General features: G+C 36.2%; 3 protein-coding genes across 8 annotated transcripts in view; all 3 read left to right on the top strand.

Moving 5' to 3' along the window:
* LOC129263856 (zinc finger protein 724-like) overlaps positions 1-9,345 on the top strand; it is a 19,602-nt gene extending 10,257 nt beyond the window's left edge. Inside the window, exons 5-9 of the mRNA XM_064100824.1 lie at positions 491-806; positions 1,799-1,912; positions 2,360-2,625; positions 3,295-3,547; positions 4,600-9,345. Coding sequence (XP_063956894.1) covers positions 491-806; positions 1,799-1,912; positions 2,360-2,625; positions 3,295-3,547; positions 4,600-6,065 — 2,415 coding nt within the window. The 3' untranslated portion in view covers positions 6,066-9,345. The remainder of the gene's footprint in view (positions 1-490; positions 807-1,798; positions 1,913-2,359; positions 2,626-3,294; positions 3,548-4,599) is intronic.
* A 12,892-nt stretch (positions 9,346-22,237) lies between these two features.
* Positions 22,238-60,243, top strand: LOC129263433 (uncharacterized). The gene is made up of 25 exons (XM_064100821.1): positions 22,238-23,185; positions 25,448-25,650; positions 26,689-26,812; positions 27,990-28,352; positions 29,662-29,727; positions 31,402-31,519; positions 32,145-32,332; positions 32,991-33,149; positions 33,542-33,730; positions 34,453-34,679; positions 36,665-36,785; positions 37,829-38,038; positions 38,353-38,556; positions 41,243-41,358; positions 43,588-43,768; positions 44,192-44,398; positions 44,950-45,147; positions 46,199-46,357; positions 49,197-49,334; positions 51,349-51,539; positions 52,452-52,660; positions 53,660-53,845; positions 54,693-54,789; positions 57,093-57,303; positions 58,987-60,243. The coding sequence occupies exons 1-25, from the start codon at positions 23,128-23,130 to the stop codon at positions 59,172-59,174; spliced, it is 4,311 nt and encodes a 1,436-aa protein (XP_063956891.1). The 5' UTR covers positions 22,238-23,127; the 3' UTR covers positions 59,175-60,243.
* A 1,687-nt stretch (positions 60,244-61,930) lies between these two features.
* On the top strand, positions 61,931-69,334 carry LOC129262987 (uncharacterized). Of its 6 annotated transcripts, none has more exons than XR_010293862.1 (5): positions 61,931-62,702; positions 64,471-64,966; positions 65,442-65,588; positions 66,984-68,765; positions 68,876-69,334. XR_010293862.1 is itself a non-coding variant. In XM_064100822.1 (4 exons), the coding sequence occupies exons 2-4, from the start codon at positions 64,541-64,543 to the stop codon at positions 67,125-67,127; spliced, it is 717 nt and encodes a 238-aa protein (XP_063956892.1). In that variant the 5' UTR covers positions 61,931-62,702; positions 64,471-64,540; the 3' UTR covers positions 67,128-69,334. The 6 variants fall into 6 exon arrangements, 4 of the variants coding, with proteins under 4 accessions (XP_063956892.1, XP_063956893.1, XP_054756918.2 ...); XR_010293863.1 differs by having other exon boundaries at positions 61,946-62,702; positions 64,468-64,966; XM_064100822.1 differs by having other exon boundaries at positions 66,984-69,334.
* Positions 69,335-72,089: the final 2,755 nt, after the last annotated feature.

The following is a 72,089-nucleotide window of genomic DNA, read 5'->3' as shown; positions in this document are numbered from 1 at the left end:
GTCCTGCTTAATCAGTGAAACAAATATAAGCCCAAACAAAAGCACTATTTGATTGCTTTAATTGCACAACTTTATGCAATAGTACGCTACCTCTTCCATTAGATGTTAGATGTGTATATTTGAAGAATAATGCAATCATTATCTGCACATCATCTGTTTTGTGTGCCTTAGAGTACTGTTAAAGTGAGAAGCTGTTGGTCTAACTAAAGTTAAAAACAAATATCATGTTTTGGTTGTGGAGGTTTTTTTTTTGGAAAATGTTGATCAATATTTTATTGTTAAACATTGCCACAAACAAAAGTTAATATTTTTGGACATTCAATTTCTAGCACATTATTTGTGTTGTGTGCTTTAGAGTGAGTGATAGATTAAATGAATCTTAGCTTTTTGTTGTGGCTTCCTTTTCTCTGGATCTTTTCTGTTCAATATGTAATTGTGAAGTATTTTCAAACAAATGCTAAAACTGTTTGACATTGGATTGCTGTTCTAGCACACTGTAACGTCAGGTACCGTGTATGATGATGATGGCAATCCCTTGGATGATTCCAATCACATCGGGGGAGAGCGGATCATCGATCTTCTTGAGTGGAAGGACTATGATGAAGCTACCCAGGCACAAACCAATCCAGCATCATCAGGTGATCAGGGGGATCAGTCAGGTGATCTCAACACTCAGTCATGTGATCACAAGACTGAGCAAACCTTGACAGAAGCATCTCCAGGAAGGGAGCGGACTTCCAAGCAATCCCAATCATTCTGCATGAAAGTTGGAGGGAAAGCAGGTGGAAAGGCCAAGTCTCTCTCAGGTGAAATTAACATAGTCTAAATATGTCGATGGAATATCTCATAAGTACTTCATTTAATGTTTTTATCTAATACAGTAATTTTCTGCCATTTTCTAAGATCTCAGCTAGGTAGGAATCCTGACAATAAGTTTTCTTCAATGAATGTATTTTCATTGTAAAATGAAAGCTGGCCCTTTATACCCTCTGGAAAAAGTGCTTTATAAATATTAGTAGTAGAAGTAGTAGTAGTAGTAGTAGTAGTAGTAGTAGAAGTAGTAGTAATAGTAGTAGTAGTAGCAGCAGCAGTTGTAGTAGTGTAATATTATTATTATTGTTGTTATTGTTATTATTATCATCATTACTCTGAATAAAATTGTGACCCAAACCAGCGCAAAACCTTGATGTCAAAAATTGAGGTACCCCATTCTGTAAAGAGATTAATCTGGTTGCTTGAATATCACCACCAGGGCGCAATTACACAAAGGTTAGAAATTAATTGCTAAATAAAAGGACAAATCAAGATCCTCGTTGCATGTGCATTTTGCTAAGTAGACTTACCATGAACCAATCAGATTGTTCTCTGAAATTAGCGATCAATCGCTAACCTTTGTGTGAGTGGACTCAGCTTTTAATTTCTCTCACTTAATTCCCACATCACATGTGACTGACATTTTTGCCTATCAAGTAGCTGAATGTACATTCAAATACTAATAGTTTATCTTTTCAAAATGCAATCAATTATTGAAAAGACAAAGTTTCAGGAAACCTTCCAGATTTGTCAGTCTAAGATTTGAAAGTTAGATTCTGATTATCAGATAAAATGTAACTTTTGTGTTTGAGGTACCGCATCTAATTATAATTTTACTTCATCAAGAGGAAGATAGATTTTTTTGAAGGCAACTTTCTATTTTAATTAAAGCCTGTGAAACTATTTGATGAAAACTTTTATAGCAAATCATTAACTTTATATGAGATAAGAACATCCATATCAATTTTTTGCTCTTTGGTTTCAGAAAGGAGAAGAGCAAAATTTCAACCATCGCCTAGACAATCTAGGTATCCTCGAAGATCCGTGACCAGGAAGTGCTACAAAGAAGACGATGTTCCTGATGATGATCATTACATCTGTAAGTAAACATATAATGGAGATATATTACCATAATTGATTACACCCCTATTTTCCTACAAATTAAGTACAAATCTACATGGGCTATCACTAGTATATCAATGACTCTGAATAGAGTGATAATTCTGTACCGTTTGTTTTGATGTTCTCACTTGTGAAACTCTTTGTTTTTGTACAGCATATATTGCTCTGATTTTAACAGAGAGAGAGGAAGAAGAAGTAAAGGAAGATTGGGTCATGACAATAAAGAAAAGAATACAAGCAAGAGAAGAAGATTTAGAATAAGAATGAGGAAGGACGATACTAAAAAGAAATCAGAGAAGATAATGACAAGGAGAAGGGAAAGCATTGTTTTAGTAAATAGTAGGATAAGAAGTGAAAGAGACACGTGCAGTAGTAGATATTATTTGCAATGTTATCATTCAATACCTAACATAATCTCTTTTAGATTGTGAGGACTGTCATGAGGTCTTTGAGGGTGAGTGTTCCAAACATCCCCTCACCATCATCAAGGACAACCCCATCCCTAAAGGCTGTAAGGACAGAGCAATGAAGACTCTACCAGATGGTCTACTGGTCAAGCAGTCATCGATACCGGGGGCTGGTCAGGGAGTCTTTGCGACCAAGTTCATTCCTAAAGGATATCGGTTTGGCCCTTATGAAGGTGACATTGTGGACCTAGAAACAGGATATGATAGCGGTTATGCCTGGGAGGTACGATTGATTTTATCTTTGATCTTTTTCTCTGTCAAGAAACATGCCTGAGGCAATACTTGACATGAAGCTATTAGAAATTGTTCTAGATTTTATTGGTCTTAAATCAAATTCCTGATTCTAAACTTCTAGGTCCCATAAAATAACAAGTCTTCAGCCAATCACATTTTATTTCAGTAGCTTCATAACTGTTATTGCAAGTTTTTGTTTTATGAAATAAGTTTTTTATCATAACTAGTTTTATGTAATAGGCCCCAGGTCAAACAGTCCAGATTCTAAACACTGATGTTACTTAAACAGTGGTAGTTTTGAAGTCATTGTTTCCCTTTGTTCTCATTAAAAAAATCACTCATACGCATGGTTCATTTTTAGTTTCAGAGTTTTTCAATCAGCTGCTCCCAGAAGGCAATGATCCCTTTAATAAGATAGCTAAATGTGACCTTAATTTTCCCCACATAACATTTTTATTTATCACAAAACCATGAATAAAAATTGATGACTCTCCTAAGCTTTCCTGTTCTTATATGAATTTCAAGATACAGTTTAAATGCCAGTATGACTACCTATCGATTGCAAATCAATTTTCATTCCCAACTTCTTGTTCAAGCTCTATTTCAGTTGCTATGGTAGTTTCAATTACAATGTCTATTTCAATTTTCTACTTTGTAGATCTGTACAGAAAGCAAAGCCCACCACTATGTTGACAGTAACAGTGAGCTGACAGGAAACTGGATGAGATACATCAACTGTGCACGTAATGAGGGTGAACAGAACCTTGTAGCATTTCAGTATCTTGGTGAGATCTACTATCGTACCTTCAAACCGATCTGTCCAGGAAGGGAGCTACTGGTCTACTATGGAGAGCAGTACGCTAAGGATCTCGGTATCACATCACAGCTCAATAAACTCAGTGTAGAAACAGGTATTTGATTCACAAATATTTGCCATACAGCAGGAATGCACCTCTCAAAATTTATATTTGGAAGATTCTTCCTTTCCTCCTCGTTCTTTTTCTTTATCCTTTCCATGTCTTTTTTATTGATTGTCTTAAAATTAGATTGAACTGGAATCTTCCCTACAATGTACATAAAGATATGTCCTAAATAGAAGTATGTGTTTGATGTGTAAGTCCTATTTAAGAAAAAAAAATGAGTCTACATCTTATGAAGATCATGACTGAAATCAATAGATTGACTTTTGAAAAAAATACATGAAAGTCAAATAATTTAATCTATTCATTTTGGTATATTTAGTTAATTGAAAGGACTAAAATCTCATTTCAGCAATATTCATTCAGTGTGGCCTCTTTTACGGATATAAACTGTTGTCTTTGCGGGCCTGAGGTATTTGTCGATATACTAGTCTTTGATATCTACAAGCAATGCTAGGTTATTCAAAATTGATACCATAATAATTTTACAGGTTTCCCAGCCCATCATGGAAATCAGGGAAAACTATTATACTCTTTTCAAGTCCTGGAAAATCAGGGAATTTTATTTTAAAAATACCTCAAATCAGGGAAAACTGCCTCAAATGAGGGATAAAATCAGGGAATTTTGATTGGCCCCAAAGTCAAAAGCATGGTAGTCAAACTCTGTCATATTTTTTGCATATCAAAACATCAACCATTGAATGACTGGTTATGGTATGGTTGTTTTTAGTGTTTTTTTTTTACAATAATTCACTGCAACAACTTAGAAAACCATGCAAAAGTGGGAATGGGTTTAAATAATTTTCAGGGAATTTCTAAACTTCATCAGGAAAAAAAATCAGGGAATTTTGTTTTCTTGATAAGCTGGGAACCCTGATTTTAGGAGATACATGTTCATATCATATAGTTATAAAACTTGAATAATTACAGGCATTTGGGGGGGGGAGAATTATCAGAATAGAGGCTTTGAAAAAAAGTGAAATTTATGTAATTGTTTCATTGACTTTGTCTATACCGCCCCCCATTGTCCCTCATTATTTTAGATTCTGGAGTCTATAGATGTGAGTACTGTGGATCACTCTATGCTATCCCTTTGGTCCTGGCAAGGCATCTCAAGTACAAACATGGTCATCGTGGTGTCATCCCCCCAGCAGACGCACCAAAGGAAGACATTCTACAGTTCATCAAAGGAGAAATACAAAAACCTGCTCTCAGTAGAGTGATGAAGATCAACACTAGCACTGGTATAAGAAATTATGGTAGCAATGCTGTGTCAAACTATAAGATCAGAAATTATTGTAAAGCTGAGATGAAACGCTTTGATAAAAATATACTACCGCATGAAATCCTAGCAGGTAAAATTGAAAATATCAAAACAAATAGGAATGCTGATATTTTTGATAAACAATGTAATGAATTTCAAGATAATATCTCAGAAGGTAAAGAAAATCATGTTGGTGAAATATTGTGTACTAATGAAGACAATCCCACAAAACATAAACAAAGTCATACAGGTGAGAAGCCCTATGTATGTGATCAATGTTTTAAAGCATTTAATCTAGAAGGTAATCTCACAAAACATAAACGAATCCATGCAGGTGAGAAGCCCTTTGAATGTGATCAATGTGGTAAAGCATTTAATCGTGAAGATCCTCTCACAAAACATAAACGAGTCCATACAAGCGAGAAGCCTTATGTATGCGATCAATGTGGGAAGGCATTTAATCAATCTAATGATCTCACAAAACATAAACGAATCCATACAAGCGAGAAGCCTTATGTATGCGATCAATGTGGGAAGGCATTTAATCAATCTAATGATCTCACAAAACATAAACGAATCCATACAGGTGAGAAGCCCTATGTATGTGATCAATGTGGTAAGGCATTTAATCTAGAACGTAATCTCACAAAACATAAACGAATCCATACAAGCGAGAAGCCTTATGTATGCGATCAATGTGGTAAGGCATTTAATCAAGAACAGAATCTCACAAAACATAAACGTATCCATACAGGTGAGAAGTCCTATGCATGTGATCAATGTGGTAAGGCATTTAATCAAATACAGAATCTCACAATACATAAACGAATCCATACAGGTGAGAAGCCCTATGTATGTGATCAATGTGGTAAGGCATTTAATCATGAATCTAATCTCACAAAACATAAACGAATCCATACAGGTGAGAAGCCCTATGTATGTGATCAGTGTGGTAAGGCATTTAATCAATCTAATGATCTCACAAAACATAAACGAATCCATACAGGTGAGAAGCCCTATGTATGTGATCAGTGTGGTAAGGCATTTAATCGTGAAGATCATCTCACAAAACATAAACGAATCCATACAGGTGAGAAGCCCTATGTATGCGATCAATGTGGTAAGGCATTTAGCGATGGAAGTCATTACAGTAGACATAAGCGAACTTGTCTCGGTGCAAACACACAGTGCAATAAGAAAAATGTGCAGACACAAAACAACATCATACAAACCAATGAAATATAATCCATATGTATTATGCAGTTTTCAAGACATGAACTTTCTTAGGTCATTATCAAATTTATTTAATTGGAATATGAATTACATGATATTTCAAATGCATAAATAGATTTTTTTTAGTGAATGATTTCATTCTAGTATGGAAAAGCTTTCAAGTTTGTCTGAATTGCAAACAATCGAAATGAAATCCATTTAAATGATCATTTCTCTATCTGCCTTTTCCCTTAATTAGTTTATAACATTGCTTGTCTATATATCACAAAAATACTCATTTATACCTTTTATTGTTATTTTTTTCAACCGAAAGATCTCTATTAACACTATAATTTGTGGCTCCATATATATGTAATATGTAGAAAATCACATACATGTAGATACAGGTGCATTGAATTCCACCAGTGTAAATTCTGAGGTACTTTGGAATGTTGTTTATCTTCAAAGAACAAAAGAAATGTACATTGGTCAGGTATATTTCAGTTGAAATTTACTACCTGTTGTAGATTACATGTGCATGCAAGTATGAGATGTAAGTTTGGATTGGAATTTATTTCTATTTAGATACACACCAATCTCCTACAGATTGTTTGTGAGAACGTATGTCTACTTGAGCATCGTAAGAAACTTGCAATCACTTGTAAGTCGATTTTTTTTTGTTGAAAAAAATCAATTGTAAGTCCTGAAATTAATTGCTTTGCCCCTAATTGCTGGTCTACTATTCGAAACAAGAAGTTCAAATTGATTTGCGATAGTTGAACTTGATCACTTTCAAACTTAATTGCAACATATTGATTGCAAATATTTTCTTGCAACATCCTAAATGATTGAAATTTCATTTGGCCTAATATTTAAACATTTGTTGAAAATGAAAGATTCTTTATTCAAAATATCACTATGAATTTCTGATTTACTAATCTTAAGCTTATTAAAAGTTTATTTATAAAAGAAATGAAAAAAATCGTCTTCCCAAATAGAATTTTGTTACATACAATATACAAATTTTGATATATGAACCATTATCAAATAAATCTGAAAATTCAATTGAAATACAGTTGGATAAGAACTATTTGTGAATATGTTTCAAAATGTGGTACAAGTTGAATGCATGTGTTGTCAGACATACACAAAATAAGGTTGTTGAATAATTTTACTTAATTTGGTGTTCTTAACCTAAGTCATAGTTATACATGAATTCAAATTTACATTGTAGATTAAATAAATCAAATAGTAATTTAAAATTGTAAACTGCAATCACAATAAATCTTTAAAAGAAGGTTTTGATTAGATTCATCCTGCTTAAAATGTTAAACGTATAATCTATTGTCCTCGTTACTTATCTTTAAAACATTCTTAAATAACACACAGTTTTAAAAAAATAAATGAAGCTTCACACAGGGCCTCTATATCTTGAAAAGTTTTTTAATATAAAATTAGAATATAAAAAGACTATCTCATTAGAAGGATATGAGAAAAAAGTAGAGATGATAGAAATTTTATTCATAGCCATTAAAACAAAATATTTGCACTTGGATTAAAACAACTGGTAAAGGATTAATAATGTGAACTATACTACTACACTATACTACATTTCAATCTTAAAAGGTTAGTATTCATTCGTAATGAAATAGGTTATTTTTAATTTCCAGTGATCACTCAAGCATGAAAGGATGAATAATTTGTAGCTTTCTAATGTCCAATTACTAGATTTATAAGTACTCAAATTTTCTTGATAAAAAATAAAAATTCTGAAATTTGGTGTTAATTTGGCAAGTTTGAATCATAACAGCTGAAAAAATACTCCACTATCAAATTGGTAATGACTACAGTTTTGTATTATATTGGAATAATATATGATGCTGGGATATGAAATTCTTTAACCCTTTGCAAAAGTTTTAGACAGGCTTTAACTTGTCATGAGAACTGTACATGCATTTCAAGTGTTCGTATGACTATTTCATCAGTTCATTTTGAATTGATGTAAGGGGATTTACCTATATCAATTGAAGTGCATGTAAACATACATTCATGCTTATTTGAAAGAAATTTATGATAGATTAATATTTGTTTGAGATTAAAAAGAGAGTTTTAACCAGAATTTCAAACTGATGTACATTACGCTTTTGTTGCATTTGTATAAAAAAAAAAAAAAAATTGGCAAGCCAACATTATAACGAGTAAATGGAAAGCAATATTAAGACTATGAGTAATTGTGTGTTTAGTTCTGCCAAGTGTTGATTCATGTGTATATTTATGTTAAGAATCTGTGGCAAGTCACAAAAGTGTTAATGTTAACTAAAAACAAACCAAAAACAAAAAAAATAAATGTTAGCTCTGTACATGACTGATTGGTGTTACTATTTTGCTTTCCAAAAAGGCTCATTGTACATACACATATTTTAAAAGTTGTCATTGACATGTAAAACATTTATTAATTTAGAATTTTGATGGAATCAAAAGACTACACTACAATTTTGTTTTATATTAGAATAATAGATGATACTGGGATATGTTTAATTTACAGAATTTACCCCTTTACAAAAGCATAATACCGGTTTGAAAATTGTCATGGAAACTGTTCATGTATTCGTATAAAAAATATTTCATAAGTTCATTACAAATTGATGTGGCGGGATTCATATCAGTTGAAGTGAATGTAACATACATTCAAGCTTATTAGAGAAAAACTATCATAGATTGATATTTGTTTGAGACATTGAAAAAAAAAACTTGAAACCAGATTTGAATTGATGCGTCATGCACTCTTTAATTGCATTAAAAGAAAAAAAATGGAAATCAATATAACAAAAATGGAAAGCACTAGTAAGACTGCAAGTAAATGGGTGTTTAGTACTGCCAAGTGCTGATTCATGTGTATATATCTTTGTAAAACTTAAGAAAAGTTTCAAAAATGTTTGTAGTGTAAATAGTGCATTTATGATATGAATGAGTCTTAATCTCTTGAAATTAGCCTCAATTTATCACTAAAGCCTGATGACAATTCATAATTTATGTAATTATATTTATCACTTTCATTGTTAAATAAATAATACATTCAAAAATGTTAGCTTTGTACATAACTGATTGGTAATCTGAAAATATAATTGTTACTATTTTGCTCTCGAGTTGAACTCATTACATATGTGTATTTTGAATGTTGTTATCGACAGTGACTGTAAGCTTGTAATTTATTTGGAATGTTGATCGAATCAAATGTAAATTAAACTTAAATATATTTATTCACAATTGTTACATTTTAAACTATTTCAATAGAACTTAATGTTCCATTCATGATGGCTTGTTTTTTCAAATTTTGAATTAAATTTGGAGGTTTGTTCTACACTTGTTGAAAAATATTGAATTCATGTGATTTTATTTGACGTGAATTTCATTAATTATTATCATCCAATGAGAAAATATTGTATGTTGTTGAATATTTGAAATTTTTGTATGTTATTGATGAGAAATTTGAGTGTATTTTTAACATAACAAGGTAAATGTGAATGGTGGTGTTTGAATACATATGCACCTGCAACATTTGCTCCGGTCTTAAAGGGATGGTCCGGGCTGAAATTATTTATATCTAAATAAATAGAGTAGAATTCACTGAGCAAAATGCCGAAAAATTCATCAAAATCGGATAACAAATAACAAAGTTATTGAATTTTAAAGTTTAGCAATATTTTGTGAAAACAGTTGTCATGAATATTCATTAGGTGGGCTGATGATGTCACATCTCCACTTGTTCTTTTGTATGTTATTATATGAAATTATGTTTATTCAAATTTTTTCCTCCGAGAACTAGAAAAATTGGATTGGCAACTGATTTAGTGCATTAGATATTTATTGTTGCAACTTATTTCATTATAAGGGAGACATATTATTCATACAAGTATGAAATAATGAAAAAATTATGATTTTATGTAATAACATAAGAAAACGGAAAGTGGAGATGTGACATCATCAGCCCACCTATTGAATATTCATGATGACTGTTTTCACAAAATATTGCTAAACTTTAAACTTCAATAACTTTATTATTTGTTATCCGATTTTGATGAAATTTTCGGCATATTGCTCAGTGAATTCTACTCTTTGTATTAAGATATAAATATTTTCAGCCCGGACCATCCCTTTAATATCTCAGAGGACATAGGGTTAGAGTTAGCATTGTAACGGGGTTTTTTTTTTGTTCGGAATAATGTAAAGGGCTTATTTAGTTTTGGATAATAGGTTTGAGTTCGGCTAAATTTACAGATTGTCCATCGGAGCAATTGTCGCAGGAGAAAATGAGATGGAATCGAAAGAAGAGACGAATAATTTTAGAAAGGTGGGGAAAATAGAGGGAGAGAATAAAACGGAGAATGCACTGCAAAAACTCTAGTGTTGATTTAACACCAGTCCGGAATATAGATATTTGCACCATTTGGTCTAACACCAGACAGGTGTTTATACAACACCAATTAGTATCAAAACAGTATCGGTTTGTTTCCAAACTGGTGTTGTTTCAATACTTCTCTGGTGTGGACATTATAGATTCCGGGCTGGTGTTAAATCGGTGCCGGGTAAAAATGGCAGAGGTAAAAATGGCAGAGGTAATAATGGCAGAGGTAAAAATGGCAAAGGTAACAATGGCAGAGGTAAAAATGGCAGAGGTAAAAATGGCAGAGGTAAAAATGGCAAAGGTAAAAATGGCAAAGGTAAAAATGGCAGAGGTAAAAATGGCAGAGGTAAAAATGGCAGAGGTAAAAATGGCAAAGGTAAAAATGGCACAGGAAAAAATGGCACAGGTAATAATGGCAAAGGTAAAAATGATAGAGGTATAAATGGTCAGTTTTAAACCCCCATGCCAAAAAACCCAAAAGCCCCTCCATGTACAGTAGATTAAATATGAAAGGTTCTGAGAAGAAATTTGGAATTATATGTTTGACTAATGGAAAGGGTAACATTTTCAAATGATGCTGTAGATCTTCTGCACCAAATTGATAACACTTGAGTTGGTATTTCTTATTTTTTCCTGGACTTACATGCACGGTCTTCTCATGTCAAATCGCTCTTCTAATATTCAAATTTGAAGCACACTTTGGATCCCAAGTATTATACTTCATTCATTACAGGGGAAATTCACACTGACATAAAGATTATTGTAGAAATAGCAGAAAATAATTAAAATGATACCGGTGGGGGTTTTAGGGAATCCATCAAAGATTTAAAAAGCTGTTAGAATTTTACATTTTAACGGTGACGTCATTTGCGAGCAGTTTTTCCCGCATATGGTGTAATAAAAAAATATCAATGAAATGTCAATTTTTTAAAAAAAATGAAAATGGCTTTTATTGTAACATACAAATCATTTTACATCCGCACCTGAAAGATTTTTTTTAGCAATCATAAACCACTGATTAAAATATCGAAAAGTATACATTTTGGTGCATTAAATACGGGGCAGCTGCTAGTGTATGACGTCACAGATCATAAAAACTCAAACTTCTAATAACTATCTTAATCTTTGATGGGCTTGCCGCAAACTTTCACCAATATATTTTTCTGCTAATTTTACAGTAAACCATTTGTCAGGGTGAATTTCCCCTTCAAAACAGGTCGATTTTTCCCAAAGTAATGTAATTCAGAACTTAATATGTAAATGTGTTTATTAATTTCTCTTTGTATATATGTTTAATCGTTTTATGATTTCTGTATACAGTGTATACTGAATCATATATTTTTGTTATTATTTATTTATTTTTATTTTTATTTGTTTATTTTTTATTCATTATATATATATATATATATATATATATATATATACATATTGTTTATTTCTTTATTTTATCTTATTTTTTATTCATAAAATTTACTTATAAAAGGGGGCCTTCACCCTACAAGCTCTGCTTTTTAGTTGGTCTCCTTCCCTTTCGATTTCATGGTATTATTGTATTATAAAAAATGATATAAATGTTATATTTTGTAAATATGTGTATTGAACTATCATTGTAAATGTAAAAAGATTGAAAGAGAAAATAAATGAATTGAATTGAAATTGAATTGAATAGAATGGTACCTAAGAAACACCTAAAAATTCAAATCCCTGATTCGCTACACATTTCAAAATTAATGCGGTAACCGTTACCATAGAAACTAGGTAAGGAACCTGACATCCACTTGGACTAGGTGCAATGAGGTATTGCTCTGAAAAACTGAACACTAGTTGCTATTATATCATTTACATTAAACTATATACGTATCATATCAATATCTATTCGGATCCATTATGATGTTGAAATATGAAAAATTGCTTTTATTGCAGAACGTTTTGTTATTTTTCTGTTATCCAAGTTATGCCAGTGGTTCAAAGAAATCCCGAACTTGTCTATTTCAGTGTGTTAATGGTAGCGCACATTGGTCTTTACATTAAAATTTGTTTGTTATGTATGGGATGAAGGGCAGTTTATAATCACTCGCGTCGCGTTCTGGTTCGTAATCACTCGCGTTTTGAATTTTTGGCGATTTTTTTTATTTCGGTGCGATTTTTTTTTAACGGTGTCTTCAATGGGACAGACATGCAGGGAAATTTGAGTTTCGTTTTAAGCCGGCAATTAAAGAATAGAAAACAAGCTTGATCCGCCCCAGACAGCTGGCAGCAGTCTGTTTCGAGGAGTTTTTTTCAAACATTTTTAATTTTTTTTTAAATTTCTCTGTATTTGGTGAGTGGAGCCAACGGCTTATTATATTCACTCGCGTTCGTAATCACTCGCGTCGGGTTGGTAATCACACGCGTTTTTTATTTTTGGCGATTTTTTTTTTTTTCGGTGCGATTTTTTTTCTAACGGTGTCTTCAATGGGACAAACGTACTGGAAAAATAAAATGAAATTGAAATTCGAGTTTCGTTTTATTTTAAGCTGGTAAGTGCCTTAAATAAAACGTTCTCGACCACTGTTTTAAGATAACAAGCAAATTTTGACTACTGTTTTAACATAATCACATTCCACATCTTAAATCTTAGAGCCATAGGCGGCGGAAGCGGGGGGGGGGGGCTCCCCCTAAAAAAAGAGAGAGGGGGAGAAAGGAAGGGAAAGAGGGAGAAAAGAGAAAGAAAAAAAAAGACAGACAGAAAGAAAGAAGCAAGGAAAAAAGGAGAAAGAAAGGAGAAAAGGAATAAAGAAGAAAAAGGAGGAAAGGCTACTCTCGATTTAGCTTTGCCTTTGGAGGATTTTCCTGAAGTCTGTGGTATTCTTTATAAAGCATAGCGAGGTGCTACAATTTCATAATATCACTTTTTATTTGCTTCTCCCTTTCTTTGTGAATTATTTTACACTAACGTAAAAATCAGGGAGGAAAAAAGTGCTGAAGAAGAAAAGCAAGAAGGAAGGAGGAGGAGAAGTAGAAGAAGAAAAAAGAAGATGGAGGACATAAGGGGGTAAAAATGAAACTAAAAAGAGAAAATTGAGGGGAGGATGTAGAAGAAGAGAAAGAGAAGATAAAATAAGGGGAAGACTGAGAAGAGAAAAGGAAGAAGTGAGAAGGGAGATGAACACTAAGGAGAAAGGGAAGAAATTGAGAAGTAGAAGAACAGGGAGAAGAATAAGATGACATAATAATGGGAATAAAAAGAAGACTGAGAAGAAATAGAAGTAGGAGGGGGAGTAAAGTGCACTCTGGTTATAAAGAAGTCCGAGGGACCAACAAAATTGTTCCTTTATACAAATAATTGTGTGTGTGTGTGAGATATAAGTTTTTTTTATATAATGATGGTGCACTGAACAAAATTTAAAAATGGTAAAATGGATTTTCATTAATCTTGCAGGACGTTGCAGGGTGAAAAATATGAAAAAATTTGGGGGTTATCAAGGACAAGAAATCTACACTGTATTGTAATGTATTTACAAGTGTATATTTGTTGTTGATCACAATGTTTTATTTATGTTTATGTATCCAGCCTACTGTGACTCCCTGAAGCCATGTCTTCTGTTTTCCAATCCATTATTTCTGACTCAATCTGAGTTACCTCGTGCTTGGAGTTGTTTAAGGGGCCTGGATAAATGACGTAGCCGACAACTTCTGTTTTCAGGAAGGCACCGGGACGGTACGGTACCTTGGCTTTGATCGTCGCGCGAATTTTTACCGTGAGAGCGCGCACAGCCACAGGGGCGGATCTTGACCAAAAGCTTTGGTCTTTGTGTCTATTAATTATTATGTTGGTTGTTCCGCTGAACTCCGTTGGCTCCACTCACCAAATACAGAGAAATTTAAAAAAAAATTAAAAATGTTTGAAAAAAACTCCTCGAAACAGACTGCTGCCAGCTGTCTGGGGCGGATCAAGCTTGTTTTCTATTCTTTAATTGCCGGCTTAAAACGAAACTCAAATTTCCCTGCATGTCTGTCCCATTGAAGACACCGTTAAAAAAAAATCGCACCGAAATAAAAAAAATCGCCAAAAATTCAAAACGCGAGTGATTACGAACCAGAACGCGACGCGAGTGATTATAAACTGCCGAGCCAACGGAGTTCAGCGGAACAACCAACATAATAATTAATAGACACAAAGACCGAAGCTTTTGGTCAAGATCCGCCCCTGTGGCTGTGCGCGCTCTCACGGTAAAAATTCGCGCGACGATCAAAGCCAAGGTACCGTACCGTCCCGGTGCCTTCCTGAAAACAGAAGTTGTCGGCTACGTCATTTATCCAGGCCCCTTAAACAACTCCAAGCACGAGGTAACTCAGATTGAGTCAGAAATAATGGATTGGAAAACAGAAGACATGGCTTCAGGGAGTCACAGTAGGCTGGATACATAAACATAAATAAAACATTGTGATCAACAACAAATATACACTTGTAAATACATTACAATACAAATTACAATACAGTGTAGATTTCTTGTCCTTGATAACCCCCAATTTTTTTTTATATTTTTCACCCTGCAACGTCCTGCAAGATTAATGAAAATCCATTTTACCATTTTTAAATTTTGTTCAGTGCACCATCATTATATAAAAAAAACTTATATCACACACACACACAATTATTTGTATAAAGGAACAATTTTGTTGGTCCCTCGGACTTCTTTATAACCAGAGTGCACTTTACTCCCCCTCCTACTTCTCTTTCTTCTCAGTCTTCTTTTTATTCCCATTATTATGTCATCTTATTCTTCTCCCTGTTCTTCTACTTCTCAATTTCTTCCCTTTCTCCTTATTGTTCATCTCCCTTCTCACTTCTTCCTTTTCTCTTCTCAGTCTTCCCCTTATTTTATCTTCTCTTTCTCTTCTTCTACATCCTCCCCTCAATTTTCTCTTTTTAGTTTCATTTTTACCCCCTTATGTCCTCCATCTTCTTTTTTCTTCTTCTACTTCTCCTCCTCCTTCCTTCTTGCTTTTCTTCTTCAGCACTTTTTTCCTCCCTGATTTTTACGTTAGTGTAGAATAATTCACAAAGAAAGGGAGAAGCAAATAAATAGTGATATTATGAAATTGTAGCACCTCGCTATGCTTTATAAAGAATACCACAGACTTCAGGAAAATCCTCCAAAGGCAAAGCTAAATCGAGAGTAGCCTTTCCTCCTTTTTCTTCTTTATTCCTTTTCTCCTTTCTTTCTCCTTTTTTCCTTGCTTCTTTCTTTCTGTCTGTCTTTTTTTTTCTTTCTCTTTTCTCCCTCTTTCCCTTCCTTTCTCCCCCCTCTCTCTTTTTTTAGGGGGAGCCCCCCCCCCCGCTTCCGCCGCCTATGGCTCTAAGATTTAAGATGTGGAATGTGATTATGTTAAAACAGTAGTCAAAATTTACTTGTTATCTTAAAACAGTGGTCGAGAACGTTTTATTTAAGGCACTTACCAGCTTAAAATAAAACGAAACTCGAATTTCAATTTCATTTTATTTTTCCAGTACGTTTGTCCCATTGAAGACACCGTAAGAAAAAAAATCGCACCGAAAAAAAAAAAATTCGCCAAAAATAAAAAACGCGTGTGATTACCAACCCGACGCGAGTGATTACGAACGCGAGTGAATATAATAAGCCGGATGAAGTGCCGTTCTACTATACGAACTGGCCAAGATAAATACTTTCATCAATCACTAATTGAAATTATTTTGGCATGAAATAGTTTGAGTTTGATCATATCAACGATAAAGTATAGACCTAAAATGATGAAAGAAAAATCCATATAATATCTAATCAGTTCATTATACTCCTTTCCAGTGGCGTAACAGGCGGGGGGGCAGGGGGGGGCAAGCTGCCCCCCCTGGCGGAGCTCACCGGGAAAATAAAAATAAAACGGGAAAAAGAAAAAAAAAGGGGGAAGAAAGGGAAAGGGAAAGGAAAGAAAAAAGGGGAAAGGGGAAGGGGAAAGGGAAAGGAAAGAAAAAGGGGAAGGGGAAAGGGAAAGGAAAAGGGAAAATAAAACTAAGAAAAAACATAAAAAAGGGAAAACGGAAAGATAACGGGAAAAGGAAGGAAAAAAAAACAAGTGAGAAAGAACAATTCGCCCCGATATACAAATACATTAGCATGATTAGTAAGACAGGGAAATAAATTAAAGATGACAAAAAGGAAAACAAAAGCGGGAAATAAATTAGCCAAAATCTAAACTGGAAATTAAAGAATAGGGACAAGATAACGTACACTACCGGGCTGCCGAGGATTGAGATAACGAGCGGGAAGGAAAATGGATGGTATATAGCACTGGCGTAAATCCCGGGGGGGGGGGGATGGGGGGATATATCCCCCCCCCCACTTTTCGAGGAGGGGGGATGGCCTGTACAAACATCCCCCCCCCCCACTTTTTACGAAAGAAATGAAAAAAAATCACAAGAGATAATTGTTTTATTGGTAAAAATTCTTCCAAAAATACCGCTTAACAAATAAAATAATATTATTGAATCATAAAATGCAAATAAAGAGCCAGTTCACCATTTCCAAACGAAATACTTATGTCCTTATTATAACATTGAAGAGAAACCCCCGTTTCTTCCAATTCATCAATGTTGGGGTCTTTGGGAAGGGATTAAGACGGAATGTCAAAAATTTGTTGAATGTAATCTCTAATAAAACCATTAAACCATCATGGGGTAAAAAAGATAATAATATTGGAGGGGTATTTGCCATATGGACATACAGTGGCGTAACTACGGGGGACATGGGGGCACATCCCCCCCCCCCCCCCCCCCCCCCATCGGCTGACCAAAAAAAAAACGGGGAAAGGGGGAAAAGGAGAAAAGAGGGAGAAAGGAAGAGAAACGTTGTGGGAAAGAAGAAAGAAGAATGTTGTATTATATTATAACTATGTAAAGTTACATTACATAAGAAACATTTTTATCATAACTTTATGAAACATAATTTGCCCAGGGCCTACGTCTTCATTGTTCCTGGTGCTCGCATTGTCTGGTTAACGAGATATATAATCCTGTTGTACTAAAACATCCCGTTTTCAAGTCAATATAAACCAAATATATTTCCTAGCACTTGAGTTATCATTGTTTTATGTAGTGACATATGCTTCTTTTTCATGACTCAAAAGTGATTGCCCCATGTTAAGGTCTTCGTATACAGGGGCCGCGGAAGCGGGGGGGGGGCTGGGGGGGCTTCAGCCCCCACTTTTTTCCAAAACTGTGTACAAAAACGTAAAAATGACCATATGATTGTGATTTTTAGCATGGTCAGCCCCCCCCCCACTTTTGGCTCAGCCCCCCCCCCCCCCCCACTTTGAAAACCGTTCCGCGGCCCCTGGTATATATGAAACATTTCTTGTCCGTGATTACGTTCGCATTAGTGGATTGGTGAGATATGTCTGCTCTTCATGAATTCCTAAAATCAGTCCTTAAAATGTCCCTTCTTCTGATCTGAATATCAAAAATTTTCAGCTCGCGCTTCGCGCTCGCATCATTTGGTTAATGAAATACGTATGGTCCTAGTTAATTCCTACAAAGAAACCTTAGAATGCCCCACTTCAGGTCTGAATTATCTAAGTTTTCAGCTCGCGCTTCGCGCTCGCATTGTTAAGCGAGACAGGTACCTATCATGATTACACAAATTTTATTATAATGCCCCTTTTAGGTGTGAATATAAAAAAATTTCAACTCGCGCTTCGCGCTCGCATTATTTGATCAGTGAGATACATATCCGTTTAATGACATTGTCCTTAAAATGTCTCTATTAGGTCACTCACTCAGTCATTCAAAAATTTTGCTGGTGCCCCCCCCCCCCCATGCCGTGACCCACGGTCGCCACTGTGGACATATCAATGACAATTCCTTGCATATCTAAAAACATGATTGCAAAAAAATGCCAAAATATCTTAGTCATCCCCCCCACCCATCAACACGGATTTACGCCAGTGGTATATAGCATAATGTCGTATGAAAGTCTATCATAAACTTGCTAAATCTCCAAAGGCTCTGTCCAAGAGTCAAGACCCCGTGCAGTGGGGGCTCTTCATCTGTAACCTTTAATGGGTTCTATAACGGGCCCCTATATGGACCCTGGCGTACTTTAATGGGTTCTATAACGGGCCCCTATATGGACCCTGGCGTACCGGGGGGTGGTTCCACAGCCAAGGGGAAATAAAAGAAAATAAAGGAGGCAGCGAAATGAGATAAATGAAAAAAAATATATGACATGATATTTGCTATAATGATGTAAAAATCTATCACATAATTAGAATTTCATTTTAACAGGCCATTTTTTTTCCGGCTCGCTTCGCTCGCTGGTGACTTTTTACAAATTTTCACACATTTGCTATGGTGTGCCCCTCACAATATTTGGATGATTACGATACACAACTGCATTGAATTTATGTGTTGTGTTAAAGCTATATAAATATACACGCAATTTGATTAAAATAAGTGGCCATCTGTAAGGTTCAAAATGGCTTTGATATCAAGAGGTTCCGGGGCTCTGCCCTGGACCCCACCCATAAAGCACTGTTATATGGATGAGTTTGGACCATGGCCCCCAAAAGTTCTACAACCAAACAAAAAAAAATGAGGAAAGAAAGGAAAGTGTATTATATTTTTCTGAATATCACGTTAAAATCTATCTTCATGTTAGATTCTCATGAAAAGGTGATTTTTTTTTATCTCGCTCGCTTCGCTCTCTCGGGACCTATATCAAGCTATTTATTGCCAGAAGCGCCATACTCGGCCCCCTCGAGCATATAGAGCTTCGCCCTGATGCTCACAATCATAACAAAAATCCTGTTCACCGTGGCGTACAAAAAAAGAGAGAAAAAAGGAAAGAGAGGAGGGTGAAATATGATATCATCTTTTTAACATTATGTCAAAATCTATCACAAAATTTGATTTTTGCAATAAAAATGTCAAAAATTTTTGCTCGCTCGCTTCGCTCGCTTTTATATATATATATTTGCCCGGTACGCCATATCACCCCCTCAAAATTTTTGCCTTATGACGCCATTGCCTGTTCCATGATATGACCGGGAAATTTTTGGCTCTTGCCCCCCCTGGCCACCAACCCCTGTTACGCCGCTGCTCCTTTCGTCGAGAGGAGTCCATTCAAGTTCAATAACTATGACTGATATTAACCGAAAAGGTTCTGTTTTTTCCTTGTTGATGTCGCATATCATGATCTTTATCTCTGCCAGTTTTACCTCTGCCATTTTTACCTCTGCCATTTTTACCTTTGCCATTTTTACCTCTGCCATTTTTACCTTTGCCATTTTTACCTCTGCCATTTTTACCTCTGCCATTTTTACCTCTGCCATTTTTACCTCTGCCATTTTTACCTCTGCCATTTTTACCTCTGCCATTGTTACCTTTGCCATTTTTACCTCTGCCATTTTTACCTTTGCCATTTTTACCTCTGCCATTTTTACACCGAGCCGTTAAATCAACACCAAGTTTTTGCAGTGTGAGAAGATCGAGATGGAGATGGAGATGGAGGGATGGGCAAGAGGGTTTGATGCGGGAGAGGCAGAGTTCGCGAGTAGTACTGATTTTCGATATTCAATACTGTAAATAAAAAGAATGTTCATTTCATGCAAAAATAATGATTTCTAACGTTCAGTCTTATGTGTTGTCTTATGGTATTGTTTAAATAACGATTTCCTGATCAAAAACTGATTTTCATCTGAGTAGTGATATTTTCGCGCCATTGTATAATGGAAGTACTAATATAACAATAATAATAAAGGATATAACAGATATAATGAATAAATCTTTTTATATTAAGCATATCATTACAATGTTTTAGAAATAGCATGAACAGAAACAAAAAACAAATTTACTTTAGGGTCAGATTTCTTTTTCTTCAAAGGGGAAGTTCACCCTGAATAAAAGTTTGTTGTAAAAAATAGAAAAATATTGGTGAAGGTTGGAAAATCCATTATTAAGAAAGTTATTAGAATTTAAAACTATTGGATTTGGGTCGTCATAAACGAGTATTGTAAAAATTTGTAGTGTAAAATGCATAAATATCATTTTTTTTAATGGTTCGTGGTGACTTGGTTTTTAAAAACGGGTGTGAAATGATTTGTCTCTAGATATACTGAACTGATGGTACAGTAAAAACCGTAATCAATTTTCTGAGAAAATTACATTTCATTTATTTTTTATCATAGGATATGGTGGGAACCTGCTCGCACATGACGTCACAAATTAAATAATTAAGATTCTAATTACTTTTTATTCTTTGATGGATTAATTGTTCTCAAACCTTTGATGATATTTTTTTATTATTTTCTGCTATTTTTACAATAAACTTTTTGTCAGGATGAACTCCCTCTTTAATAGAAAAAGGAAGACAGTATAAGGTGAATTAAATCATGGTTTACTGGCTTTTATGCAATTTAGGGCGGTTTACTATGGGCCTATTTGCTTTTGAGGAATTTTATCTCGATCCAAACAATTAACAATCCCATCATCGTTTATCTTCGTACCTAGCAAATATCATGATAATCTTCCAATGAGGATATCTTAACCCAAAGCTGCCCAATGTGAACTGCTACAAATCAGTGTTTGGTATATCACACCGAAAATGGCGATGAAACATTAAAATGTGAATTGTGTTGTCTTTTTCAAATCAGTGTTTGGTACAAGACCACACCAAAAATAGGGATGAAACATTAAATTGTGAATTGGGTTGTCCGGTTCAAATCAGTGTTTGGTATAAGACCACACCGAAAATAGGGATGGAACATTAGAATGTGCATTGGGTTGTCTTTTTCAAATCAGTGTTTGGTACAAGACCACACCAAAAATAGGGATGGAACATTAAATTGTGAATTGGGTTGTCCGGTTCATATCAGTGTTTGGTATAAGACCACACCGAAAATAGGGATGAAACATTAAATTGTGAATTGGGTTGTCTGGTTCAAATCAGTGTTTGGTATAAGACCACACCGAAAATAGGGATGAAACATTAAATTGTGAATTGGGTTGTCCGGTTCAAATCAGTGTTTGGTATAAGACCACACCGAAAATAGGGATGAAACATTAAATTGTGAATTGGGTTGTCTGGTTCAAATCAGTGTTTGGTATATAGGGATGAAACATTAAATTGTGAATTGGGTTGTCCGGTTCAAATCAGTGTTTGGTATAAGACCACACCAAAATAGGGATGAAACATTAAATTGTGAATTGGGTTGTCTTTTTCGAATCAGTGTTTGGTAAAAGATCAAACCGAAAATAGGGATGAAACATTGAAATGTGAATTGGGTAGTCTTTTTCGAATCAGTGTTTGGTATAAGATCAAACCGAAATTAGGGATGAAACATTGAAATGTGAATTGGTTTGTCTTTTTCAATCGTTCGGTATAGAGGGGCGGCACCAAGATTGAGGGGGGTGCAACACGGCCTAAATAGTTATGATTGATGCCGGTTGATGTCATATCTCATGTGAGCGAAATCTCAGGTAGCGAAATGAGGCAAAACTATTTGAAGGGGCCCGACATGGTGTATGTCGAAAATATTTCTTAAAAAGCTGCGAGACAGCGAAGCGAACGAGAAGAAATGTTGACATTTTAATACAAAAATCAAATTTGTCATTGATTTTGATCTGTTTAAAAGTAATACTTCACACTGTTCATTTCCTATTCTATTTTTCCCCTTGGTTGTGAAAATTTGGGGGCTGACCTTCCAACCCCCCCCCCCCCTATTTCTATGCCATTGCTATTATGTAGGCCTATCCAGAAAACAAGAACCCCAGGGTTAAAATCGGTTCCGCTTCAAGATATGAAACATGTGTGACTGGAATTGCAATTGTGCACCTTCGATTATCTGTTGCAGGGTGTTGACACTATTGTGCCCCCGTCGGTTTTAGATGACGGTAACATCATTGGTCATTTGCTTTTAGAGTTTTCCCTTTTTTCTTCATTTTCTTTACCACTATATATTTTTTTCTTTCTCTCTCTCTCTCCCTCTTTTATGCGCACCGTGATAGTTGGTACCTGAGCCAAATGCATTGTACCTTTTTGACAATTTTTTTTCTTTCTTTTACTCTTCGTCATAGAAAATTGAAAATTCCTTCAAAAAAAATGAAAAAAGTAATGACGGGGAAAGTTCTTCAGACAGAATTTTAATGACATTTCTTTTTTATTCATTTTATTATCATTATTTATTTATTTATTTATTTTTGCTTTTCAGATTTTATTTAAAGGGAAAGTGTTTGAAAATGGTGTTAACCAGTCCCCCCTTCAATTGTTAAACATTTTGGACTTGGTAAATAATGAATAATAATGTTCCACAAAATTAACCCTCGTGTGTATATACTTACATAATTTTTTCATGGTGATGCGGTCTCTGTCTGCAAGTGTTCAAAACGTGATTAATGTGATTTTGGACTACAACACATGTTTGTCCAACTTTATCTTTAAACTGTTTAAATAATACTCAAGCCCGATGGTAGGTCGTAAGATTAAATCACCGATCATTAAGGGTTGATAATCGCGGGAACCAATCGTCCGGGGCAGTGTTCTCACAATCACCTCTCCCTTTAACGCGATTCTTCCCTCGTCTATTTCTTCAATTTTTCTTTAATTTATTTCTGATCCTTGGAAAAATAAGATCCCTTTTCAAAGAAGGGATTGACTTCTTCTCTTATTCTACAATAAAAAAAAAAGCTAAGACACAATGGGAGGGGTTATAAAAGCTGCACTGGCTATTCTCCTGCTGGCGTGTACCGCGCATGGTAAGTTTGAATATTTTGTTTCTTACCCCCCGATATTTCAAATGAATTTTGCAAGTTTCAAAATGAGCTTCATCATTTGCATTATACTCGATTTTCCTATTGCTATGTTGTTTGATTCGTTGGGTTTTATGTTTTTGCTTGTCTATTGCTTACTTGAACACGTTATGTTTGAAATATTAAAATATCAGAACTTGATATTGCTTCCTTTATATTCACTTTAGTCTCAGCCTCTCAATTACACGGTATACCGTATTCGTGATGAACTAGTTTCAAACAGTGCTATTTGAAGGTCACAAATAATTACATAAATCTCGAGATTAGACCAATATGATTTGAAATAACTTAATTTCTTTCATTTATACTAGAATAATTGTAACTTTTGTTTAATTTCTGTAATGAGACAGGTTCCCGTGGAACTGGGAAATATTATACTTGATTTGTAATCATTGTAACCATATTTCATTTGTATTATTATGACTTATGTCTGATTTGCATATGTTTGTAATGTTATTGATGGAAATGAAATGAAAATAAAACCTGGAACTTGATCTTGGACATTTAATAAAACCAAAAATGAATAATTTTTCACTAACTATTCGGATTGGTTCCATCTGAATGGCTCAGATCATACAAGTGAAAAATAACTGACTATTTTTCCTTGAAATGCCCCCCGATGTCTTGGTGATTTTCCTTCATTCAGCCACTAACATGACTTATGTAATCTCTGTCTCATGCATTGCTAAGTTTGTCATGTGACATAATGCGTGAAAATCTGACTGGGTTTTGTAAGCCTTGGGGCGTGCTGTACATAGGGGGGTGGGGGATTCGCAATTAACATGTGCCAAGAATGCTGATTTTCGTGTTTTTTTATTATTTTCCATTTGATATATTGCTATCAATATTATTGTGATTATCTTATTCGTTTTATTTGTTTTATTATCATTTATATATGTTTCTTTCTCTATTTATTTATTTATTTATTCATATATTTATTTATTTATTTTCATTTATTTATTCACGCATTTCATTATTTATTGTTATTACTCTTTGGGGGAGAACAAAGGCAACCATTTTAGGTTTTAAGTGCCCCTTTTTTATAATTCATGATGCAACATGAGTAGCAAGAAGATATTCCCCCGCTTTTTAAAGTCATTCAGTAAAGTACGGTAATGCACACCGTGCGCTATGACGGGTAAAACAAAAGCTATTTTAGGCTTTCATCAAAACTAACTTGGCTTTCTGGTGGGATCTGATTCTTTAATCTAATTTGTCTTTTTTACATGAAGCTCTTCTTTTTGAGTGATGTAATTTATATACATATGTATTGAAATGGGTATAGAGAAATAGGTCTTGAAACTGGAATCTTTTACATGACATATTAACATGGGACAAGGGTCGTTTAAAAACCTTAAAATTTGCTTCTAAACTCTAGTTAGTCTTTGATCAATTATCAGACCGATATTGACTCAAAGACAAAGGTTGTACTATTAAACGTAATCGTATTTGCGCAGTGGATCTAATTATGAAGCCACTCAACTTCAAACCATTCTTCATAATGAAACCCAAAGTTCCTTTTTGGGTGAATTTGACCCTCATTTTACTGTATGATCAGTGATTTTAGGTCAAGCATTGCATGGTCTTAGTCATACAACCACCTTTGTATCTACGGCTATTCGTGAACGTTAAGAGTGTGCTTTAATATGATATTTGTTAAAGATTTAAGCGGTACTAATTAATACCTATAATTTAATGGAAGATAAAACAAAAGAGAATTTATAAATGTCCTTTGCCGCAACATGTATTTCACAAGCAACATGATATGAATGCATGTTTTTAACCTCTCGATTAAAATTGTAAAATAGCTTGTATTAGATCGAACCTTGCATGCCTCAATTAGAAGGTGGAACAAACACTCGGATACGACCTCCGCTGTAAGGAAGAACTGAATAAAAGAAACATCAAGCCCATTTCTGTATACGCAGAATTTTCCTCGGGGGGGGGGGGGCGGCGCATGGAAATATTCAAAGAAACTCAAAAGCGAGAGAGCGATGAGTCATTGAAGGTTAAGGATTCCGTGCATAATTGTGATTTTTTTTTATCTTGAAAGTTTTCAAAATTTCTGGAGAGGGGCAATTGCCTGAAACACCCACCTCCTCCCCCGCTGACTATAGCAATGATTTAACCTAATAAAAATAAAAAGATACAGAATGCGGTTCCTCTCATTTTCATTTTCTTTTCTCTCTTCATGATATTTCTCTACAGCCACCGATATCTGCGGGAATAATATGACATATCCGGGAACGCTAGAATCTCCGGGATTCCCGAGCCCATACGCAAACAGCCTTGAATGTTCGATGACGCTGACGGCCGGCAATGGACGTCTAACTCGATTACAGTTTCAAAGCGTTGATTTCAGAGACGACGGGGATGGCGTTATGGTTGAGGATGAGTACGGAGCTGTCACGGTAAATCTTTATGTTTTATCATTTTTTTTTTTGCATAAAGAACGGTGTTAGGATTAACACCACGGATACTTAAGGCACCAACCGGCAAGGAAACCATACCATCATGATGATGTATGCCTTTATTTTGCAAACCCTGGTGTTCATTTGACACCAAAGTTAGTAACATTATGTGACACTAGGCCTAAGTTAATTGATGTCATTTCGACACCAAAGTTGCATGGTTTAAGTTTAAACAGCTGGTAATGAGTTACGGACCTTGTACGTTTTTATGTTACTGCGGTGTCAATTTTTTTTCGAGAACTAATTCTTGTCGCAGTTGAATACAAGAAAAATAGTAAACACCCCCCGTGACACCTTAGTACTAGAATAGGCCTAACTCCTTATCAAGACCAGATGTGCCCATATATTTTTTTTTGAGGATGTCAATCTTTTTGCTATTTTACGACAATGATTTCTATCAAAAATTGTATTTGGTGAAAATGGAAGAAAATAGATATTTATTCGAATGAATGAATGATTCTCAGAAAACGGTTTGTGCTCAAACTTGGTTCTAAGCAGACTCAACTGCCGATACTAGCAGTGATTTATTTACCACAATGAACACGTGTTTCTATAAAAACTGATAGTCATGAACTATTTCTAAAGTATTTTTCATCCACGTGGTTTAGCCTGACCTATTAATTTGCAATCATTCCCCTATAATATCCAAAGATTTCAGGAGAACTTTGTTAATTTAGAAATACTTTTTTTAGGGTTGGAGTTAATTCCAAGACCATGCTTCGCTCAATGTCGATGATTTTCATGATGATTTTTTTTAAGATTTCAAAGAGTGTCATTTACTAAGTAACAAAATTCAAGATAAACATGGGATTTTCATCCCATGTTTTTATCGTGGCTCCTTTTATCCATAAATCCACACACTCAATCTCCTCATCCCTTTCTCTCTCCATCTACCTCTCCCCTCTCATACCCTTTACCCCTCCCCCCCTCTCTCTCTCGCATTGGCCCTCTGTATATTTCTTTCCCCCTTCCCTTTAGTGGGTGACCGGCAGTGCAATTCCCAAGACTTTCCTAAGCACCGTATTCCATGTCACATTTGTATCTGATGGGGTCAACACCAACGGAACCGGTTTCCAAATGGTTTACGACGAATATCCCAGAGGTATGGTATTTTTCCTTTCAAATTTGTAGATAATTATCGTAATGAGTCATTCTGCTTACAGTTCTTTAGATTTTTATGGGCTATTTATTCCTTGTGTTTCTATATTATTTGTTCTGCTTGATCCATCCTTTCCAGGGCCCCGTCTTACAAATAGTAGCGATTGATCCGATCAATCGCAACTCTTTGGAAAGCCAGCAAAGGCAACATATAAAATGCACGTTTGTTAAAAAAAATCTAGATACGAATGTATATCCAATATTTTATTGATTTCTAGACAACTTTGTGTGTTCTCCTTTGTTTACAAATGCAAATTCCTGATGAAAAAATTATGACACTGATGGATTTCCATAGAGTTACGATTGATTGGATCAATTGCAACTCTTTGTAAGACGGGGCCCAGGTTTTGCATACAAAACATATGATTGTACATACCATGTTATACCCTTACCTTCACAAACACCCTTTTATACGCATGCACGCACTCCTCACAACCCCACCAAGAAGTAAATCCCAACGCACACCCACTCCCTCACCCACACCCTCAACCTCACACGCGCGCTCCCCCGCACACAACGCATAAACAAACACCATCACACACTATACCACCAAACAGATAATGCATCACGCATCCACCCACACACACAAACCTATCCCACACACACGCATACTAGCAGACACGCCAAAATTACCATAGCTAAGCGTACCCACCCTCGCAATCATCTAGACCCTCTCATATACTTTATCTCTATCCTATACTATATCACATTTTCGTTTTCTCTCTCGATTATTTGATTTTTTTTTCATTCTGTTCTTTTCGCGACTAGTGTCACAGTAACATTTTTGTCTTCGTCATTTTCTAATAGGATTCGATTATCCTTTGAGAAGAACTTACTATTCTTATTTCACATTTTGAGGGCTTATATTCGAGAAAGTATGAACTACAGCATGAAATGCAAAAAGTCTTAACAATTCAATTTAATTCTTTATTCCATTTCCATTAAAAACACAATTCAAAGTAATATATAAAGTAATATAAATGAAGTACAAATTGTACAGGCGAGCATTCTTACTTCGTAAAACAAAACAAAAAAACAGTATAATATTGAGCATAAATGGAAATGAGCAAACAGTATGGTATATGTTCGTCATATTCCTTCTAATCATAATCCTTTTTCAGACGCAGTTCCTGTCAAAGAAACTTTTTACGAGGTGGCTGCTAAGCCGGGCAAGCCACTTCATCTTTACAGCAACGACTACCCCATGTTTTACGATGACAACACTCACTATATTTGGAACATTACGTCATCGGGTCCATTGACGATCACCGTGGTCGACCTGGAAATGGAGGAACATGATTGGATGAAGTTGACCGCATTCTTAGCGACCGGTGACCCGGTAGAAGTTCTATCGCAAATGGGCACGCCCACTACGAGCATGGGACCAATCATGGTAGCAGACATGGATTACGTCATTGCGGAATTTCGGTCTGATTACTCGGATCGGGCATCAGGATTTCATGTAATTGTTGAAACAAGCAGTGGTAAGTGATAGAATTAAACGGGTATAGGGTATAGCAAGAACAAAAAGAAATACACTTACCGCCCTTTCACACGGTAAAAAAATCCGCAATTTGATTGATGATTCCAGTGAAAAATAAGGCTAATGACGAATATTTAGCACGTGTGAAAACAAACTAGAACACGATTAGAATCACGAACGCTAATAACAGTCACGATTAGAATGGAAAACCACATTACAATGATGATTCAAGATTCACGTGTGAAAAGGCCCGTAGTGAAAATAAATAGAAACAATCAAAGTTAGAAGGGGAATAAGAAGCAGAATTATAAATACTACAATAAGAATAACGTAGTAAGATATATCGGTCTAGAATATGGAGATGAAGAAATAGAAGGCATTGTTGAAAAATAAGAATGAGAACTTAAAGGGACAGGAAGAAAAAAGAAAAGATAGAGGAGAGGAAGAAGAAGGCGAAAAAAGAGACAAAAAAGGGACAAGAAGAAGGCAAAAGAGTGACACTAAGAATAAAAAGGGAGAAGAACGAGGAGATTTAAGAAGAGTTGAAGAAGAAGATTAGAAATTATAGAAAGGATAAGAATACTAAGAAAGTTGGAGGAGAAAAATGATGGTAAAAGAAGATCAGAAAAAGGAGAATATGGAATAAAAGGATGAGGTTATAGTTTTCTTTTGTTTGCATACTATGTTGAAAAATATCTGCACACTGTAAACAATATTGGGTAATTTTTTTACCACCCCGAGGGTAGTTGTGTGTCCAACCAATTTGGGGCAGTATTCTACCCAATGCGGGAAGCATATTGTCCAGTAAGGCTTAAAAAATAAGCAGCAATTACTTTAGAATGGGCAAAATTTTCGTCTGACTGGATAAATAAAAATGCCCAAAAGAAATGCCCAATGTTGGTTGGATACATAATTATCCTCATGGAGCACTTTTACCCAATATTTTTAAGAATGCAGTTCGATGCTTACAATCACATCAACGAAACCACTCCAAATCGACAGATGGTATGTCATTGGAAACGATGTAATAGATTTGGTATAGGTATATATGGAGTCGGTTCTTCAAAATAATGTGACAATGGAATCGTGACTCGATTTCTTTCCAACCATAGCTGTAGGCCTACGCAGCGGAGGGACAGTTGCCCCCCTCCCCATAAATTTTGAAGACTTTAAAAATTCTTAATGAAAATTTTCAAAAAAAATGCCAAAAGTACCCCCCCCCCTCCCGCAAAAATTAAAATATATATATGCGTAAGGCCACGATTCCAACCTTAGGATTTTGAATGAACATATCTTTTATTTCTCTCCAGTCACACAGATGGAAGAAAAACCCGAATCTTCATCCTGCGGAGGCAACTTCACACTGGAACAATCTGGTAAGAAATAATGCCTTAGTTGCTTCCTGATTTATTAAACCTCATGCAATTACGTCATCGGACCTCCATTTTAGAGACTGAAGCCATTGCCAGGGATCACATTTCACACTTCAACCGATACCCTATCTAGCGGTAAGACTCCAAACTCTATGTCTGTGTCAGTATATAGGTAGCCACAGTATATAGTGAATAGTCTCACTGCTTCAGATTATGCATCATACACTATGTAAATTTGAAAACCAAGGGTCTGTGCCTGCAGACTAGCCAATGAATTGCATGTGTTGGTGATTTGCATCCAGCTTGCGCATATAATGACAACCCCTTTACGCATATCCGAATATCCTCTGAAGGAGGGCGCTTTGGAAATATGACGTCATTTACATAAGGTCTGTACACTGTAAAACTACGGTGCTAAAAACAACACTAGTCTGTTCTCAGGGGACCCCACCCTCAGGTGTTGAAAATACACCATTGAAATTGAGAAACAGATTGTGTTAACAATAGGTGTTGAATTTGCACCTTAAGTTTTACACTGATGTAAAATTCGTGACTTATGAAAACTTGTAGTTTTAACACTTTTTGTTTGCAGTGTATGATACACATTCATCCAATCATGATACAGCCATAAAATCTTCGACATGCTTACTGTTATAAAACACGGATTATGAAGGAAATACATTAATGATACAAGGGCAATTACATGTATATTTCTCATGTGGAAATATGCGGATAACAAAACTGTGTTATGGATTTACAAATGCACACATAAGTGAAATCGGAAAAATTGATTGAATTTTAACTGTGAGCCACGAGCATAGATGCATATTGTATTCGCTTAGGCCTATGTGTTGTTCCTATATGATATAGGCAAAAGTTCACCAACTTTTGCTTTTCCGTAGGATTTCAACATTCAAAATAGGCATTGAACGACCTTGTATCCCGGATGTAGATAACACAGATAAAGCCTTGAATAAAACACTAATCTTATTTTAATTTATTCAAGCACTATCAACTTTGGTAGGTCCTACGTGCATATCGAAATAATCGTTCAAAGAATCTGAAAGATTTATCTATTGACCATCCTGATTTTCACGAAATGTTTGTGATAAGTACTGGCCATTATTTTCGTGTGATTTTATTTTTCTTTGACTCTTGTATATGTATAAAGAGCTCTTTAAAACATTTGTCGAAAGCACATTACTACTATAGTTTTTCAAATTAGTATCTTCACAAAAACAATCTTAAATTTTTTTTACTTCATCAACATAGCAAGTTCAAATAAATAAAAAGTTTTATACAGATTACTCACAAGAACCGTTTATGAGACCGCTGGGTTTTTTTCACACGAAATCAGAAAAATAAAAAAAGTTTCTGGACCTCCAACCTGATAATCAATCAATCAATCAATCTTCAGTCATTAAATAAATCATTAATAGACTAACCAATCAATCATTCTTTCTATCAACTAATCAATCAACCAACCAAGCAATCAATGTATAAATCAAACAATCAACCAATCCATCAAACAAGCAATCAACAAATGTATCTATCAATAAATAAATAAATAAATCCATTTATACATCTATCTATCCATCCATATAGCATCTGTTCATCAATCTATGGTTAACTTTCTGATCTATTAAACACCAATTTCTTTCCTTTTTTTGTTTACAGCTCTTTTCTTCAGCCTTCCCGCTGACACATCTGATCTCGTCTGTGTCTACAGAATAACCAACAACGAGGCTGCATCAAGGATTCAAGTCTTTGTCGAGGAAATGGATACAGAAGAGGGGTAAGAATTAAAGGCGGGGGCAAGAGCTGTGCTGTAAGGGTGTATGATTATTCAAGAAGTGAAAACGGTGGAGAAACGAATGGTAAAAAATGAAGAGTGTGAATAAGGGATATAAGGGTATAGTGTTTCTCCATTGGTAGTAGTAAACATTCAACCATCGAATTTCCTCCTTATCTTTTTATGATTTTTTTATGAAGTGCCACTTTAACACACGAGTCTATGGGAAATGAATTAGGCCCGTGACACCTGCGAGGCAATGGCTTCAGCCTCTAAGATGGCGGCACGACGACGTCAATACATGAGGTTTATTAAGCAAGATTTCTGGGTCCAAGGAAGTATACTAAAAAAACAGGTATATCATTTGTGAATAGAATGAATGAATGAAACTTAATGAAAAAAAATCTAAGTAGACGAGGGTGTTTCAAATAGGCCTATACTCCAATGACATTGACACTTGACTCAACTCTTGACGCGATTACCTATAAAGGTACGCCGATGCATTATGGTGATATGCGTGTCTCGGAAGTACATGTATATTAAGAAGTAGTCAAGATTTTAAAAGATTTCAAAATTTTAACAAGCAAATCATATGTTTTTTGTCTTTCTCTCTCTCTTTCATTCTTAGAATTGATTCTCTGCATGTTTTTACCGGTCTTGATCCCACCGACTGGTCCAATTATCGCCGCCAGCTCACGGGCTCAATTAGTGATGAATACATCTTCCTCCAGGAAGGTCACGGCGTGACCTTGGTCTTCACTTCCGGGTCATCAAACAGAAGCCGCTCGCTTACGTTAACCGTGGATCATGTTCAAGGTGAATGCGGGTTATCATGACAAAGGAAAAACAAGAACTAGAATGCAATATGAATTCGCTACAAGCTTTTCGAGTTGCCCCCTCCAGTATAACGTAAACAACACCAATGGCATAACAGTAACAATGCTTTTGAAATGAATGTTGAATAAAATTGTCAAATAACCTAATTGAACGCAGACGAAATCAGAGTGTTCCACAAAATCTGTCCAAATTTGCTATTACAAAAGCCACAAATTTTTAAATAGAAAAATAATTGCTGAGGACTTCTGTCTTTTCTACTAATACTCACTTAGAGCAAACCCGGTGGGCGTTTCATGAAAGTTGTCAGCACTGACTAAATTGTCAGTGCTGACAATTTCAGTGAAATCCTTGGTTTTGATTGGCTGAAAGGCACTGACTGTTACTATGGTAACTGTATGAGAAAGACAACTTGTCAGTGCTGACAACTTTCATGAAACGGTCCCCAGATTGGTTTATTACCAATGCGGTCTAATTGCCGTTTGGTCTACACACTAACCAGTAGTACATATGCCATTATGTTTATAATATTATCATTATAATTATTGATAATTATGATGAATAAGCTTGATATTATCATTATTATTATTATTATTATTATTATTATTTATTACACCACACTTAAATCTTTAAAACCCAGATTACGGTTGCGGTGGAACTCTGGATCTGACAACCTCAAATGGGGTAGGATCCATTCACATCGGGAATTTCTCCTCTACCATGACACACGTGTATTGCCAATGGCTTGTTCACACATCGATCCTGACAAATGTGAACGTACGTGTATCGTCGATGTCTGGTAAGTAATCATCCATGTTAAGTGGATCACGTGGTCCCGATTTAAACAATTAATGAATAATTCTAATAATAACAATATTATGCTTAATATTAAACGTTAACATGGCTCATTTGGACTTAACTGTATACAACGTTGAGTATATATATCTAAGGAAAATTAAAAACTGTTAATAAATGAAAAATTATTATAATGGGTTTTCATGTAGCACTAACTATATACATATACAAGATAATGAAACACTCCGCCTTCGACACTTGTTGTATCATAACTGCAAAAGGCTTTGGAACAATTACAATTAAATTGTTATGTAGGGATACGTGTTTGACCAATAAGATAATGCCATTGTATCAACGTATACCTAAAGAAATTAATCATATTTGTATCCGGAATAGAATCCTTGTATGATTGGTTGGAGATCGGTTACGGGTCCGACCCGACTGATATTGGCAGTCGATTGAAGTTGATGACAGGCGATGTCGGGAACCAGACCTATTCTACTTACAACGGTGATCTCTGGATCGTATTCTCTGCCGAAGATCTCATGGCCGACGAGGTCGACATTGAACTCACACTTGATGACGGTAAGCTTTGATAAATTTATCATTGCATGAGGTGATAGTGAAGATGATGTTTTTGGTGATGGCGTCGATGTTTATTACAATGAAAGTCATGATAATGATAATGGTAATTATGATGATGATGATTATGACGGCTATGATGATGGTAATGATGATGAAAATGATGGAGATGAAGATGATGATGATGAAGATGATAATGACGATGATTATGGTGATGATTATGGTGTGTAGATAAAGCATCTACTTGTCAGAGAAAAATAGTAGCTGGAGACGGATAGTAGACATTTGAATTGCTTGACCAGTAGGCATATGTTTGTGGTATTGGATTAATCATTTTAACAAATTGGTTAAAGATTCACTGTAAATGATTGTGCTCTATAAATCTGACAAAATTGTAATAATTGCTATATCTTTTATATTGCTTTTTAATGAAACCTTTAATAGGACTTTTATCTAATTCCGTTTCAACGCGTACGCCATCACCTTTTTCCTAATAAAGGCCATTTCACATTACAGGCATGCGCAGATAGTATCATAGGCTTGAGAAGTTTGACGATATGATTTAATATTTTTCCCATAAATATATAAATTTAACATCACCTTCTTTGCACGTGTGTCAAAATGTACAATTTTCATTATTTCAAACAGTAACTATTAAAATTGGCAACTTTTTTTGGAATTTAACAAAGCCTGATGCAAAGTTTTAATGGTTGACATTTTGACAGATGCTTGCCTGATTGAAACTCGCTTGGACCTGAACGGCGTCGTCTCCTCGCCACAGCTCGCCGGCGGGTATTACCCAAATGATGCCGATTGCCAGTGGATAATCCAAGTTCGAGGTGGTTTTCAAGTCCGTATTCATTTCACCGAATTCGACTTGGAACTCGGGCATGATAAACTCATTATCGGCGGATCAAATCTGGTAGATGACAGCTTTGGGACATCGTACATTGTAAGTATAATCGTTCTTTCATATCTTGTGATTCAAATTTTGTTTTCCCATTTTTTTTTTCAAATTTACTTTGCCATCATTCGATGGTATTTCTAATAACAGTAAATCTTTTCAAAATGAACGAATCTTTATTAATTTTTCTTCAAATGTTCATCATATTCATTCCACAATATTTATTTCACATTTTTGCACTTAACAACCACGTGTATGACTTGTTCTCTGTTCTACACATTTTCTCCAATCACTCTATTTAATGGCTATTGGCAATTCACTGTATGTTTGCAAGTCTCTAACAAAAAAGGAAAAAAACGGAACAGCATTTGAATTAATACAACCATTTAATAGGAATAGTGTGCTATATAAATCTTATGTATTATTTTTATTATTATTATTATTATTAATAACAGATCAAATAAATATATCATACAAATCTATTTCAATTATAAGGAATATGATTTAGATTGTCTAGGATGATTATGGAATTTATGTAACTCAAAAAGATACCAATTAATTGTATAATTATACAACCATTGTAATTATACAACCAGGGGCAATAATGATTTTCATATACCTAAAGTAAGAACAAAATTATTTCAAAACTCAATTTTATATAGGGGACCATTAATTTGGAATACTTTATCAAAGGAACTTAAGGATAGTTGCTCTCTTAATGTTTTTAGGAGAAATTGTAAATACCAAATCATCACTACTTATTCATTTTTTATGTAATTATTATTTTGATTGTTTGTTTGGGTTAGTTAGGTAATTCTTTCCCCTTTTTGTCTCACCTGCATAGCAGAGTGAGACTATAGGCGCCGCTTTTCCGACGGCGACGGCGGCGGCGACGGCGGCGGCGACGGCGACGGCGGCGGCGGCGTCAACACCAAATCTTAACCTGAGGTTAAGTTTTTGAAATGACAGCATAACTTAGAAAGTATATGGACCTAGTTCATGAAACTTGGCCATAAGGTTAATCAAGTATTACTGAACATCCTGCCTGAGTTTCATGTCACATGACCAAGGTCAAAGGTCATTTAGGGTCAATGAACTTAGACCATGTTGGGGGAATCAACATCAAAATCTTAACCTAAGGTTAAGTTTTTGAAATGTCATCATAACTTAGAAAATATATGGACCTAGTTCATGAAACTTATACATAAGGTTAATCAAGTATCACTGAACATCCTGCATGAGTTTCACGTCACATGACCAAGGTCAAAGGTCATTTAGGGTCAATGAACTTTGGCCGAATTGGGGGTATCTGTTGAATTACCATCATAACTTTGAAAGTTTATGGATCTGATTCATGAAACTTGGACATAATAGTAATCAAGTATTACTGAACATCCTGTGCAAGTTTCAGGTCACATGATCAAGGTCAAAGGTCATTTAGGGTCAATGAACTTCGGCCAAATTGGGGTATTTGTTGAATTACAGCCATAAATTTGAAAGTGTGTTGGTCTAGTTCATAAAACTTGGACATAATAGTAATCAAGTATCACTGAACATCCTGTGCGAGTTTCAGGTCACATGATCAAGGTCAAAGGTCATGTAAGGTCAAAGAACTTTGGCCACGTTGGGGGTATTTGTTGAATTGCCATCATATCTCTATAAGTGTATTGGTCTAGTTCATAAAACGTGGAAATAAGAGTAACCAAGTATCACTGAACATCTTGTGCGAGTTATAGTAGTTTTCAAAATCAGCACTGCTGCTATATTGAATCGCGTGATGCAGGTGAGACGGCCAGAGGCATTCCACTTGTCTACTTTAATTGTTCAAATAATGTATTATTTTATTTGGGTCGGCCGTACATAAGGTTAACTTCTTTTTGGCTGCTACCCTTTCAGTATAATACTTTATTTATGTCAATGTCTGATTTATTTCATGTTTGTACTATTTATATTGTTTTTATACTGAGAAAAATAAATTGAATTGAATTGAATAATATTTGTTCTCTTTAATTCGTTATCGATTAATCTAACAGGTCATAACAGGATCTGAATTACCAAATGATGTCGTCAGCCGGTTCAACGGTCTCAATATCCGCTTCACATCCGACAGCTCGGGTACTGGTTCTGGATTCAGTTTTACCTATGAAGAATTCTGTAAGTTCCGCATTATTTAAATGTTTGTTCTTACACACTAAGGAATTCCGGTGCAAATGGGGTGTACGTTACGTGCATACACCTCGCAATACCATCGAGGTGCAAGTTAGCTCTTATGCGAGAGTATGTGTCTGTAGTACACCCATGGACTCTTTGCGCGCACCCCACCAGTCTCGCTGATAGACGTTTGGTATAGATAAAGTTGATTTGTGATCGAAGATTACCCAAAATAACAATGTGCTAACGCCACATTTTACCAAAGTAAAATAATTTTTGAAATATTTAATATTTATGTGATAATTGTTTACAAAACACATTTGATTATGTTTACATTTGGAGAAACGGTAAATAGAGTATTGAATCACAACTATCAGCACAAGTCAAAAAAAGGAATCGAATCATATGGCTAGAGACCTTATGTGGTTTCAGCTCTTCTCGCTGGCATAGCGGGAAGAATCTTGACTACAGATAAAACGAGGTAAGTTCGAATCCTAACTAAGGTAACTAAAAAATCGATACAGAAAGTGAATGGACCGGAAGGCTCGACAATCTTTTTTTGTTATTTTAGGTGGGGTACATTATGCATTATGCACCCTAAGGGGTAGACGTGTACACCCTCTAAGGTGCAGATGGACACCCCAAATAGGGGTGCACACTGTACACCCCTATTCGGGGTGTACGTGTGCAACCCTAGCCCTAGGGGTACTCGTATAGGGACAAGCCTGTGCACCCCTATGGTGTAAAATTGAACCGGTATTTCTTAGTGTGTATTCGGTACCGATATTGGGCAATGCATAGTATTTTCATTATTATTACCCTTATCAATTCTAAAAAAGTTGGGCGCCGGTGTGTCTTTTTTTGTACGATCGCGACACGGCCGTGGATCGAACCCACGACCTCTCGTTCATGGGGCGGGTGCTTTACCACTGAGTCCCTATATCCTTTCAATTTTCAAATTAAGTTTATATCAGGTCTTTGATGCAGGCTGCCCCCTTCAAACACACAATATTCTAAGTCAATCGTGTCTACATGTTTTTCCTCAGTTGAATGCCCAACCGGATACAGCTACAATCCGTCAAACGATACCTGTTACAAGTTTGTGGACACGCCCGCTGATTGGTGGAATGCACGTTACGACTGCGACAACGTCGCCGATGGTGACATCGTCGTGATCAACGACCAGGACGAGAACGCTTGGGTCTTAGAGATGATCACTGCCATGCAAGGGAATGATTCAAGTGGTTGGTGGGTTGGTGAGTATATAGAATAAAAATAGCAGCAAGAGGAAAGTGGATACGGACACGACGGATGGGACGGGGGCAATTTCGCCTTTTTTACTCCAACATGTACAGTGAGTGATATACAAGAAACACGAAATATGAAGCTTGAACAATACTGTTAAGGGTCAAGTCCACCCCAGAAAAATGTTGATTTGAATCGAAAAAGATCAATCAAAGAAGCACAATGCTGAAGATTTCATTAAAATGGGGAATTTGTGGATATGAAACGATGTAGTTTCAGATGCAGATCAGATAAAAAGTATCACTCTTTTTTTTTCGTTTTTAAGGTTACTACGATGCTGCCATCAACGGAGAATGGGTTTGGGTTGATTGCCTTGCGGATACCGATTTTGCGGATACTAACTGGCAGGTCGGAGCACCGAATGACCTCGACGACAACCATTGCGCGTACATGAATATGACAGACGGACAATACAACGATGATGATTGCTTCAATACTAGACGCTATGTCTGCGAGGTCACTCGGAAAGGTAAGTAAAGCTTTGCTCTTGAAAGAGAACTAACCTGTTCAACAATAACAATGCAAAAAGAAGAATAATAAATTGCACTTGGCCTCAGGGTACACCAAAAAGAAACAACAAACAATTTTATTTATGCATGTGACCTCGGAGAAAATTGTTCTACCTACTCATGTTCATAATACAACTCCTAATACAGTGATACAAACAATGAAGCTACTTTTATTTTTTTATTATTTATCTATTATTCTATTCGTCACTTTAAAAAATCAATTTTATAAAATATCATACATACAAATGCAATATTGGTAGCATATTTGGACCTCCCAGTGCATCAGTTGGCGGCGAAGGAAGGGGATGGTAAACTTGATAACTGTTACCTGATGGTCCCAGCCAGTGGCGTACCTAGGATTTTCCAGGATTTTCGTCAGGGGGGGCAAAAAGGTCTTTCAAGCTCGTCAGGGGGCAGGGATACATGCATGGGTGGTGGCTCATCAGGGGGGGGGGGCAGACTGCCCTCTGCCCCCCCCCGTAGGTAAGCTTGTGGTCCCAGCGCCCAACCAACCATGCAATGAGAACACTGGTAAAAACAATATAACACAAAGAAAAATAGATGACAATTATAAATAAAGAAAAGATATAAAGACTAGATTTTAATTCGTCATGCGGACGAATTAGGTGGTCTGTCCTTATTCTCGCCATCATGATCACTATTACCATGTTCAAGCAGATCAATATGATCTTCATGATGACAACGGAATGTTCATTATGGATGGAATACTTGTGAAAGACGGGAGATGATAAAGCACTGTGAAAAGGGTCTCTTTGATATATGAAATTACATGTGATATGAAAAAAGTAATTATAATCTGTTTAATCTTGCTAAATTTTAACTTTCATACCTTTTAATTATCATAAAGGATCATGTACGAGGTGGTAAAAAGAAAAAAAAAATGAAAAAAAAATCATCTTGTTCACCCCCAGGACTCGAACCTGCGCCCCCGAGAACTCAAGTCAAGTGCGTTATCCATTGAGCCACGATATTCCCCATAGAGATTACACGTTCCCATAGAGATTACACGTAAGCAAATTTGAGAATTACAAATCCAATTTTGGAAGCGAAAAACGGGCATGATCCTGACATCCGATCGAAAAATGGAGGGCACACTTCCGAAAGCTTAGAATCTCAGCTACATCATACCAAAAGCTCAGGGATAACTAACAAGAAAAAATGGAGATATAGCTCACGAAATAGAGGAATGTAGAATCTAGTTTTGAGAAAAAGTCATGTCCCATAGAGATTACACGTAAAATGAGGAAAAATGACATGCCTCTTTTCATCGCAATTTTACACCATGATGCGTTTTTCAAAATGAAAATTCATGCAAACTTACGAGAAAGAGTACATTCTAAACTACAACATATTGAAATCTGGGCGACAAATGATCAATATTCACGGAGTTATGATCAAATTTGCATAAATTTGATGACGTCATTTTTGAAAAAATGAAATTTTCAGTTTAGGCGCAATTTTGATGACGTCATGATCAAATTGAGGGACAATGGTGACATGAAATCAAATTTACAACTCATACTCTATCGATATATGAAAAAAAAATTGGGGGTCAACGGACTATTTAAAGAGCTACAGTGAATTTTTAATAGGTATGTTTTTGCCCATATATGGCCTATAGTAAGAGCTCGCGCGCACACGTGCTGCAAAGTTTAACGGGTGTTAATTTCGTTATTAATGGTCGTAGAAGGTTGATCAAGGTATCAAATTGCTCAGAATTATATTATCAATGCAAGGATATAAAAAAAACGGCGTTTCTGCGTTGCGTTGAAGGCGTTACGCGCGGAAACGCGCGCGCATACCTGTGCGTGCGCAAATTTTTGAAATGCTTAAAATGACCTGAAACGTACTTTACTTTGGTCAAAAGGTGATTTTGAGCATTTTAAAAATTTGACGAGCGCGTACGCGCGCGTCGTGACCTCCAGGTGACCTTTGATGACATGACCTGTTGACCCTTAACCTGAAATTGATGTGATGTTAATTTGATTGATTTTTGATAATTGATAATGGAGATATGATCGACAATGTGATTTTACAAAATGGCGCCTGGATGACGTCATCATGACCTGATGACCTTGAAAAAGTTGATTTTACTTGAAATCATAGAGCTTGATGACTGACAGAAATTTGAAGGAAATTGACCATGTCGATTTCGAGTGAACGTGTGTACAAAAAAGTGTACGGAAGAAATAAAAATAAATAAATAAATAAATAAAGAAAGAAAGAAAATTCTGGCGAAATCAATAGGTGATCTGTCATAGACAGACCACCTAATAAATGCAAAGGAAATAACAAATACAACGCCTTCACAATGAAAATACAAATCCAGGATAGAAATTCATCGCGTTCCAATCATGAAAATCGTTTGTAAATATTGTGGTTCTTGATGATTTATTCAATAAAAACTTAAATAAAAACGATAGAAAAATCATGAATGAGAAAGTCAATGCTACAATGTGAAAATAACATCTTCCTCATCACATTTTTCAACTTTGTGGTCATTGACAACCTAAACGGATCTAGTATAATTCATCAATTTGAATTTCTATGAAATCTCTATGATCTCATTTTTACCAAATTTGTCAAAAGTTCTTACATGTTTTCTTTTTTATCTTAATATCTTAGATTATGTGGACTCGGATTGTTATCCTTCTAATTTCCAAGTTCTTGAAATCGATGATAACGATGTTTCATTGTCTTTCAACGCTTCGGAATTCGTTTGTGATGTATCCGGTTACAAGGTGATTATAAGATCAAACGTTTCTCTTGAAATTGAATTCACGGTTCTGTGTAAGAGTTGAGGTGCGTGAGGGATTAGGGCAGGTGGGAAGTAGAGAGGTGGGGTTGGGCGCGGGGAAGTACGGGGGTGTGTCCGAGGGATGTACGGTGCGTGGCAGCGAGGAAAAACTAATTGACATATTTGTGTGTAAGTTGTATGTGTGAGTGCACGTCTGTATATTGGATAAGGTGTATGTGTTTGTGTGTGTGAAAGATGATCATGCATCTGGCTGTCCATGTGAGATGAGTGTATGCAGGTAGATAGGGGAATGTAGGTGTGGGAGGATAAGAGCATGTGTGTGTATTAGGGTATGTGTGAGATTGATGTGTATGTAGATAGGGGAATGTACTCGTGTCGGTGTGGGAGGATTATAGAAAGTGAGAGTCTGTAGATTTGATAGGTTGTGTGTATGTGAGATGTGTGTGTGTGTGCGGGTGCGTGTTTGAGTGAGAGAGATTGATTTGTGAGTGCTGTAGATGGGGGAATGTACATGTGTGGATGTGGGAGGATTATTACATTGTGGTATAGATAGTGTGAGTCAGATTTGATAGTGTGTGTGTGTATGTAGATGGGGAATATACATGTGTGGGTGTGGGAGGATTAGTGAATTAGTGTACAGAAAGTGAGAGTGTGTAGATTTGATACCGTGTGCGTATGTGAGATGGATGTTTGCGTGTGTGTAGGTGGGAGAATTGCAAATGTGTGGATGTCGGAAGATTAGTACATTGGTGTATGGAGATGTGCGAGTCTGCAGATTTGATAGGTTGCGTGTATGTAAGATGTGTGTGTGTGAGTGTAGATGGGGGTAACAATGTACATGTGTGGGTGTTTCAGTATTGTCCGTGTTTTATATAGAGAGTGTGAGTCAGGAGATTTGATCGTGTGTGTGGGTAGGTGAGTGCGTGTGTGTGAGAGATTGATTTGTGAGTGTGTGTAGATGGGGAATTTACATGTATGGGTGTGGGAGGATTATTACATTTCTGTATGGGGATGTGTGAGTCTGTAGATTTGATAGGGAATTGTGTGTGGGATGAATGCGTGAGTGTGTGTAGATCGGGGAACAATGCACATGTGTGGGTGTGGGAGGACTAGTGGATTTGTGTACAAACAGTGGGAGTCTGTAGATTTTTTAAGGGATGTGTGCGTGTGTGTGTGTGAGAGAGATGGATGTGCGAGTGCGTGTAGGTGGGGTAAATCTAGATGCGTGGGTGTGGGAATATTAGTGCATTTGTGTATAGAGGGGAGGGTGGGTGAATATATGTATAGAAGATGGATGCATGTACGCACGTCTCTGAAGAAGGGATAAGTAGGCATATGTGGGTACATACATACATACAGCTATGTATATATATATATATATATATATATTATACAGATATACACTGTCTTGAGAGGTTCTGGTTAAAACTATGCGCAAGAGGTGACTCCAATAGTACTATTTGCTGAGAGGCGCAGCCCCGAAGCAAATGGTACTTTTGGAGTCACCGAGACCCATAGTTTTAACCAGTACCTCGAATAGAAGGCATGGTATATTTGTTTTATATCCTGCATCAACAATTTATTTTATGAAAAAAAAAAAAAAAATGTCAATTTTTATCTAAAAAGATTTAGAATATTTTGTTTTCATTAAATTTAGATTTGAAGAAAAAAACAATTCAATTAAAAAAAAAATAATAATAAATTTTTCAACTCCCAAATAGTACTCCCAAATAGTACTCTCATATAGTACTTTCTAAAAATAGTTCAAATATTTCTGGTCATGTGACGAGCTCTCAACCAATCAAAAGCCAACAAATTTTTGATGCAGGATATAAATATATATATAACATATGCAAGAGCAATGAGTGCAAGTGCCTTGTAGATGTAGGAATGTATCCTCGGGAACGTGAGACAGAGCGATCGGTGCGTGTGCGTAGAAGGGAGGGATCAATGTGTATGTGGGGTGTGTGTAGGTGGGATATGCGTGTGCTAGAGAAATAAGTTTGTCCGGGTATAAAGCGGGAGGTGTGTATGTGTGTGTAGAAGGGAGGGGAAATTATGGTGTGTATAGTTGGATGATATGGGTTCATGTGAAAGGTGGGATTGATATTTGTGTGTGTGTGCTATATGTAGGTGTTTGTGGGGTTGACATATTGGTTTGAATCAATGGCTCATTGATTCTCATTTTTCATCTTCATTCCAATTTGCCTAGATTCGCTACAATACCACGGAAAGTGGAGATTTTATTGAAATTGAGCTTGAAGGGGCGCTGAACACTGACGTCATAATAAGTGGTCTCTCTCCAGCTACAACTTATCTGTTTGAACTGACAACATGCACGGTCACCTACGGGTGCTATGGATATAGCACTGCATTGTCCGTTCTTGGCACAAGTAAGTCAAAAATTACTATTTTCCTTGGGGTCTTTTAATCCTTGTAAATGAATAATTACTTGTAAATACTGTGATTTTCCATGATTGTTTCAGGCGGACTCATTAATTGAGGCTGAACATTACTTGGTATACATGTCAGAAATATACAGGTAAAAACGGTGTCTAAATGTTAATACATCGCTGTTTACTATATATGAGCCTTACAACAGTTGTTTAAACAGTTAAAAAGCATAATTAATATATAAAGAATTACACATTGAAAATCAAACTTTGTTTAAAATTTTAAACACTTGTTTATACCGTTTAACAACTACTGCAAGGCCCATAAAAAGCGTTTCACTTGGAAGAATTGCTTTTGTTATAAAGCATTTGAATAAAATGAATGTGTTATACATTTGTTCCATCTGTTTTGACCATGATTAGCCACTTGCCCTACTAATTACGAGCTGGGTCCAAACGGTCATTGCTACCGCTTCAGAATACTCGAGATCGGCTCGTGGTGGCCCACCGGACGACGAACGTGCGACGACGTGGCCGACTCCGATCTTGTCATCGTCAATGACCAGGCGGAACTCGACTTCCTGACATCACGCTCGGCCGAGATCAATTCCAATATGACTTGGTGGGTCGGTAAGTAAAATGAGTCATTAATTTTTACTAACTCTTTTTCCCCCCTTAATCCTTTACTTGTTTTGCAGTTAGTGCTCTGTTGTATATCTGATATGGGGGGGGTGGATAATTCGACCCCCACTGAAGAAAAGTATACACAAATGAACTTATATAAAAATTATATTAAGGATGTTGATAGCCGCGGGCAAGGGGTGCGAACACTCCCCCCCCCCCCCACGTCCCCTTTCCCTGAAGAAAAAAAGCAGATATCAACAAAATGAATGTACTTTGAATGCTTTGAGTGAAGAAATATTCATTACATTAAATGATCCCTTTCTTATAATATGTCTGGGGGGCAATATGATCGAGGAGTTGACGATGTCTTTAAACTTTCGAGTATTCTCATCATCGGAGTTAATGATATATTACAGAATACACATGCAGCCACGGGCATATATCTGAGCGGTGAACCCCTCCCCCCCCCCCCCCCCCACTTGAATGGCATGACGTCACGGATTTACGTCATTGTACTTGTATGCAGCATGATAATTTTTTTAATGTCCCCTTTACAGGCTATTCAGATCAGTCCGTAGAGGGCGATTGGCGATGGGTCGATTGCACTGAATCGACCGAATGGCAGAACGATCTCTGGGCTGACGGTTCCCCTGGCGGCGGGAGTGAGGACTGCGCTGCTCTTCAACCAAGCGGCGATCTCGTTTCTCTTGTGTGTGACGAAACACTGAGTTACATCTGCGAAATATCACCAAAAGGTAGGAAATTTTCATTGGTTAAATTGTTCATTTATTTGTTTATTTATTTGTTATTCATTCATTCATCTTAATTATTTTTTCTATTTGTTTATAGATTTCTTTATCCTTGTTAACTCTATCTATCTATATATTTCATTAATTTATTAATTTGTCTATCTACTTAATACTTATTTATTAATTTCTTTGGAGTTTTATTTACACAGGGGAGCATAATTGTCAATTACAAAATTCCTTTCTACAACGGCTTTGTCTACATAATATACAATTCGTTTTAATTATATCTTTATTCAATTCATAGCAGTTGCTATGATCTGATAATTGATCATCCTTGTCAGAAAAAAAAAGTCATAATTAAGATATTCTTACCTTACTCCTTATGTTTAAGTTTCATATAGTTCCTTAAAAAAAAAATGTTGACTGTTATGTAAAATATCCAATACCTCTCCGTTCTTGTTTGATCTTCACATCTCCATTATTTTTCTAAAACTTTTTCCATCTTTGAATTTTCAAATTTCCTTGCCATATTCTTAATTCTTTATGCCATTTACACTTTCTTCCCCTTTTACTAATCTTCTGTCTAATCTTCTTCATTTATTTCCTTATCTAAGCCTTCTCTGCTTCTTCTTCATCGTTAGCTTATTCTTAACGTTTTTTTATTCGTCCATGTTAATCATTGCACGTGATTTAAAAACTGGGAACTATTCTCATGCTCTTTAAAGGGGGAGTGAACTGTATGTGGTCTCTCAATGACTGTGTGTTATAAATACATAGTCTTACAATATACGTTTTTTTCGATATCTACTAATACTACAGAGAATTAATTGATCCATAATTGTATTTGTATAGAGAAACTAAAATGTTTTGAGAGGAAAAATAATTGTTTTGATAACATAATTATTGTGGTATAAATGTATTTAGTAGTTAATTAGCATGTTATCATTCAAGTGGGTCTATATTAATTGACTGCATTAGCATTATGGGTCAGGAAAGTGGCCAGGTATGAGTAGTAGAGGACTCGAGATGACGCTATTGATTCTCATGCACTTTAAAGGTTTCGAGCTCCAAGATGCAAACCCTAGTAACCTTGCCGTTGTCGCCACGCAGACAAGCATGATGGTCACGTGGACACCGTCTGACACTAGCTGTGACGTCATAGGCTACCGAGTACGTTATTGGCTGGCAGATGAAGCCAATGCTGACGTCAGCTTCGGTACGTATTAAACGGGGAGTGTTTTATGATGCAAATGGTCACTTTGTAAAAAATATTGGGTTAAATTTTCACCACCACGTGGGTAAATATGTGTCCAACCAATTTGGGGCAGTATTTTACCAAATGCGGATTGTCCAGTAAGGTTAAAGGAGAATGAAACCCTTGAAACCAGCTGAATCCATATCAAAGAGAAAAATCAAAGAAACATATTGTTGAAAGTTTGAGGAAGATTTAATGAATAATAAGAAAGTTATGAGCATTTGAATATTGAGATCACTAATGCCATGTAGATCCTCCCATTGGCAATGCGACCAAGATCTGTGATGTCACACACGTACAACTCCCATTATTACTTTAGTACTAATTTCACTTATATTCTCACTTTTATAGAGTCTATCACAAGGTGAGGTGTTCTGTTTATGAGAGGACAAGTACATAGGCTTCACAACATTATATCATTGATGAATCGTTTGTCATATGATTAGAATGAGCAAAAAGAGATGTTTTGGGGTATATTTTCAGTGTCCAAAAGGGGAGAGTTGTTCATCTGTGACATCATAGATCTTGGTCGCATTGCCAATGGGAGGATCTCCATAGCATTAGTGATCTCGACATTCAAATGCTCATAACTCTTCTATTGCTAGTCCTATTTTACTCAAACTTTTGTTGATCTTATTCTTTGATTTTTCTGCTTTCACAAAAGATAACTTGCTCCAAGAGTTTCATTCTCCTTTAAAGAATAAGCAGCAATTACTTTAAAATTTTCATCACACTGGATAAATAAAAATGCCCAATGTTCGTTGGGCACATAATTAGCCTCTTGGAGCACTTTCACCCAATATTATTTAGAGCGCAGTGACCTCCACTAATTTGCTTTTAGCCAATCAGATGCAAGGATTTCGGTAGCTTGTCACTGTGGAAAACGCTATTTGTTTCATGAAATATTCCCTTGGTCCTATACTTTACACAAGGGAAGACAAGCGTCACTATAAAATTGAACTTATATTTCAATTCTACTCCCTGGTTGCTTTCTGCATGCTTTTCTTCTCATGTATATAAACAGTAATTACTACAGGTATTTCTTTTTATTTTGAATTTAATTGATTGTATATAACTGTCCACACCTAGTAAATTAAATATCTACGAGACAAGGCTGACAAAAATTAAGTGTAAGCATTTTGTAGAGCTACGTGGAATTTGTTATAAATTTTCCATCTTTGTCTCGCGGGTTGGATCGTTATTAGGGAGTTTAACCACCGCGACACAACGCTTTCAACAACATAAAAAATGTATTGTCATATGCTTTTAACGATAATGAATAACCAAGAAGTCTCTGTCGACAATGGTGAATCAAAGCAGCAGTTTTGTCCTGGAATCTGGACATGACGATATATTTGCAAATTTTCGTCAGCTCCGAAACTTAGGATCAAACTTGTGGTTACGGTTCACCATGCAGGTTTCGACAAAGACCTCCCAGCTGTTTATTGCTATTGACGGACATTTTCAATACATCAGCTGTGTTCTTGATTTTCCTCTGCGTCCCGTGCGAAAACTCTCTATTATGTGTGGGTCGAACGCTCGTATTTTTGGTTGTCTAGATATCCTGCGCCGTAAACCTCAGACCCATATTTGCATTACAGTTACATTATATTTTTTTCTGGGGAGGTAGCAATGTCATGCATCATTCTTAGCCTATATAGATATATGATCAGTTACTATCTGTTGCTACCACTTACTATTTCCAGCATCTGTGCTGTTCTGCTTGTATATTGATTAAATACGTTTAAATGAATAAAGTGATACAAATTTTAATTTCATCTATTAAAACGGCATATATGTCTTTAAAATACTTAGCCCGAGCCATGGATATCCTAAACATGTCAACTTTAAAAGAGGAGGGAAAATGACCGTTGCCAAATTCAAATACATTATTAAAGATAACGGCATATTTTTTGCCTTTAATTTAAAGGTCGTGTCAACTTAGAGCACATTTTTTAATATAAAATTGAATTAATATATATATATTACCCTGACGTGGTACAAAGATGTTGGTACCATCACAAAGCAATTATCTGGTATAATTGCTAATGCCGTTTTAAGATGATAACGCTGTTATCAACTTAAAGACCAAAGTCTATCTTCAATCACTGTTCATTATATTTACACGGTAGCTTACGCCGTCGTATTTTCCTCTTTCTCTTTAATAGCGGTCAAGTGAACAAATAAAGTACCTGGATTTTCTTTGAGATATAAATAAATAAATAAGCTAAGACGACACACGCCTTAAAAAGTCAACTGTTAGGGCCCACATTCAAGCAAATACAAAATAATTGTCTTGAAAAAAATACAATTTTTAGTAGACAGAAGATATTGTGACTGGTTTGGTCATGTACATGTATGTGTATTTCCTACAGAGAACCATGAGGAAATATTGAAACATTACGAAATCGGCAATTCATTTAGATATGCCCGTCTGTCCCAATTCTGGGAGCGTCGTATAATGATTTCTTAATTATTTTTATATTAGAGCTAACAAAATATCATTGCTCGAGCATTACCTGAATTGAAGTAAGATGAAGAAAAATGACGTTCGGACGTATAAAATGTCAAACTGATTGATAATCAAATAATATAGGATTTGTATAGCGCACGTTTCCACCTTGTTGGGTACTCAAGGCGGATATATATTACCCCGGCTTAGCTAGTATACCGACTCCGGTGCTCACAGCCTTTTGAGGAATGACTTCCTGCCGGTACCCATTTACCTCACCTAAAATTGTATAAAATCTTGTGGAGTTGTCCTTATTCATCATAGTTTTTTTCTGATTCATTTATGTAGAGCTGGTATACGGAGGTGATCAAAATAGCGCCACCATCGAGGACTTGTTGCCAGACCGCATGTACAACGTCACTGTGGGGGCCTTCCTCAGTCAGGACTATGAGCTCTCACCAGTTGGACCCGTTTCAGTCAAAACAGGTTTGGAAACCCTACTGAAAGGATCATAGTGTAGCACCGTGTGTTTAAAGTGTGCTCACAGTGTGTTCACAGTGTGTTCAGTGTTTACAGTGTGTTCACAGCGCGTTCACAGCGAGTTTACAGTTAGTTCACAGTGTGCTTATAGTGTGTTCACAGTGTGTTTACAGTTAGTTCAAAGTGTGTTTACAGTGTGTTCACATTGAGTTTACAGTGTGTTTACAGCGTTTTTACAGTGTGTTCACAGAGTGTTTACCGTGTGTTTACAGTGTGTTCACAGAATGTTCACGGAGTGTCTACAGTGTGTTTACAGTTCACAGTGTGTTTACAGATAGTTCAATGTGTGTTTACAGTGTGTTCATAGAGTGTTTACAGTTAGTTCACAGTGTGTTTACAGTGTGTTTACAGTGTGTTTACAGTGAGTTTACAGTGTGCTTACAGCGTTTTTACGGTGTGTTCACAGTGTGTTTACAGTAGGTTTGCATTGTGTCCATAGTGTGTTAACAGTGTTTCCACAGTGCGTTTACTGTGTTCTCAGAGTGTTCAAAGTGTGTCTACAGTGTGTTCACAGTACTGTATGTAATAATTGTTTTACAATGTATTCATTGTACTGTGTCTTCAAAGAGTGCTTACCGTGTGTAAACAGTGTTCAACAGTGCGTTCACAGAGTGTTTACGGCGAGTTTACAGTTAGTTCACAGTGTGTTTACAGTGTGTTCATAGTGTGTTTATAGTGTGTTCACAGTGTGTTTACAGTTAGTTAAAAGTGTGTTTACAGTGTGTTCACATAGTGTTTACAGTGTGTACATAGTGTGTTTACAGTCCACAGTGTGTCCACAGTGTGTTTACAGTTCACAGTGTGTTTACAGTTAGTTCACTGTGTGTTTACAGTGTGTTCATAGAGTGTTTACAGTTAGTTCACATTGTGTGTGTTTACAGTGTGTTCACAGTGAGTTTACAGCGTTTTTACGGTGTGTTCACAGTGTGTTTACAGTATGTTTGCATTGTGTCCATAGTATGTTCACAGTGTTTCCACAGTGCGTTTACTGTGTGTTCTCAGAGTGTTCAAAGTGTGTCTACAGTGTGTTCACCGTGTTCACAGTATGTAATAATAGTGCTTACAATGTATTCATTGTTTGTTTACAGTGTGTTAAAAGTGTTTTCACAATATTTACAGTATGTTGTGTTTACAGTGTATTCACCGTACGTTCACAGTGTGTTCACAGTATTTTCATAATATATTTACAGTGTGTTTACAGTGTGTTCACAGTGATTTTTTTTTTGGCAGTGTGTTCACACAATGGACCACGTGAAGATCAGAGGCCCGTCTTACAAAGAGTTGGGATTGATCTGATTTACCTTGATATGGAAATCCATCATTGTCATAATTTGTTCCTACAGGAAATTTGCACGGTCTACTCTGTATACAAAGAGGAACACACCCTATACTCAAGACTACAATGAATGTTTGAGTATACATCATATCTAGAAAGTATTTTGAAGAAAACACGCACTTTAGATGTTGGCGTTGCTGGCTTTCCATAGTTGTTGTTAATTGGATCAATCACAATTCATTGTAAGACGGTGGCCTTATTCACATGCACTGAATAAATTGTTCTAAAAGAGGATTCAGATTGTGTTTTGCACTGTGTGACAGAGTGTTTTCAGCAAAGAATCTTCCAAACTTATGATAATAATGAAGACAATAGGCCTACTGTACATGATAATAATGAAAATTAATAACAGTGATAACAACGAAATGATGTGATATTTTTGTTTTATTTTAACAAAAAAAAATATGTATGATTAGCACTGACGTAAATCCTTGCGTCACACCTATTTTTCACGGGGATAATCTATTGTTCCACCTCCCCCCACTTGAATAGCATGACGTCACGGATTTACGCCCGTTACGATTAGTTCAAACGTTAGACATATATATATATATATATATATATATATATATTTTAGAAAGCATTGCTTGCTAATTCCTTATTGTACTCACACTCCCTTTGCAGTCGCTGCTATCATCCTCCAGTGTTCACCCACCACCATGTCAGTGCGAGTCCCCCTGGAGCGGCTCGGCGGCGCATCCCTTGGAACCGACCTTCAGCTGATGAACGATGGCAGCTGCCAGGGAGTGATATCAGAGGATGGAATGGCCATCGTTATCACCACAAATCTAACTTCATGTAATAACGAAAGACGTGTAAGTATTACACTAAAGGTTGTTGTAATTTATTGCTGCACTCCCTGTGCTTTTACACTCATTAACGTTATTTTTTATTAAAAATTAAAATTAAGTTTGGTGCGTCTTTTACACAGTGCCAACTCATTGAAAATTTAAAAATATTTGATATTCTTTGGGTTAACACTATTATTTTATTGCGTTTATCATTATTGTTCTTATAGTGCTTTGATCTTTGACTATTTGAAATTCATTTTACTGCTTTAATGTGAATTTTAACTACACTTAATGTTCAAATGGCAATTCTCCGTACACTGTTTATTCACTGTGACCGCTTCATTAAACTTTGAATACACGTTATTACTGTGATTAGCTTTCAAGGTATCTCATTTAATGCTAGCTTTCGGCCAGTAGGGCCTTCATCAGGCCTACATGTATATGTATTGAAAACAAATATAACAAACCATATATATCCACAATTGTTCTAACTTTGTTGATGTATTTTCACTGTTGGTCAGGTTTCCTTTTTTACGAATGTGACATGACCAAAGTAAGCCTATGATCACAATGTTTTACTCAAACTCATTTGTTCTGTTTTAATACTCTTCCACACTGTGAATTGTCTTATTCCTTCTTGATATGTTCACATTATTTCACCGGTGAAAACCCAATCCATTAGAAATCATCCAGCCCATGTGTCTTTATCTGGTCCAATCTTCACCATTTCAAACACTTTGAAAATGATACGTTTGATTTGATTTTGATTTGATTTATTGTTTTACATTCCGCAAAACTGCATCTTTAGCAAGTGAGAAAATAATGACAATTACTTTCACTTATTTACAAAGTAATAACGAATCACTTTGACGCAGTTATAAGCGAAACAATGTTGAATTTGCACCTTTTTTTTTCTTCACCGTCATCAAATGATAGGAAGATGCCACATTCGAGTATTACAGCAATACTGTGGTTGAGAGAGAGTATGGGGTTGTCACCCGCGTATCTGATGTGTACATCCCCTTCACCTGCACCTACAACCGAACCGGGCGCGTGGGACTACGCTCGTACGAGCTCAAGAACTATCGTCTCAACGTCACCGAAGAGTCCAGCGGCCAGTACGCTTTCGCTTTGGATATATACAGGTGGGTCTATGATCTTAAGAAATTCGTACCAATATATTTCTAAGTTTGAAATCTGTCGGGTTGAAGTCGTTCAACAATTTGTGAGTGTATCTGCAAGGTTTCTGACAAATCACAGTGTATGCTAACAGTCCGCCAGTTATCAACAGAGAAACCAGGCTACCTGGTTGGATGAGAAAGGGTCTAAAAACTATTTGTATTTTTGTACTATTTCTCAATCTTGCATTGTACATGCTGTCTCGTTTTTGATTAAGTGCCGAATAAAATAATAATAATAATAATAATGATAATAAATAAACGGGTGTAATATTTCATGAAATTCTGCAGGATGTAGAATTAGGGTTAGCGTTAGTGTTAACCTCGTCCCTCGGAATTATAACCTCGTCCCTCGGAAAAAAATTAAAAGTAGATGTCCTCTGTCTTTTGTTAATAATTCCCTTTTTATGTTGCTAATGTCAATTCCTCTTTTCTGTCAGGATAAATCGATACTGATGTATTATTTCTTGGATTTGATTTTTAAAGGGTGTTTAAGGGTGAATTAAAAGTAGGCCTACATCGACATTGTAAAATATGTATATTTTCCATTCTTGAGTAAGATCGGCGTTCTTGTACCACCATTCATCGTTACCTTCTAGTTATTATGCATTATTCCGATTGATATTGTACTTTAAATTTGACTATGTATTGTTACTTTGATTTTGTTGTGCTTTGTGAACGGAAAATGAATAAATCTAAATCTAAATCTACCTTTAAGAGAATATTATACATAATGAAAAGAGCAATTCATTTCTGCTGCTTCTATAGTGTCAATTATTCCACTGGCGCAAGCCAGTTTTGACAACCCGGATTAAAAAGGGTTACATCTAGGGTTAGCGTTAGTGTTTGGAAAAACATGACGAAAATATGGTCAACCTGATACAGAAGACTTTGAATTATATATCAGTCAACAAATCTCCTTAATATTGATAAGAATTTATTTTTTCTTGAATTGACTTGTTACAGAGATGAAGGATTTGAGGAGAAGTACCTTGAAGAGGACTATCCAGTCGATATGGATCTCAATGATGATCTCTACTTCGGTGCTTCCGTTCCATCGCAGGAAGGGACCTTGGACCTGTCAATCACCCGCTGTGTGGCCACGCCCTCAAGTTCGTTCAATGACGACCAATTCCTTTTTATCGAAGATGGGTAAGTCGGATGAAATTCTCGGCATGGAAGATTACCAGATGGTCAAGAGGTCTCGTGACGCCCCAACCACACACAAGATTTTACTTGAAATTCCTCTTTATTGATAATGAATAATTCATATTTTTTATTCGATATATATTACTCTGAATATAAGATGAATAAAGGGTACAATCATTACACAACTTAGCTTGCATTATTTCTATCTAAATCAACCATTATCAATAATGATTGGCTCGCAACTTTTCACATTTGGATAGGATGTATGGCTCAGGTAGAATGTTTTCATATCTACCCTAGATTTGATAAGATTCTCTCTTAATGTTAAACTATGTATGATTCCAATGATCTTCAACTATAGTTGTATCTTACTATTTACTATTACGTGTATGTTCTTTCTAAAAAGTCACATGGCTTGGAACAGAGGGGACATGACTTTTGCTTCGGCGACAATTGCTCGCCTAAGAGGGTTAGGATTGCAATAGGGTTTTATGTTAGGTTTAGGATTATGTTTAGGATAGGGTTTAGTGTTAAATCCAGGGTTGAAGTTGGTCATTCCATTAATGTGGGGGATTTACAGCGGAGCAATTGTCGCCTGAGCAAATATTATTTAGTTAATATTTTTCATTTCCCGGCATCCACGTGACTCTCCTTATCTTACTGTTTGTACATATTGTTTACATGTTTGGTTATGTTGAATGAAATAATAATTATAGATAATGTATAGGTATACTAAATTTTTTTTTTCTCTCTCCTAACTCTCCATGTCTTCCTCTTTAAATATCTAAAATTTGCTTTCTCCTCCCCATATTTTAACATTTTCTCTCTTTTCTCCTTCCTTGTCTATTAGTTGTTCTGTCGATGAAGGAACAGTAATCCAACCGGATGAGCTTGACTTCGTTGGGGTCACGATGAAGACCTTCCGGTTCGTAGGATTAGGAAACAGAGTAAGTATATAGGGAAACAAGAAAGTAAAAGGACGGGAAGAGAAGATCCTCCTCCTACTGATGCCATTCTGAGGTTTCTATTATGTTAAATTATATGTTAACAATTCATAGGCTGTTGATTTATGTTTCGGATCGTACAAAAGCATAGCCCTGCTGGATAAGATACAGTGTCACACTGTAAAAACCCTGATATTCAACAGTGAAGATATTTTCACAATGTGGTCAACTGGACAATGTGACTGTTCACAGCATGTTCACATGGTCGACTGTGTGAGTATGTGATTCACACTGATGAATTGAATTGAATTTAACAGTGTGAGGGTATTTAATATTGTATTTCACAGTGTGAACACACTGTGGCACACTCTGTGGGACACTGTGTTCTTTCAAGTAGGGAGTGATGGGTATATCATTGTCCATTAACTGAATCCATACTGCAATTTATATCTTTTTATAAAACATTTAACGCCCTCTCTCGGTAGTGTTACGAATTTCCCTAGAACACAGTGTCCCGCCGTGTTTCATAGTGTGAAACCATTGCCATAATAACAATAATGAGAATTTATTTTAACAGTTGAAGTCGCATTTTCACATAGTCAGTATGGGATCACACTGTAAACGCTCACCTTCTATAGGTGTCCACGGTTTGAAATTATCTTTACACTATCAAACTTGAGCAGTTTATTACCGAATCACTGAACACACTATAAATGCTTATACGGTCAATGTGTTTACAGTGTGAAGCTGTTAATTTTGAGCATTGTAACACTGAATCATATCTTTATATAGTCCACAATGTGAACACACTGTGAACACTCACACTATAGATGCCTTCAGAGTGTGAAATCATCTTCACATTATTAAATTTGCAGCATATTAACAGTGTGAATCACGTCTTAACATAGCCCACTATGTAAACACACTGCGAAACATTACAATATAGAGGTATCCACAGTGTGAAAGTATATGCACACTGTATACATTTCCAGCATATTAACAGTATGAACCACGTCTTAACATAGCCCACTATGTGAATGCACTGTAAAACCTCACACTATAGAGGTATCCACAGTGTGAAAGTATATGCACACTGTATACTAGTACATTTGCAGCATATTAACAGTATGAACCACGTCTTAACATAGCCCACTATGTGAACACACTGTGAAACCTTCCACCATAGAGGTTTCCACAGTGCGAAAGTATATTCACACTGTTATATTTGCAGCATATTAACAGTGTGAATCACGTCTTAACGCAGTCTACTGTGTGAACACATTGTGAACATTTACACTGTAGAACTGTGCACAAGATTGTTGACAGTGAGAGTGTCCACAATGTGTGTAAGCAGCGTAGACTAGAAAAATGAAAGTTTTGATTCTTGATTCTCGTGAAATTTGAGCATTTTAAGAGTCGTAAATCACGTTCTCATCTTCCGAAGATTTGATCCAATTAATTTCAACTCTAGTATATGGAAATCCATCATTGTCATATTGTTCCTACAGGAAATTTGCACAATGTACTTTGTAAACAAAGATGAAGCACATCGAATTGCCAAGACAATGATTAATGTACAGTATGACAATACATTATGTCTAGAAAACATTTTGAACATACAAGGATTTTCGGTGTTCACGTTGTTGGCTTTCCATAGTTGTGGTTGATCGGATCAATAATTGCAACTCTTTGTAAAGGCCACTGCACTCCTTACGACTGGTCTGCGACCCGATTTCAGAATAAAATGTAATAGAATTTGATGCTAATATTGAGACTTGGCATATCTTTAACTGTGTAATGTTCGAAATCATCGTACGAATACCTATGATCAAATTTGTGACTATGCTATCATCCTTCTTAGAATAAAAGCGAATTTAATATCTATAGTCGTAATGACGTCATAGCAGTCTTACGATTGGCTACGATTTGAACCTAATTTGGACTTTACTCCAAAATAAGGGCTTGCAATCTTTCAAAATTGTTATAATATTATTATTTCAATTAATTTCAACCTCAAATAAAATGATATGTTCCATTCACATCTTCAGAAAATGAGCAAAATGCGATTTGTTCCTAAATCGGGTCGCAGACCAGTCGTAAGGTGTGCGGTCGCCTTAAGACGGGCCCCACATCTTCCCATTGCACACTGTGTGATTACACTGTGTTAACACTCCGCGTGGCCCAACATCCTTTTCAATAGGGAATAGCGATATGAAAGTATGATCAACAGACTTCAAATGAAGCATTATTAAAATAATGAATTCAACACTGACTTTACCTTTATAGCTATTCTTTATGTATTCTAGGTTTACATCCATTGTGACCTCCTTGTCTGTGACGCAACAAGCGGAAATCTTACGGAATGTGACGTCACATGCCCAAGTGGGCTGAACGGTCGCCAACGTCGTGACGTCACAGCCTCGAAATCCACGCTTGCGCGTACGAGGATTAGCCGTGGACCGATCAGATTTAGACGCAGCTCGGAATCCTACGAACAGATGGACTGGATGATAAAAGGTATGCGCATTGTTGATGTAGGATATTTTCCTCTTTTTCATTCTATACACAAAAAACGACTTTGTGTCATTTCAAAATTTCAACAAAATTACAAAGTAAAGCGATTTATAATATAACGTAATGAAATGAAATAAAAACCTTCTGAAAGCAATGCTTGTTAATGAAGGTTTCCTTCAATAAACAAGACGTATTAATACAAGATACAAAGTTCAAGAAATATATGATATACAAATCATCGTATATTTCTTGTAGAAATTAAATATAAATCTTCGTAAAATGTAAGTGTTTTTACCAATATTCTTTTAAAGGCCTATTTTAAGTTAATTTTTTATTATTATTATGTTTTAAAATGGTAATATGGACTCTTATCGAATTCATTGGTTCAGACCTATCACGTGATCAGGCATTTATTTTTGCCATTAAACGGAATATTTGCTGACTGGTACTAATGACTAGTACAATTGACCCGTCATTATTCTGAGATGAGGATGGTTTATCATATAACAAGGACCCACAACACTATCCTATCAAACATACAATTATCCTGGCATTAGAATAATCATGATTACACATACTTACCCAGCTTGAAATAGTGAATGCCCTCAGCTAAGATAAGATAATATTTCATTAAACTCTATCGATTCCCGAGCGAGAGTATGACAATAATGAATTTGCGTATAGAAATGAATATGTTTACAATAATGAATTTGCGTATAGAAATGAATATGTTTACAATAATGAATATGCGTATAAAATGAACATTACAATAATGAATATGCGTATAAAAATGAACATAATTACAATAATGAATATGCGTATAAAAATGAATATATTAACAATTATGAATACAAATTTTGCATTGTAAAATTACATGTTTCAAAAGGCTAATACAACAACAAAACCCACTATAAACTAATATATTGTTGTGTTTAACGCAATTAAATTGCAAAACGCATTGGTTGTTTAACCAACCTAACTTCTAGTGGTTACATTCACTCTGGTAACTATTATTATCGAAAGGCCTCGGACGTATTAAAACTGTTCCGAAAGTACCTCGTGCGTGTAACCCTTACTAATCTCTTCGATCATGTCGTTGGTGTGTACTATGTCTTATGCCTAGTTCCTACTTTCACGATTCGCGCCACAACTAAAACGGTGATCTTAATCGTGGTTATGATCGTAGTGGTCGTATCAGATCGTATTAGATCATTCTTGGCAATCGTACTGATCGCAGAAAAGGATTGAATGGTTCAAAAACTCTCATGATCAGTTACGGACAACCAATTGTGGCATTCGTCACGGATCGCACGACAGTGGGGATAAGTAGTTGGATGAAGGTTTTGAAATAATCAGAAAAACATGCCAAGCTAACGATGGATATAAGTAAACACGTAGTAAAAAAAATCCATCATTTCTAGATTGTAGGAATACAGGGACAGAATATATTCATTTTGGGAAGGTTCCAAGCGGCGCGCCTCGCAAATTAATTCATCTATTTTTCTACAGTTTCTACACAGGGGTCGGTCTCACAAAAAGTTCTGGTAGATCGAGTAAGGACAGATCGCATAATGATGTGCATGAATCCTTTGTATATTGATAAGAATATTGGAATTAAGTGTATGTGTGTTTTTTTTTCTTCCTACCTGTTAACCATATTGTACCATGTTTGTTTTTATCTTGCAGACGATAAACCAACTGAAACACATGTTTCTGCGTTCAACCCATGGATGCTGGCTATCGTTGCCATGGTAACGATCATGATCGTTCTCCTTGTTATCGTCCTGGTTGTCGTCCGGAAGATGACATCAGTGATTCGTTCCCAGAATGCCCAGCGAGACGACGAGGCATCAGTACCACTCATGAACGAATAAAAAATAATATCGGATGTTTCATCAGCTTTGAATCTTTTTTACTATAATTTTATTTTATGATTAAATCATCTGTTACGTTATTTAAATAAAAATCTCACATTGCTACAAATCCCGTGCATAACATGATACACAGTGAATAAATTCAAACCTTTCTCGATTCTTGAAGGGATGCTTCATCAATATTAAGATTGATTTTAGGATATGCTCTAGTCAAAGAAATACCAAATAAATGTTATTAGGATAGTGGACACGAAGCTTGTTATCATGACAATACGTGCAGTTCATGAAATTTATGGACATGCTCATTCGTTTTTTTACTTCATAGTATATCGTGTTGTATAATCAAATTATAAATGATATTAGTAACTACTGAGTGGAGTTGATATCTTTTCCTGAAAAGAAAGCTTACCACGATTGTACAATTATATGTACAAACAGTAAATTATTTGAAATAGCTAATCGCTAACGTTCTATTTTGCAGAATGACGGGTTTGCTCTGAAGATAAATGACAAGAGGTCTTAATAACCATCAAGTATCTCTTTACGATTTGGACACACTCTCTGCAAAGGACCCAATTTGAAACAGTTTCTGAGGTCCTCTTTGCAATCTAGAGAAAAATGCTTAAGAAATATTCTTGTACTCTTGGGGAAAGGGGGTATTTGAAAAACATTTCTAATCAGAATCTTTTCTTTTCTAAAAGGTGGCTAACATGAAAAGGACTCGATTTGAAATCGCTTTGGAGGTAACACCGAGAAAACTGCTTTATAACATATTCTGGTACTTTTTTATTGGGGATGGGTAAAACCCTATCTAATTAGATTTTTTTCTGAGAGTGACTAATATACGAAAAGCTTATTTCGTAGCAGGAATTCAAGTGACGATGTCGGGTATAGCTGTAAGTAATCCTTGTTAATACTATAAAATTAGATGCTTATCAATACCAAATAGAAATCAGCATGGGGTCGAGGAATGTGTAATAATCAAATAATGTCATAATTATGTTCATTTCATCTTTTATACCTCAGAGTGCATGCTGTTTTCAGAATAAAGATAATTTAAAAATTATAATCAGCGTTTTCGTTTTAATTAATTTTACGCGTCGGAACAAAAAGTGATGATTTGAAGAACAAAGTATGATTCACTTATGTCTCGTCTGTGAATATAACCATGACATGGTATGGTATTGTATGATATTTATGAAACCGGGCATTGCAGTTTCATCGACTGACGTGCTAACGGATATAATAAAATTAAAAACAGTAGTACAGCTTCATAACTGCGGTACTATTTACAAAATTAAAAAAGATACACGATAATGTCGCATATACGTGGAGCGTGGCTGTCCAGTGGATAAGTCTCCGGACTTTGAAACAGAGCGTCGTGGGTTCGAATCCCAGCCATGGCGTAATTTCCTTCGGCAATAAATTTATCCACATTATGCTGCACTCGACCCAGGTGAGGTGAATGGATACCCGGTATGCTTTCTCTTTGAACGCTTTATCGCCTATTAATATGGCGGCTAAGCTACAGCCGGGGTAATAATATGATACCAAATATCAATACGCAGTTGAGTATATGCACATAGTAACTGCGCTATATAAATTGACATATTATTATAATCTTGTTATATTCTATTGGACTTAATGAATATCATATTACTACTTAATCAGATTAATTAAATACCATAATTACGAATAAAATGATAATATGGAGCACATACAGAAATTAAGAAAATACAACATTTTAAATTGCTAAAAGTGGGATGGGAAGAGGGATGAAACGCGGGATGGGGTGAAAGAAGTAAAGAAAATGGGAAAGATTGTATAGCACTTTGAGTTTGATAAATTTTATGAGATGTAACGTGGATTTTTTAAATCCAACTTCTTTCCTCCCATAGTGCTCAGCATATTTAAAGGCTTTCATGTAATAGCAATGTGTGATGTCATAATTGAAAGGAAATTACGTCATTTTTCATTCAGGCCAAATGCATCGATGCTCAATTCCGGCGAGTGGGTATTAATTTATAGCGATCATGGTATATTTTGGGGGCACTATGCATATCACAATGTATTACTCTTCCTAAAACAAATGGAAGTGGGTCCATGACATTTGCTCCGGCGACAGTTGCTCCGACCGGCGACATTTGCTCCGGGGGCAGGATTGCTCCGCTCCGAATTCCACACACTAATCGAATAACTAACTTCAACCCTGGATTTAACGCTATACTCTACCACGAACTTAACCCTAAACCTAACCTAAAACCATATTGCAACCCTAAAACTCTACACGAAAAAAAGCCCGGAGCAATAGTCTCAGGAGCAAATGTCGTGTCACCATCTAGGCATATTTGGTTTATCCGATAAAATTGCCTGGATGATCCAGATGGGAGGGACATGAGGTGGAAAAATAATGAGAAGAGGAAGAGAGAGAAGGGAGTCTATGATAAAGATAATTCCTACAGCTTAAGGGGGCGACAATACTCAGTGAAATATCCAACATATTGTATGATTGCTAATTAAAATAGTACTTCCATAACATTATTATTCGTTGAAGAGGGTATATCTAATCTTTATTCCGCCCTCCCCCTCTCTCTCTCTCTCACTCTCTCCCTTATTTCCTTTATCTCTTTCTCTATCTCTCTCTCACTTACTATTTTTACCCCTTTATGTCGTTACCTTTATCCGAATACAACAGGATCAATAACACTCGAGTGATCAAAAGAAAAACTATTCAAATGCGAGGACTCCTAAATCCTAACGTCAATAATAGTACACAGACAGTGTTATGTGTGCTGTGTACTTATTCTGAATAGCGTCGGGGTTGAATAACACTTTACACAACGCTATGACATCTAAAAGAAAGGAAACTTCATAGTTACCCATTTCAACATCTTAGCAAGTGGAACAGACGTTTCTTTGGAATACTGGAGGAGTTTAATTTACCTATCTCGCGTTTCAGTTCCTCTACTGTTCGAAGATCGGCCGGTAACACTGCAGACGTTTTGTCTGCGTGCATGGTTATTGGAAAGGGATCACAGGATATTGTCTACCAAATGAAGATAAGTGGGCATAGCCAATTAAGGCCGACCAGCACAAACGTCCATCCTTACACGAGGAAATAACATAACTATCAAGTACGACTATACTCTATAAAGAGGACTGTACTCAACGGAAGAAGAACATAGGAGTTCATCCAGGCTAAGATCATCAGTCTTATGACAGACCCACCAGTTAAAGATCATTTTGTTTATGCTGTGGAAAAGACAAAACAACAACAACACGTTGATTTCACGAAATGCTTATACTAGTGAATAACCTAACCGTTCATGACAGACCCACCACTGTAGAAGATCATTTATTTTGTGTGTGGAAAAGACACAACACCATCAACAATAATAGTATTTGAGAAGCCATTCATGAGTAAGATGGAGTTGTATGGTTTGTTTCCAAAACTATTAATTGATCCGCAACTTCTAATCTCAAAGGATTGCTGGTTCTTTACCTGAAGATGAATCTGATGCCTAAGACGTACGTGTCACAAATGTTCATTACTTTAAGTATGTTTATATGTCATTTATATCTTAATATGTACGAGTGGTACTCCCCGTTAATATCGAGTTTTCGCAACCACTGCGCAGACGCTTCATGGAATGTTGAGAATCTATTTAAAACTGTCCATCATATCACAATAAACAGATTAGAGGTCATTGTCGAAAATGGGTGAACAGGAACAGCAGATCTCATCATCATCAACATCATCACCATCATCAGCATCACCATCATCATCACCATCATCACCATCATCACCATCATCATCATCACCATCATCATCATCACCATCATCATCACCATCATCACCATCATCATCATCACCATCATCATCACCATCATCACCATTATCACCATCATCATCATCATCATCATCATCACATCATCATCATCCGTGAAAGTACAGTCCACCAGGTGGTGTATAATCGTACTTGTAAGATCTAAGATCTACCTAAGGTTCTGGGGACCGATTCATGAAAGTTGTCGGCACTGAAAAGATGTCTTCCTCCGACAGTTACCATAGTAACAGTCAGAGGCCAGAGCTTCTCAGCCAATCAAAAGCAAGGATTTCACTGAAATAGTCAGCACTGACAAATTAGTCAGTGCTGACAACTTTCATGAAACACCCCCCGGAGCTGACGAAAAATTGCAAATATGTCATTTGTCCATAGTTCACGACGGCACTGCCTTTTTTATATACTGATCTGCGACAAAGGCTGATTTGTGATAAAGGGCTTTTGACAATAGATTCTCACCTTTCCAGAAAGAGTCTACGTAGTGGTGCGAAAAGTCCCTATTACGAGTTGGACACCGTGCCCGTTTATGGTCATTCAAAATGGAACGTTGACAAGCTATCATCTCGCGGACTTAATGCAGGGCCTATCCTTTACAAGTATTTGTTCCCTGTTTTCCCTACCCTATAAAATAATGTCCTAAATATTTTATTTTGACAAAGGTTTGACATGGGCTTTCAAAATGGACCATAAAACAAGTAAAAATTCTGTGACGGTCTCAGAGTACCCTTGACAAGTATTTTGTTATGTTTCCCTACCCTAAATGATGTATGAAATATGTCATTTCTGATGATATTGTTGAATAATATAAGCCTTTTCTTGAGTTCCGTTCCCTTTGTACCTGTATATATAATTTTGCATTATCTTATGACAAGATAATGTGAAAATTGGATTTATAGGATGTTGGTATACCTTAGAAATAATTGTCAGTATGCGGCTTCATTGTAAAAAAAAGTACCTGGGAAAAGGTGTCTGTTATAACTACACTACTATAGTGTCGAGACCACCCCCCCCCCCTCCCCCCCCCCAAAAAAAAAAAAGTTTTCGAAAAGGTGGAAAAAGCAGAAAAGGAAAGGAAGTAATATATCTCTCTCTGGATATTATGGCAAAATGCATTTTGATTTTTGTTGAAATTTTGGCCAGATGCAAGAGGTTTCCCTCTCAATTTGTTTCGCTCATTAAGCTACTGCCAGGTGCTAATATGAAAAAAATAGTTAGGACTACCAAAGAATTCCTCACATTTTCTAATAAGCTTCCCATAATGCAATATGCATCACTAAAGATTTTAAAAAGATATTATTTAAAACTTAGCTCCCCCCCCAAAAAAAAAAGAGATAAATTTTAAATGATGATTTGATAAGGGTACAACCAAGGTAATTTTCTCTTCTGGAACGGAAGTCTTTCTCTTACAACGTTAATTATTCTATTTTCTTTCAAAAATTATTTTGCAGAAGAACTCGGATGTATCGTCGTTCTCACGGACAAACACCATTGATTTGATGAAGAGGTATAAATGGTCATAGAATGGCAACGATACCAGACGAAGAGCCACATCCACTGGCCCCTACACCAACCCCACCACCACCTCCACCACCGGAACCCGAATTACCCCCCTACGCCAGAGTCGATCCTAACAAGACCCCAACGCGTCCTGACTTAGGATCTCCTCCACCGTATGCGAGTGTGGTACCAGAAACATACACGAACAATGCTTACGAAGGTGAAGGTCGCTGTAACTATCGTCAAGGTCAGCCACAAGGTCAAGGTCATTCTCAAGGTCAGCCTCACTGTCATGGACACTCTCACAGAGGACCGCCGTTTCCTCGATATCATCATCACCACAGACACGGCTGGATGGATCAATCCGAGGCCATGCACGACCTCGACGTCGACCACGGATTGTCGACGTCATTTCAACAATACAATCACTGCTCCTACGATGGCATGAATGTAAGTATTGGTGTTTACTTATTTATTCGGTGTCAGATTTGAATCGCAATGAAGCCGGCTTTTAGTATTTGCTACGAGCTTTGTTAATGAACATGTTCTGTTCCCAGAAGAAGTCTGTTAAAATGATACATTCCCCCACCAACACTCCCTCAAATTCATCAAGTATGCATGTATCGTATTTCTTTTAATTATAGTGTTTATTTCTTATGTTAATTATCCTCATACTTTTACAATTTGCTTCTTCCCTTCATTTATATTTCTTCTGTGAAAATAGGGCATATAATTATGGGCATGCCAAGAAAAAATGAAAGGTCTGAAGCTCACAAATGAATAGGCATATTGTTTGAAATAATTATCACCGACTCTCTCAATCAATCTCTCTCCCTCCCTCTCTATCCCACCCCCTCTCTCTCTCATCTTCTCTGCCCCCCATCCCCTCTGACCCATTGCCATCACTCCTTCATACCATGTACAGATGTCATATCCGCCACATGTGACGATTATCCGAGACAGCCAAGTCGGTGCACCGGTTAATGTGAACTGTTTAATCGGTTTCGGATCTTTCATACTCTGTTGCTGCTGCGTGCCGTTTGGAATAGCAGCACTCATCAAAGCAATAGAGGTCAGTGTAGATGAATGAAATGTTAAATTGCCAATTCGTCTGTTGCCAACTCGTCTACTCATCCCATGGTCTACCTTCATTTAGTCTAATGCCGTTCCGTCCATCAACGTTTCGTCAAACAACTAGTTGGTCCAGTAATCATTTGGTCCAGTCTAATCACCATTTCGTCAATAATCATTTCGCATCATAACCAGTTGGTCTAAAGGCCACCGCACACCTTAAGGCGACCGCACACCTTACGACTGGTCTGCGACCCGATTTTGGAACAAATCGCATTTTGCTCATTTTCTGAAGATGTGAATGGAACATATCATTTTATTTGAGGTTAAAATTAATTGAAATAATAATATTATAACAATTTTGAAAGATTGCAAGCCTTTATTTTGGAGTAAAAGCCAAATTAGTTTCAAATCGTAGCCGATCGTACGACTGCTATGACGTCATTACGACTAGATATTAAATTCGCTTTTATTCTAAGAAGGATGATAGTCACAGATTTGAACATAGGTATTCGTACGATGATTTAGAACATTACACAGTAAGCTATTCCAAGTCTCAATATAAGCATCAAATTCTACTACATTTTATTCTGAAATCGGGTCGCAGACCAATCGTAAGGTGTGCGGTCGCCTTAATGTTCATTTAATTTCCATTCATTTCGCCCAATGAACACGTAGTCCAATTAGACCAAATAGATTATGGTTATAGGACCATCTGGTTATTTGACGAAATGGTGAGCGGCCGAAATGACAGTGGATAATGGACGAACTGATGGTAGACCAAATGATAGTAGACGAGTTGGTAATTGGACGAATTGGCATTAGACAAATTGGAAATAAAACGAATAAGAAATGTACCCAGTGAACTCGACGAGAGAGTGCAGCTGAGGAGGGGAGCAGGGGGGGGGGTGAGAGCATGGCCGTAGGCCTAAACATTAGATCAACAAGAATAGCTAGAATGTACAAGAACATGACTATGCTTATGTAAGCAAGGAAGCGACCGATCTGAGCAAGGCTGGTTTGTTTTATTCCTTGATACATTTTGTTTATTTATATACTTATCTTAGTATTTCATTTATCCATTTACTTTGGGGGAAGCTTTGTAATTTGCAGATTATATTTCAGGGTCAACTGCAGTTTCTTCCCGCGAAGATTTCAGGGCCTGTACAAACGATTTGAAGGGAGATCCATGGTAAGGACATATACAAATTAGGGTAGTAGGTCCTAGTGGGTTTCTAACAGGCATAGACTATCAATTCAATTGAGAAAATAAAAATGCAACAGTTTGTCCGTTTGTATTGCTAGGACACAAATCTGGCACTGTATTTTTTTAATTCATCGTTTGACCTAAATGATAATCAAAGGTGAAATATCTGATTTTCCTCTTTTAATACAGGCTCGAAACAGACTTTTAGCTGGGGACGCCGCCGGGGCCAGGAGAGCTGCGACATCGTCAAGGATGTGGGCTGGATCGGGGCTACTAATTGGGGCAGTGTTCCAGCTCTCAATAATATTCTATATATTTTATCATAATACATAACCACGGAGCATAACACATTTGATGTGTTAGAATAAGCATAAACAGTTTTGTATTAATATATGTATATTAACAGAGGTAGTTTTGTGGCTGAATGGATAAGTCTCTGTACCACGAGGTCAGGGATTCCAATCCTACCACATCACTTGCGTTCTTTGGCAAGAAGTTTATCCACATTTGCCACTCTCTACCCAGGTCGATATATTTAGCACTTAATGTTTTAGAGTGCGTGTAAACGTATACACGACCCTGAATAAAAGACCCTGGTTGGCACTCTCAGAATGAACCAGTACACAGCTGATGATCCAGTTTTCTTAAAGGGAAATGAAACCTTTGGAACAAGTTGACTTGTGTCGAAACAGAAAAATCAAAGAATAAGAGCAAAGAAATTTTGAGAAAAATCGGTCAAATAATGAGAAAGTTATGAGCATTTGAATATTGCATTCACTAATACTAATACACTGTGTGATGTCACATGTGAACAACTTTACCTTTGATCGACTATAAAATACCTCCAAAGTGTCTCTATTTGCTTTTTCTTATGGTGACACAAACTCTTCAACCATGATGTATTCTTTAAAAATCTGTATTACATGCTCTCCTACAGAAAGAACACATGATCTACTGATAGATGTATAAAAGTGGCAGTTTAAGTGAAATATGTACTAAAGTAATGGGGAGAGTTCACAAGTGACATCACACATCTTTGTTGCGTTGCCAATGGGAGGATCTCCATAGCATTAGTGGTCGCAATATTCAAATGCTAATAACTTTCTCATTATTTGTCTGATTTTTCTCAAACTTTCATCGATCTGTTTCTTTGATTTTTTTTTACGATGGGGACTCACACTTTCAAATGAAGACATTGCATAAGCTTTCCAGGTATAGCATACATGTAAAGCCAGTTCGTAGTTCCACTCTGCGCATGGTTAGAGGAAGGTCATTGGTACTAAAGTGACATGGAGTTCAAAATTTACTGAGATAAGCACCACTTTTGGTGTCTTGATTATTCATATATTCTTTTGAATTGAGTTTTTCATTTATATCCATAAAAAACAACGAACGAATGGTATTTCACAGTTTGGCCAAGTACATTGTACATCATGCTTTAATGTGTATTCAAATTAGAAATGCAACAAATACCTTCAGAGAGTGTTCATTGGTGTGGTATTCTCGTCACCTGGGTCCCGTAACACAAAGGTTAGCAACCAATCGTACACTTGATTTTCGCGATTGATTGTACATTGTAGTCAATGGAATCAATCGTAGAAAAATGTTCTACGATCATTGCTAGGATGTCTGTCAATAAGCCAGTTCTTAGTTCCTTTCTGCGCATGATCAAAAGATTCTACGCATGATCAGAGGAAGGTCATTTGTACTAAAGTGACATGTTGGTACACGATCTAATGAGATAAGCACCAACTTTGATGTCTTGATTAATCATATATTCTTTTGAATAGTGGTTTTCATTTACATCCACAAAAAACAACAATGCGTCCACGAACGACTAGTATTTCAGCTTGCCAAGTACATTGTGCAGCATGTATATGATATGCATTCAAAGTAGGAATGCAATACCTTCATAAAGTGTTCATTGGTGTGCTATTCTAGTCACCTGGTGGGTGTTTCATAAAGCTGTTCGTAAGTTAAGAGCGACTTTAAGAACAACTGGTGATCCTTTCTTGTGGTAAATGGCATATTCATTGGCGATGGTTAAGCGCGTAAGAAAGGTTCAACAGTCGTTCTTAAAGTCACTCTTTACTTACGAACAGCTTTATGAAACGGCCCCCTTGTCTATTCAGTTTCTTCATCCTGCTATGTAAGGCAAGCTTACGTAATATCTTGCTTTAAAATCTGCCTATCATAATGAAAGAAATGAAAGGTCATTTGACCAAAATTGTCCATGAAGTAACTACGAACTGGTCTATAGTACGTCAGTGATCAAATTTGGAAAAGTTGGAGAAATATTCTCCGGATCAAATGTCGTGTCACCTTGTAGAATATGAGAGTATTGTGGGGTAGAACCACGTGTTCAAGTCATACTAAAGACTTTCAACAGCTAGGCAACCCTAAATGATTTCTCGCCTTGTGTTCGAAAATCATATGAATATCTATATGTATCATTAATTAATAGTTTATTTTTTATTGTAAATTATAATTAAAATGTATATAGGCCCTGTTTATTGAAATAATAATTTTTTGAGATTATACATGTCATCACTATGGATTTATCTTTATATTATGTTTGAACGCGATTAAGAATGAGTGATTTATGAGAATTTAAATATTTAGATCACTTATGCGATATGTTGATCCTCACGTTGGCAAAGGGATTCTAGTCTATCATAACATGGGGGTGTTTCACAAAGATTTAAGTACGACTTAGAGTCGCACTTGGCGAGTTGCGTACGGTATGAAAGGCTTAGTTAGATCGTGTCATGAGGATGTATGTGCGCTACTTCGTATCTATAAATAAGATCGCGCGTTGCATACCATGTAAGCGTCGGCATTTAAGTGCGACTTAAGTCATACTTAAATTTTTGTGAAATACCCCCAGGTGTTTTTTTACAAGAGGAAAACATGTAATAGAAGTTTCGCATTATGTCATTGATGAATTGTTTGCAATATCATTCGATGACAATTTTCTGGTATAATTTCAGTATCCAAAGGAGAGAGATGTATGACTTCACAGATCTTGTTTGCATTGCCAATTGGAGGATCTCCAAGGCATTAGTAATCTCGACAGGAATATGCTCATAACTATCTTATCGACAGGAATATGCTCATAACTATTGCTTGTCCCATTTTACTCAAACTTTCGTTTTTAAGATTTTTTTTTTAATTGCTCGATTGCTTCGCTCGGTCGTAGCTCCTTGCCATGGATTTTTTTTTTTGGTGGGGGTGCTTACATTAATTGTGTACTCTCTAAATGCAAAGTAGCAAGTCAGGGGCCCGTTGCAGAAAGAGTTGCAATCAATCGCAACTCTAAAAATCATGCGCAACTTGATTTTCAACCAATCAACAGAGCGCATTTGGAACTTGCGATTTATATTTTTTGGCTTGCGTTTAATCGCAACTCTTTCTGGAACGAGCCCCTGGTCCAAAATCATGCTCCTCTCAGAGTGAGACGAGGAACTGGTCCTGATGGAATGAGATTTTAATCTTTCAAGAGTGAATTTTTACCCTTTTTTAAATAGTGTTAAAAAAAAAGATGCACACTTTTACTCGAAAACGGTAAATTCACTCTTGAAAGACTTTAAATCTCATTACATCAGGACTGGTTCCTCATCTCACTCTGAGAGGACTGTGATTAGGGACCAGTGCCCCGTCTCACAAAGAGTTACGATTGGTCCAATCAATCGAAACTCTATGGAGATCCATCAGTGTTCTATTTTTTTTTACAGGAAATTTGCAAAATGTCCTTTGTAAACAAAGTAAAACACACCAATTGTCAAGAAATCAATGACTTTATGGATAAACATTCATATCTAAAAAAAAAAATTGAACAAACATGCATATATATGTTGCATGACGTTGCTGGCTTTCCATAGTTGCGACTGATCGGATCAATTGCAACTCTTTGTAAGACGAGCGCCCCAGATTAGTTACTTTGCATTAGAGAGTATCTACAAAAAAAATACTTAAAATGTACCTATTCAGGTTGTTAGGGGTAACCCAGAATTCTTAGCTACGCTAATGACAGGTGTAGATTGTAGTCTTTGTTGAAGCATCCAGAGCACTACCCTGATCCTTTTGTAAAGCCCATTGGTAATAAGCCAGTTAGTCCAGGATAGAAGGGGTCGAACCTTGTTTTTTTTATATATACAATGTTTTTTTATGGTTTCTTGTCAATTCGAGGGTGCTGATTCCGAATCTGAATGATGCCACTCGTGTAACCTTGAGCATTTTCTGCAAATTGGCAAAGTCCAATATGGCCGCCAAAATATTCAAATTACCCATGAAAATCATAAAATTGTCCACACATTGGCTTTAAAGTACATGCAATTGTGCTGCCGGAGTGAAATAATATCTGAAAAAATGATTTTTGTCAAAATATTTATTTTCTTGATATCAAAATGGCCGCCATCATAGACCCCTGTACAATATGAATGGGGAAAATTAATTTTTACAAAATTGAGCACTGAAATGCAAGTAAGTATGATCTATGAGTGAAGCAATGTCTGTAAACATGATTGCTAACGATATATATCATTTGTTATGTCAGTTATGTGATAAATCCTGTATTTTGATATTCAAAATGGCCTTCAAAAGCCCTAACACTATTATGTACAATGTGAATGGTGACACAAAAAAATCACAAGAGTGAGCACTAAAATGCATTTTGTTGAGATAAACGAGTGGAATACTGACTAAAAACATTTTTGTTAACGAAATTTATTATTTAACATGCCATGTATGTGATAAACCCTGTATTTTGATATTTAATATGACCGCCAAAGGCCCTAAAATTATGATCTACGATGTGAGAGAGGACAAAAACAATCACAAGGTGAGCACTAAAACGTATTTTTTGTGGTAAATTAGTGGAATACTGTCTTCAAATATAATTTGCAACGAAATATATTATTCGGGTTTCATATTTGTGTTAAATATTGTATTTTGACTTTCAAAATGGCCGCCAAAAGACATTGACTGTATTATGTATAATGGATCTGGGAAACCAATTTTCACATGAGTCAGCACCATAACATGCATATAATTGTGATTTAAGAGTAAAATATTGTCTGAAAACATAATTCCTAACAAGATATATCATTCATTCTGCCAGGTAGGTGATAAATAATGTATTTTGAAAGTCAAATGGCCGCTACAGGTCCTAACAGTAGGCCTATTATGTACTTTGTGAATGGGAACATATAATTTTAACAGAATTTGGCTTTGCTTGACTAAATGGTGTTGCATGTACGAGTGAAATATCGTCTGAAAATATGATTTTGTAACCAA

This window comes from Lytechinus pictus, chromosome 6, assembly GCF_037042905.1.
Source record: "Lytechinus pictus isolate F3 Inbred chromosome 6, Lp3.0, whole genome shotgun sequence".
Taxonomy (NCBI): domain Eukaryota; kingdom Metazoa; phylum Echinodermata; class Echinoidea; order Temnopleuroida; family Toxopneustidae; genus Lytechinus; species Lytechinus pictus.
The sequence above is the reverse complement of the archived record's forward strand: the minus strand, read 5'-3'. Positions and strand labels throughout refer to the sequence as shown.

Excerpts from the sequence above, each read along its gene's own strand:
- LOC129262987 (XM_064100822.1), top strand. The coding sequence starts at position 64,541 with ATGGCAACGATACCAGACGAAGAGCCACATCCACTGGCCCCTACACCA. Across the intron at positions 64,967-65,441 it reads GCTCCTACGATGGCATGAAT|ATGTCATATCCGCCACATGT; the intron begins GTAAGTATTGGT and ends TACCATGTACAG. Across the intron at positions 65,589-66,983 it reads CACTCATCAAAGCAATAGAG|GCTCGAAACAGACTTTTAGC; the intron begins GTCAGTGTAGAT and ends CTTTTAATACAG.
- LOC129263433 (XM_064100821.1), top strand. The coding sequence starts at position 23,128 with ATGGGAGGGGTTATAAAAGCTGCACTGGCTATTCTCCTGCTGGCGTGT. Across the intron at positions 33,150-33,541 it reads ACGTGTATCGTCGATGTCTG|AATCCTTGTATGATTGGTTG; the intron begins GTAAGTAATCAT and ends TATCCGGAATAG. Across the intron at positions 34,680-36,664 it reads GCTTTGGGACATCGTACATT|GTCATAACAGGATCTGAATT; the intron begins GTAAGTATAATC and ends TTAATCTAACAG.